The sequence below is a fragment of the Salmo trutta genome, chromosome 14, assembly GCF_901001165.1.
Source record: "Salmo trutta chromosome 14, fSalTru1.1, whole genome shotgun sequence".
Lineage (NCBI taxonomy): Eukaryota > Metazoa > Chordata > Actinopteri > Salmoniformes > Salmonidae > Salmo > Salmo trutta.
The window spans coordinates 54,405,245-54,477,333 of record NC_042970.1 but is presented as its reverse complement, the minus strand read 5'-3'; the positions used below and the strand labels follow the sequence as shown (position 1 = coordinate 54,477,333).

The window sequence follows — 72,089 nt, the reverse complement described above, 5'->3', positions numbered from 1 at the left end:
CAAAACAAAAATGTGGCACTGTGCCAATACATTTGGAGCTCACATATACAGTACCGGTAAAAAGTTTGGACACATCAAGGGTTTTTCTTTATGTTTACTATTTTCTACATTGTAGAATAATAGTCAAAACACATAGAATCATGTAATAACCAAAAAAGTGTATTTTAGATTCTTCAAAGAAGCCACCCTTTGTCTTGATGACAGCTTTCCACACTCTTAGCATTCTCTCAACCAGCCTCACCTAGAATGCTTTTCCAACAGTCTTGAAGGAGTTCCGACATATGCTGAGCACTTGTTGGCTGTTTTTTCTTCACTCTGCGGTCCAACTCATCCCAAACCATCTCAATTGGGTTAAGGTCAGGTGATTGTGGAGGCCAGGCCATCAGATGCAGCACGCCAACACTCACCTGCTTGGTCAATATATCGTAGGTATATTGGCATATCGTTTCCATGGCCAAGCAGCCGCACACAAGCCTTAGATCACCATGCTCAATGCCAAGTGTTGGACTCCATTGTACTCTGGAGCAGTGGAAACACATTCTCTGGCATGATGAATCACGCTTCACCATTTGGTGAATCTGGGTTTGGCGGATGCCAGGACAACGCTACCTGCCCTAATGCATAGTGCCAACTGTAAAGTTTGATGGAGGAGGAATAATGGTCTGGGGCTGTTTTTCATAGTCGGGCTAGGCCCCTTAGTTCCAGTGAAGGGAAATCATAACGCTACAGCATGCAATTACATTCTAGACAATTCTGTGCTTCCAACTTTGTGGCAACAGTTTGGGGAAAGCATTTTCCTGTTTCAGCATGACAATGCCTCCATGCAAAAATGGTTTGTCAAGATCGGCGTGGAAGAACTTGACTGGCCTGCACAGAGCCCTCACCTCAACCTTTGGGATGAATTTTAACTCTGACTGTGAGCCAGGCCTAATTGTCCAAAATCAGTGCCCGACCTCACTAATGCTCTTGTGGCTGAATGGAAGCAAGTCCCCGCAGCCATGTTCCAACATTTAGTGGAAAGCCTTCCCAGAAGAGTGGAGGCTGTTAATGCAGCAAAAGGGGGACCAACTCCATATTAATGGCCATGATTTTGGAATGAGATGTTCAAAAAGCAGTTGCCCACATACTTTTGGTCATGTAGTGTATGTCTATATGTGTAAGACACCTGACAAGGATGTCTGCTCGCCCCTTGCGCTTTCTTCCCGTTGGCCCCACTTTGTTTATTTATTTTGTTTACATTTCATTTTAGGACAAATACCTGAATTAAAATAAAAATGTCTGACCCTTCATAAGCGAGCAGCCAAAGGATTGATCTAAGTGGCGTGGCCATTTGACCTCTGACCCCTAGTGACTCTCATGATGCAGTTTGATGACCTCAGAGGGGAGCTTTCGCAGGTTTCCTGGTTCGATTTCAGTCTTTGCTTCAGGGAAACCAGTGCTGACTGATTGCAATGCAGGCAGGGTGGGGAAGTGGCACATTACAAACCCCAAAAAAAGCAACCACTATTGGCATACCGTACTAAACCATGCCGCTGTTTAACCTTGACATAACACTTTCATGGCGTTATGCCTGTCGTAACTTTTTATGACTGTTCATTACAATAAAGCAAATCAGTACTTGAAATTAAATGTCATGTATAATGACAACAGACATGCTAATGACAACTACATAATGTGGGTATCCTGTCAATTTGCATGAAGTGAAGAGCTACATTTTCCTCCGAACTCTAAACATTTCAACATTTCTGTTAATACAATGCACTTCGTACATAAATTGAAGGCATTGCAAGCTCCAATAATTCTCATTCTCCCCTAACATATTTGGTTGCTTTGTTTTTGTACACTACCTTACCCATCTAATGACCTCTTACCGTCTAGACTGGGTGCTCAGATGAAAGCAAACAGAACCACTCAGACAAAACAAATAATACTGAATATTCCAAATGGTGTTCCCTTAGGGTTGGTACCTTACATCACCCCCTGTCCCCATCTGAAATGAGCTCCTACTGTTCCAGAGAGATGCCTGTGTCCAATGATGGAGACCCACATAGACCTTCCTCGTGCTGCCATTGGCTGGGTGTCGGTCCCCTTGGAAATGTTCAGTGTTTATGTGTGCCTACCTGTGATGACAGATTAGGCTCCGTCTGTGCTGTCAGTCTGCCTAGACTTGCCCTAGACTGACTCACAAAATGACAGACATATGGATGATAATGTTGACAGAGGTGTCGCGGAGAGTGTTGCAATATACCTACTATTTGCCTTTTGATAATGTAGTAATTGTTTAACTTAGAGAAATGTAATTTTTTTTTTTCTTTAAACAAATATATTTTTGCTCCAATTCATTGTACACGCATATAAGGATTTAGCTGTATGAATAACAGAACATTTATTCCATGGTTTGACCACCAGGTGTCTTCACTAACGATATTGTCTACCATAGTGAGTCAGGCTTTGGAGACAATAGCCCAAACCAGGTCGGGCATCACTTTGTTTCAATGCAGCCAGTACCACAGGTTTCTGCACTTTATTTAAACTGGTAGAGTTGATGGGAAGTACTTTTAGGTGACCAAGTGCCAGAACGATGCCTTTGCTCCTATTCGCTATTAGAGAACCCTTTAGTCATCTTCAACATGCCCTATAGTACTTTGTGGAATATATGCCTCTAGCTTTTGGCGGCACCATTTTGAAGACGAGTACAAGGAGCAACCAGATGGGGACAGGCTCAAAGGCATCACCCTGGGCAAGAACCTTCTTTACCTTCGTCCACCCTCCCAACTTCAGCCTCCTTGACCAGTGTGAACCTTACGGAGTCCATATTAGGACAGCTGAGATTAAAGCCATCCTAATATGGACACCGTAGAGTGGACCTGGATGCGTTAAATTCTGCCATATTACCTATTGGTCTTTATACCCAAATCACTATAGATTCCCTTCACCACTACATGCTCAGTTTCTAGATGTGTGCCTTTGAGGATTTTGTGGTTGAGACTTTTTTTGTAATGTGTTATAGCGCAATTTTCTTCCTCTGGATTCTGTTGCCTTTTTCACATGAAACAAATCGCCCTTGTTATTTACAATACCAAAAAAATACAATAGAGAATTGACTCCCATGTTCTATCATACGATGATCATTTCCGACTTTGCTGCATGCATACCGATAAGAGTAAATATCAACCTTGAAGCACTAAAGTAAACCAAATGGGTGAAGCATGGGATGGAGAGGTTTCTAAGGGCCCAGCTCTATGAATATAGAACATAGCAAACAGAACCTGTCCTATTATGCAGTACATGTCCCACTACTGCATTATGAAACAAGGGTTCGTACTTTGCTGCATTGTAATCATCGTCTGCTTTAGATTCCGATATTTCTTTCAATGAGTTACTGTTGAGGGTTTCAGTGTGGGGGGAAAAAAGCATTTCCAAAGAAGGAATCATCCTAACCAGACTCTTTAGACTGTCAAGACTCAAGAGTCAAAATGACTTGAACTTTATTTTCCTTTGTTTTAAGTTTTTTTTACTGTTCTGTTGCTTTGCTTGTTTTGCCCTTCAAATTAGCATTGCTTTGAGTCTTTTCTTTTTTGAAATAAATAAATGAGCGATGATAAAAAAAAAATATATATGGTTGTAGTATAAGCATATTTATCAAACTCTTAAGCAATTTATTAACTGTACAGAAAAACCGACTATCCTGGTGCTTATTTTGTTATGACGCTTTGTGTACTGATGAAGAGGTAATGTTGTACTGTCTATATAAAATCAGTTCTATTCTATAACATGTTCTATGCCGAGATGTATTGCAGTAAATATATAGATGCCTACTGTTGTCGACAATAATTGCTTATGTGTATCAACATTGTTTATTTAAATTTATATTGGATCCTTAAAGTGTTACTGGGTTTGTATCTCTATTTGATAAGAACAGGAGATAATGTCTATAACAGAACATGCTATGAATCTGATACATTTCAATTAGCCCCCAATTAAACAAGTAAAAAGATTTTATAAAAACTGTCTGCTTTTTGTCTTTTTACTCACTCACCCTGAAGAATAAAACATAGACATTAAAACACAACGTATTTAGTTTATTATTTCTCATTGTTGCATTGTCGAGAATTAGACAAGAACCTGCAAGTTAGCATTTAGTTGGATGATGTATACCACGTGTATCCTGTACATATGACAAATAAAACTAGAAACTACACAATTTCTTATGATGCATGTTGTAAGTGTATAACTGACAATCACAGGTTTCACTGCTCTGAGGATGTACAATATAAGTAAAGTCCTAACATTGTATATGGTCATTTACTGATACTTTACCAGTTTAATCAGTCTTGCTTATTTGACAGTGATATTGGTTACTACCACAAGATGGCAGTTGTACACAACTGTTGGAGCAAAGCTCCGCTGCAGCTTTCCCCCCATGCTAGTGTATACCAGTTGTAGGCAGTGACACTCAGTATCCAGCAGGAGGTAGGCTTTTATAATTTATTCTTATTACTAGACCACACACAGTATATGAAACTGAGTACTAGCTATATACTAATGCTAGATTCCAAATCGACCCCTAGCCCCTACTCCCTAGCCAACCAAACAAAAATATAAATATGTAATTGCACTGAACTATACCTTTTAATGTGACAAACTTGCAGTTACAGTTACACAGAAGCATATGATTTATTTTACTAAGCCGCAGTACAGGTTAAGTTTTGAATTCCCCCAACTGACCCCCTACAGCCCTCAAACTCAACTCTGGACATTGCAGCCAGTTCCACTGCTTTTTTTCATTGTTCCCCTCTAATCAGGGACTGATTTAGACCAATTAATTATCAGGTAGAACATAAAACCAGCAGGCTCCGGACCTCGTAAGGTAAGAGTTGAATACCCCTGCCCTACAGCATATTCAAATTCACAATACACAAGATTTCCAGTTGTTAATGGTCATTTCAATTGACAATATACCATTGATTCTTAAATAATATAACTTATTTCACTTTATAAGGAATTTGTCTTAGAAGATTATCACCCTATTGTAACCCTAAATCTAAAGTTGTATAACTCAAATTTGTATGTTTTTGTTGTCAAATGAATAGCTTCAAAATATGTTTAAAACCCATTTTGATCTCAATGACTGTCAATCATTGCATGCATAGCTCTGTGCATATGAGTTTCCCAGACCCATCCCTCAGCTTAATACCAAACAAAATGGTGGGGCTGCTGTTAAGGTGAAACACAAACTCAGGATTGTGGCTTTAAGGAATCCCACATTATCCTCTTTAATGAATGATCCAAAGGGTGGAACAGAGTGAACACTGTTTCCTACAAGTCAGTTCTCTCACTCAAGACTTATGTAACGGTTCTTGATAGAGGAATTAAAGGGAATTGAGTTTATGATTAAACATCCCAGTATCAAATAGGTCAACATTTAGCATTAATTTCCTCCGACAATATAGTCTGTTAGAAAGAAGCAGCTCTCCCTTTTTGTCTGGTGATGGTGTATTCTTGTAATGTTGTATGACATTGGCAAAAATAATGATGTTTTGGTACCAACAAATGCCATGGTATTAACTTGTTTTTGAAGCAAGTCCTTGATTACAATAGAACTCTGAATCCAAATAATACTTCACATTTCAGTCTGTGAAAATAAGGTTAAAATAAATTATGTTAAACTATTTTAAAGGTAAAATCTGTGATTTCTACATTAATTGTACAGTTACAGAGATATAAATAGCATTCCTCCCCCAAACATATCTCCCCTGATATTGGTAATGATGAAAGGTTAGCATGTGTTGGCGGTATGATCTTTGTGCCTCTGTAACTTTTTCCCTCATCCTTTTTCAAGATTCATTCAGGATAATCCGTAATCATGGTAGCATCCATACTAATGTAGAAATGTTCAGAAATATATTATATTCTTATTTGCAATAAAAGTGACTGTCAAATGACACTACATTATCTACGATTTAATTTCAATTGGGTACAACATAATCTGAAACACAACCAAAACAAGCTGCAAATGCATCCAACAATTTTGTAGAGTCACAAGCTTGGTATAGTCATTGCATGTTAAGAACATGGACCCAAATACTACACTTTTGGCTACTTTAATACACATATAAGTGTAAACTTTTGGTTCCCTAAAATGGGGGACTATGTACAAAAAGTGCTGTAATTACTAAACGGTTGAACCGAAAAGGATGAAAATACCCTCCAATTAAAGCTGCACTTTAACCTCATAGTCATTGTATCATTTAAAATCTAAAGTGCTATAGTACAGAGCCAAAACAACAAAAATGTGTCTGTCCAAATACTTTTGCACCTCTCTGTGTATACCGATTGATTCTTGACGAATATAACTTATAAATGCCTCATGAGTTTAGTTAAACTTTCATACCCCATCAGAACCCCAAATATAAGATTGTTAATAAACAACGGAGTAAAACAATGTAACTGTAAACAAACACTGTAGCCTCAAAACATGGACCGGGATTTCAATCCGATCTCTGATTTAGACAATGTGCCATTAAAAACTAATTCCAATTGAGCCATATTATGCAGCGTTTACCGTGAATGATGGTCTTCGTGGTACATTGCCTTTAAAACGTGCATTTAAAAGTCCCAAAATGTGCTCCTTCAAAGCTTAGTAAACAAAATGTTATTGGCAAGATCAGTTTGCAGGTCTCTCTTTTCTTTTAACAAATGCTTTCAAAACGTGAAATACATTGGGACTAGAAAAGAGAAGAGAATATGAGACTTTGATCATATACACTGCTCAAAAAAATAAAGGGAACACTTAAACAACACAATGTAACTCCAAGTCAATCACACTTGTGTGAAATCAAACTGTCCACTTGGGAAGCAACACTGATTGACAATAAATTTCACATGCTGTTGTGCAAATGGAATAGACAACAGGTGGAAAGTATAGGCAATTAGCAAGACACCCCCAATAAAGGAGTAGTTCTGCAGGTGGGGACAACAGACCACTTCTCAGTTCCTATGCTTCCTGGCTGATGTTTTGGTCACTTTTGAATGCTGGCGGTGCTTTCACTCTAGTGGTAGCATGAGACGGAGTCTACAACCCACACAAGTGGCTCAGGTAGTGCAGCTCATCCAGGATGGCACATCAATGCTAGCTGTGGCAAGAAGGTTTGCTGTGTCTGTCAGCATAGTGTCCAGAGCATGGAGGCGCTACCAGGAGACAGGCCAGTACCTCAGGAGACGTGGAGGAGGCCGTAGGAGGGCAACAACCCAGCAGCAGGACCGCTACCTTCGCCTTTGTGCAAGGAGGAGCAGGAGAAGCACTACCAGAGCCCTGCAAAATGACCTCCAGCAGGCCACAAATGTGCATGTGTCTGCTCAAACGGTCAGAAACAGACTCCATGAGGGTGGTATGAGGGCCCGACGTCCACAGGTGGGGGTTGTGCTTAGAGCCCAACACCGTGCAGGACGTTTGGCATTTGCCAGAGAACACCAAGATTGGCAAATTCGCCACTGGCGCCCTGTGCTCTTCACAGATGAAAGCAGGTTCACACTGAGCACATGTGACAGACGTGACAGAGTCTGGAGACGCCGTGGAGAACGTTCTGCTGCCTGCAACATCCTCCAGCATGACCGGTTTGGCGGTGGGTCAGTCATGGTGTGGGGTGGCATTTCTTTGGGGGGCCGCACAGCCCTCCATGTGCTCGCCAGAGGTAGCCTGACTTCCATTAGGTACCGAGATGAGATCCTCAGACCCCTTGTGAGACCATATGCTGGTGCGGTTGGCCCTGGGTTCCTCCTAATGCAAGACAATGCTAGACCTCATGTGGCTGGAGTGTGTCAGCAGTTCCTGCAAGAGGAAGGCATTGATGCTATGGACTGGCCCGCCCGTTCCCCAGACCTGAATCCAATTGAGCACATCTGGGACATCATGTCTCGCTCCATCCACCAACGCCACGTTGCACCACAGACTGTCCAGGATTTGGCGGATGCTTTAGTCCAGGTCTGGGAGGAGATCCCTCAGGAGACCATCCGCCACCTCATCAGGAGCATGCCCAGGCGTTGTAGGGAGGTCATACAGGCACGTGGAGGCCACACACACTACTGAGCCTCATTTTGACTTGTTTTAAGGACATTACATCAAAGTTGGATCAGCCTGTAGTGTGGTTTTCCACTTTAATTTTGAGTGTGACTCCAAATCCAGACCTCCATGGGTTGATAAATTGGATTTCCATTGATTATTTTTGTGTGATATTGTCAGCACAATCAACTATGTAAAGAAAAAAGTATTTAATAAGATTATTTCATTCATTCAGATCTAGGATGTGTTATTTTAGTGTTCCCTTTATTTTTTGAGCAGTGTACATTAGGACATGCAAAGGAAAATGTTTTATAATGGAAAACCAGGTTCCCTCCCTTTTTCAGTCCATTTTCCATCCATTTCAGTTTGGTGCCTAATTAATACAACCCTGGTTTTCCTTTTATGGCAACCTGTCGTCATGTTCCGTAGTTCAGCCATATCTTATGCGGTGGTTAAAGGGTACCGAAGAGTCATAAACTCAAATGTGTCTTGCAAAACCTCTGCTAAAGAATGATTCAAGCGATAAGCCATATCAGTTACAATACAAACCATTCAAACCTTTTAGATAAGCTCTCAACTTTGGTGCGTACATTGTATGTTTTTAGCATTGAGCAATTCAGCTGTGCGCAGGCTGATGCTATCGCCACGCTATCTCCCCTGAGCAAATATTATTTAGGATCCCGCAGGCTCTTACATAATTGAATTGCTCACTTTGCATAAGAAACATTGTGTTGACAGGGTTGCAAAGTAATAAACTTCTCCTATGAATAAAATGTAGGCTGAATATTGCACTGGATTAGACCCAAAGGTCATTTAGGTTATATTATAAAGTATATTTACATATTGGGTGATAGTGAATGATAGGGCTGTGTGTTAAATAGTTTATACCTGTAATCAAGAAGGCAATTGTACACAATAGCGATGCTAAATTTACTTCTATAATTTAGATGATATTGTCACAAAAGGATGTATTATTTTCATTCTCTTCAAAAAATAAACTTTAAATCTGTCAATGACGATTGTAGCATCCAGTCAAATCATTCTAATATGTTACTTAAATTGACGCACCGGTGTAAAATGGTATATCACACACTGCATTTTTGAGGAACAATGGAAAAGTAATTCTGCTTTAAAAGTTGATAAACTTGTAAACTCACATTTGAGAAAATGGCCTTTGAATGTTTTCGTATCAAGTGAAGAGCTTTTCTTTGTCTACACCTATTCAGCTTCATTCACACCCTCTTAAGCTTTAGCCCCACCCATCTCAATTCGCTCTCGGAGCATTCAGAGCGCACACTTGACACTCTGGCCAATGATTTGTTTACCTCTGGATAACATAAAAACAGCCTAACCAGCTCTGCTGGCAACAATTTCATTACGTTTTTTTGCCAACATTTACCGACACCGCCCATATTCATCGGGTGTTGTACACTTTAGCTTAAGACATGTAGCTAGCTAGATAAACAATGAACCTAGCTAGGTAAACAACGTGTAAGATCACACACATCACGAAACGTTAGCTAGCGAGCCAGCCAGCTAATGTTAGCTAGTTAAACAGCAATGAACATAGTGCCAAATCATGTTGTTACTATCCTGCATGAATCTGCTGGGATCTAACCAACATTAGGCTCTAGCTAACATTAGACTCTAACTAGCAAATCAAACGGCTCTGGGATACGAATAATAACGTCAGCTAGGGAGACCTAGCTAGCTAGCTAACAGTACACTTTAGCTTAAGACATGTAGCTAGGTAAACAATGAACCTAGCTAGGTAAACTTGTAAGATCACACACATCACAAAACATTAGCTAATGAGCCAGCCAGCTAACGTTAGCGAGGTAAACAACAATGAACATAGTGCCAAATCATGTCGTTACTACCCTGCATGAATCTGCTGGGACTTATTAGGTACATTTGTATTTTAAAGTACACATATTAGCTACTAATTACTAGTTTGTACATCTGTATATAAGTAGCTAATAAGGTCTTTATTCTGTGTTATTAGCAATGTATTAGGCCTTAATTAAGTATTTTCTTATTCAAAGTTCTGATTTAAAGACACGCTATGGAAGGTTAGATGCTAATTGTTTATATAAAATGTTTACTTGATTGTTGAATACATTTCTTATCTCATGAAACATTTTCAGTTTCATGCAAGCATTGTATGCTGTTTCTCATGAGTGTGGGGAGATGTGTCCCTTTGCGTTTCATGTTACATAACACACCATATGAAAATATGTTGAATGTTGGCTGCATGGCGTATATGTGGGGAGGTGTGCTCCTTTCTGTCCAATGAGGTCAATTGATAATCGTGTTTTTTTAGAGGTGCTAAATGTTCTTACAGTTGAAGTCAGACATTTACATACACTTAGGTTGGAGTCATTAAAACTTGTTTTTCAACCACTCCACAAATTTCTTGCCAAAACTATAGTTTGTTAAGTTGGGTAGGACATCTACTTTGTGTATGACACAAGTAATTTTTCCAACAATTTTTTACAGACAGATTATTTCACTTATAATTCACTGTATCACAATTCCAATGGGTCAGAAGTTTACATACACTAAGTTGACTGTGCCTTTAAACAGCTTGGAAACTTCCAGAAAATGATGTCATGCTTTAGAAGCTTCTGATAGGCTAATTGACATCATTTGAGTCAACAGGAGGTGTACCTGTGGATGTATTTCAAGGCCTACCTACAAATTCAGTGCCTCTTTGCTTGACATCATGGGAACATCACAAGATATCAGCCAAGACCTCGGGAAACAAATTGTAGACCAAGTCTGGTTCATCCTTGGGAGCAATTTCCAAATGCCTGAAGGTACCACGTTCATCTGTACAAACAATAGTACGCAAGTGTAAACACCATGGGACAACGCAGCTGTCATACCGCTCAGGAAGGTGACGCGTTCTGTCTCCTAGAAATTAACGTACTTTGGTGCAAAAAGTGCAAATCAATCCCAGAACAACAACAAAGGACGTTGTGAAGATGCTGGAGGAAACAGGCACAAAAGTATCTATATCCACAGTAAAACGAGTCCCATATCGACCTAACCTGAAAGGCCGCTCAGCAAGGAAGAAGCCACTGCTCCAAAACCGCCATAAAAAAGCCAGACTACGGTTTGCAACTGCACATGTGGACAAAAATGTTACTTTTTGGAGAAATGTCCTCTGGTCTGATGAAACAAAAATAGAACTGTTTGGCCATAATTACCATCATTATGTTCGGAGGAAAATGGGGGAGGCTTGCAAGCTGAAGAACACCATCCCAATCGTGAAGCACGGGATGGCAGCATCTTGTTGTGGGGGTGCTTTGCTGCAGGAGGGACTGGTGCAGTTCACAAAATAGATGGCATCATGAGGGAGGAAAATGATGTGGATATATTGAAGCAACATCTCAAGACATCAGTCAGGAAGTTAAAGCTTGGTCGCAAATGGGTCTTCCAAATGGATAATGACCCCAAGCATACTTCCAAAGTTGTGGCAAAAAGGCTTAAGGACAACAAAGTCAAGGTATTGGAGTGGCCATCACAAAGCCCTGACCTCCATCCTGTAGAAAATGTGTGGGCAGAACTGAAAAAGCGTATGCGAGCAAGGAGACCTACAAACCTGACTCAGTTACATCAGCTTTGTCAGGAGGAATGGGCCAAAATTCACACAACTTATTGTGAGAAGCTTGTGGAAGGCTAGCCGAAACGTTTGACCCAAGTTAAACAATTTAAAGGAAATGCTACCAAATATTAATTGTGTGTATGTGAACTTCTGACCCAGTAGGAATGTGATAAAATAAATAAAAGCTGAAATAAATCATTTTCTACTATTATTCTGACATTTCACATTCTTAAAATAAAGTGGTGATCCTAACTGACCTAAAACAGTGAATTTTTACCAGAGTTAAATGTCAGGAATTGTGAAAAACTGAGTTGAAATGTATTTGGCTAAGGTGTATGTAAACTTCCGACTTCAACTGTAAATCATTTTGAGAAGATTGACACAAAAGGATGTCCTATTTTCATTCCGTCCATAAAATAAAGTTTGCACTGTTACTTTAAATCAGTCAATAAGCATTGTAGCATCCAGACAAATCATTCCAATCAATCATACATTGTAAAGTTAAGTAACCCTTACAATTCATTCCCTTCATTCCTGCAATTCTACACATTTTGACATGACTATGCCATGTTTATATGAGTGAAAGTGACTAACGAAATGAATTGGGGCCCTGTGGAGGTCAGGGCCCCTGGCCATATGCTCTGTGTGCCGGTCGGCAATTTGTCCACGATTACTACAAGTTTCAGGTAGGCTGTCTAGACTAATTTCCCTTTATTCCACGAATAGAAAGCCTTTTGAGTAGTGGAATGTTTTCTATAATAACAATTTTTTTCACGTAATTTTATCCTTCTGTCATAAAGAGCATAACAAACATGTTTTCTCATCTCAAGAGGTGTCACACCCTGATCTGTTTCACCTGTCTTTGTGATTGTCTCCACCCCCTTCAGGTGTTGCCCATCGTCCCCATTATCCCCTGTGTATTTATGCCTGTGTTTTCTGTCTGTCTGTGCCAGTTCGTCTTGTTGTTCAAGTCAACCAGTGTTTTGTCTCAATGCCTGCTTTTCAAAGTCTCTTTTTCTCGTGCTCCTGTTTTTGACCCTTGCCTTTCCTGACTCTGAGCCTGCCTGCCGTCCTGTGCCTTTGCCCCTACTCTGGATTACCGACCCCTGCCTGACCTGACCCTGCCTACCGTCCTGTACCTTGGCCCCACTACTCTGGATTATCGACCCCTGCCTGCCTTGACCCATTGTTTGCCCGCCCCTGTTGTTACAATAAACATTGTTATTTCACACAGTCTGCACTTGGGTCTTACCTTGGTACCTGATAAAAGATTCAATTAAGCAAAATCCCACTGTGCAAAAACTGGTTGAATCAGTGTTTTTTCCACATCATTTCAACAAAAAAATTAAATGTAATGATCTTGAAACAACATAGAAAACTGATTGGATTTGCAAAAAGTCATCAATGTAAGGGAATTTCATATTTCTTTTCAATCAACTTTTAACTTAAATCCAATGACATGGTGACATGTTTTGTAGATTTCACTTTGAATACACACTAGTTGACAACTCAATCAAATGTAAATAAAAATAGACGTTGAACTGACGTCTGTGACCAGTGGGACGCTCATAAAGGTGACAATTAAATTTACAAGGTTGACCATAACAGGGTTGACTGTTTCATCTTAATCAACCATAATTCCCCATGTGTGCAACAAGGAGGGGCAATTGAAGGCAAGCTTAATAAAAAATTGTTTACTTGCTAAAACATTTCTAGCCTATCTATGCATGGGTAACAGCATTGACGTGTTATGCTCAATTCGCTCAGTTTTCCACAACAAAACACCAGAAAATGTCCAAAAGAGTAAAACCAGCTCTCCTGTTTCTACAGAATAGTTTTACCATATAAAAAATTGTGTTTAGTTCACATTACGGGGTTGACCTTATACCTGAGGGACAATTATATTTTCATCACTAATCACAAGTCTAAGCTGTTGTGGCTCATATGGAATTGTTTTAAGATGTCATACCATGGATCATTTAGCTATTTGATTTTGGGTATAAAAAATATACAGTGAGGGAAAACAGTATTTGATCCACTGCTGATTTTGTACGCTTGCCCACTGACAAAGAAATTATCAGTCTATAATTTTAATGGTAGGCCGTGTGTTTTGGGTCATTGTCATGCTGGAATACCCATCCACGACCCATTTTCAATGCCCTGGCTGAGAGAAGGAGGTTCTCACCCAAGATTTGACGGTACACGGCCCCGTCCATCGTCCCTTTGATGCGGTGAAGTTGTCCTGTCCCCTTAGCAGAAAAACACCCCCAAAGCATAATGTTTCCACCTCCATGTTTGACGGTGGGATGGTGTTCTTGGGGTCATAGGCAGCATTCCTCCTCCTCCAAACACGGCGAGTTGAGTTGATGCCAAAGAGCTCCATCTTGGTCTCATCTGACCACAACACTTTCACCCAGTTGTCCTCTGAATCATTCAGATGTTCCTTTGGCAAACTTCAGACGGGCATGTATATGTGCTTTCTTGAGCAGGGGGAACTTGTGGGTGCTGCAGGATTTCAGTCCTTCACGGTGTAGTGTGTTACCAATTGTTTTCTTGGTGACTATGGTCCCAGCTGCCTTGAGATCATTGACAAGATCCTCCCGTGTAGTTCTGGGCTGATTCCTCACCGTTCTCATGATCATTGCAACTCCACGAGGTGAGATCTTGCATGGAGCCCCAGGCCGAGGGTGATTGACAGTTCTTTTGTCTTTCTTCCATTTGCGAATAATCGCATCAACTGTTGTCACCTTCTCACCAAGCTGCTTGGCGATGGTCTTGTAGCCCATTCCAGCCTTGTGTAGGTCTGCAATCTTGTCCCTGACATCCTTGGAGAGCTCTTTGGTCTTGGCCATGGTGGAGAGTTTGGAATCTGATTGATTGATTGCTTCTGTGGACAGGTGTCTTTTATACAGGTAACAAACTGAGATTAGGAGCACTCCCTTTAAGAGTGTGCTCCTAATCTCAGCTCGTTACCTGTATAAAAGACACCTGGGAGCCAGAAATCTTTCTGATTGAAAGGGGGTCAAATACTTATTTCCCTCATTAAAATGCAAATAAATTTATAACATTTTTGGCATGCGTTTTTCGGGATTTTTTTGTTGTTATTCTGTCTCTCACTGTTCAAATAAACCTACCATTAAAATTATAGACTGATCATTTCTTTGTCAGTGGGCAAATGTACAAAATCAGCAGGGGATCAAATACTTTTTTCCCTCACTGTATATAAAACAATTTGATAAAATATTGAATTGGTCCTTTACTACTTTGGCCCATAGAAAGGCATTGAATAACACATTCATAAATGGCAAAAAAGAGGAGTAAGGTTTGAATGGTGTCTGTCCTGTATCCTGGATCACGCCAAGGTTCTTTGCACTCTGGGAGGGGGACACCATGGAGTTGTCAATCGTGATGAAGAGGTCTTGGAGCAGGCAGGCCTTCCCCAGGAGAAAGAGGAACTCCGTCTTATTAATGTTAAGTTTGAGGTGCGGAGTTATCTACCAGGCACGCAGAGATGCGTTTCGCCCAAGTTGTTGAGTGTCACCCGATATGACAGAGCCGAGTGACTTGGTGTATGAAGAGAATAGGAGAGTACATAGAACCGAGACTTGGTGGGCACAAATAGAGAGTACGTGGTGCAGACACAGATCCTCTCCATGTCACCTGGTAGGAGTGGCCTGCCAGGTAGGATGTAATCCAAGAGTGTGCAGTGTCTGAGATGCCCAGCCCTGAGAGGGTGGAGAGGAGGATCTGATTGTTCATGGTGTCAAATGCAGCAGATAGATCAAGGACGATGAGAACAGAGGTGAGAAAGTCAGCTTTGGCCATGTGGAGAGCCTCCGTAACACAGAGTAGAGCCGTCTTGGTTGAGTGACCCATCTTGAAGCCTGACTGGTTAGGGTCATGAAGATTGTTCTGAGAGAAATAGCGAGAGAGTTGGTCAGAGACAGCACGCTCCATTGTTTTGGAAAGAAAAGAAAGAAGGTATACCGTTTCTCAGTAAAGTATTATGTTTATCATTAACCACTGATTCCTCATCTGGTCTCTTCTCTGCATCTGGGTCCAACCTCACCACGTCACAACAAGCTTCTGCCAACAACATGGACCCAGCAGAGATCATCCAGATCAAGAATGTTGTAATCCACCAAGGAGCACTGCTGGAGCGACAGCAAGAACAACTCTTCCAGATATCAGAGACCATCCGGGCACTTACCGACTCCCTCCAACCACAGTCCAACCCCAACCCAGGAGGAGCCAATGCCCAAGTCTCATCACCCAGTGCTACAGGCATCGCCATAGTTCTTCCAGGGAACCTGCACCGGGAACCCAAGATCACAGCCCATGAGCGGTATGGCGAACACCCGGGAAGATGCAAGGCGTTCCTCACCAAGTGCTTTCTGGTGTTCGAGCTACAGTCTTCCTCATTCCACACCGATCGGGCCATGATCGCCAACATCATATCTCTACTCTCGGGCAAGGTCCTGGCGTGGGAAATGGCGGTGTAGGAATAGCAGCCACCATCCTGCAGCTTCATATTAGCCTTCACTGCTGAGCTGCGATGAGTCTTCGCCTGGACAAGGGGAGATCCTGCCAAGCTGTGCAGTTACTACCAGTCATCATCTGTCACTACCCGCAACCCTCCACTGGGACATCTAGAGCCTCGCCACGTGCCCCTGCATTCATTGAAGACCAAGACTTCTCTTCTCTCCCTCCCGAATACTTCGAACTACGGGAGGATTTCAGTAAAAGGCAAGCAGCCACTCTCCCTCCTCATCATCCATACAACTGCACCATAGAACTCATACCCAGCTCCAGCCCTCCCCGGGGCTGTCTTTACTCCCTCTCGATCCCTGGACAATTACATCCAGGAGTCGCTGGAGGCAGGTTTCATTCACTCCTCAACATCCCCAGCTGGTGCACGTTTCTTCTTTGCTGAACAGGATCACGATTAAGAATCGTTACTTCCTACCCCTGATATCCGCCGCCTTGGAGCTGGCCCAGGGGGCCCAATTCTTCACCAAACTGGACCTCCACAACCCTTACAATCTGGTGAGAATCAGGGAGGGAGATGAATGAAAAACTGCCTTTAACACCCCTAGTGGCCACTATGAGTACTTAGTCATACCATTCGGATTATCGAACACACCAGCAGTCTTCTAAGCATTGGTCAATGATACACTTAACCTGTTGTGGATAGGGGGCAGTATTTTCACGGCCGGGTGAAAAAAAAGTACCAGATTTAATCTGGTTACTACTCTTGCCCAGAAACTACAATATGCATATAATTAGTAGATTTTGATAGAAAACACTCTAAAGTTTCAAAAACTGTTTGAATGGTGTCTGTGAGTATAACAGAACTCATATGGCAGGCAAAAACCTGAGAAGATTCCAAGCAGGAAGTGGCCTGTCTGACAATTTGTAGTCCTTCTGTTGCATCTCTATCGAAATTAGTGCAGTTTTATCTAAAATGATTTACAACAATACACTCAAATCTAAAAGTAAATGGAATTAAGAAATATACACTGCTCAAAAAAATAAAGGGAACACTTAAACAACACAATGTAACTCCAAGTCAATCACACTTCTGTGAAATCAAGCTGTCCACTTAGGAAGCAACACTGATTGACAATAAATTTCACATGCTGTTGAGCAAATGGAATAGACAACAGGTGGAAATTATAGGCAATTAGCAAGACACCCCCAATAAAGGAGTGGTTCTGCAGGTGGGGACCACAGACCACTTCTCAGTTCCTATGCTTCCTGGCTGATGTTTTGGTCACTTTTGAATGCTGGCGGTGCTTTCACTCTAGTGGTAGCATGAGACGGAGTCTACAACCCACACAAGTGGCTCAGGTAGTGCAGCTCATCCAGGATGGCACATCAATGCGAGCTGTGGCAAGAAGGTTTGCTGTGTCTGTCAGCGTAGTGTCCAGAGCATGGAGGCGCTACCAGGAGACAGGCCAGTACATCAGGAGACGTGGAGGAGGCCGTAGGAGGGCAAAAACCCAGCAGCAGGACCGCTACCTCCGCCTTTGTGCAAGGAGGAGCAGGAGGAGCACTGCCAGAGCCCTGCAAAATGACCTCCAGCAGGCCACAAATGTGCATGTGTCTGCTCAAATGGTCAGAAACAGACTCCATGAGGGTGGTATGAGGGTCCGATGTCCACAGGTGGGGGTTGTGCTTACAGCCCAACACCGTGCAGGACGTTTGGCATTTGCCAGAGAACACCAAGATTGGCAAATTCGCCACTGGCGCCCTGTGCTCTTCACAGATGAAAGCAGGTTCACACTGAGCACGTGACAGACGTGACAGAGTCTGGAGACGCCGTGGAGAACGTTCTGCTGCCTGCAACATCCTCCAGCATGACCGGTTTGGCGGTGGGTCAGTCATGGTGTGGGGTGGCATTTCTTTGGGGGGCCACACAGCCCTCCATGTGCTCGCCAGAGGTAGCCTGACTTCCATTAGGTACCGAGATGAGGTCCTCAGACCCCTTGTGAGACCATATGCTGGTGCGGTTGGCCCTGGGTACCTCCTAATGAAAGACAATGCTAGACCTCATGTGGCTGGAGTGTGTCAGCAGTTCCTGCAAGAGGAAGGCATTGATGCTATGGACTGGCCCGCCCGTTCCCCAGACCTGAATCCAATTGAGCACATCTGGGACATCATGTCTCGCTCCATCCACCAACGCCACGTTGCACCACAGACTGTCCAGGAGTTGGCGGATGCTTTAGTCCAGGTCTGGGAGGAGATCCCTCAGGAGACCATCCACCACCTCATCAGGAGCATGCCCAGGCGTTGTAGGGAGGTCATACAGGCACGTGGAGGCCACACACACTACTGAGCCTCATTTTGACTTGTTTTAAGGACATTACATCAAAGTTGGATCAGCCTGTAGTGTGGTTTTCCACTTTAATTTTGAGTGTGACTCCAAATCCAGACCTCCATGGGTTGATAAATTGGATTTCCATTGATTATATTTGTGTGATTTTGTTGTCAGCACATTCAACTATGTAAAGAAAAAAGTATTTAATAAGATTATTTCTTTCATTCAGATCTAGGATGTGTTGTTTAAGTGTTCCCTTTATTTTTTTGAGCAGTATAGTTATCATTACCATGCATATAATCCCACCATATAAATCAGGCAAGACAGTCATACTTCAACCACTTCTATCATAAGAAATCCCACATGTAAAAACCAGAAGGATCATGAGTGAATTTAAAGTTTAATAAAGTTTATTGTTGTCTTCATTTTCAGATTTCATATTACAACAAAGAAACAACAAGGCAATACGATAGAGTACAAAAATAAATTAGGACATAACAAAACAGAAACAGTGAAGACCTACACACATTTGAGATGTGAAGGGGTGAAGTACATGTAGGTGGTTGGATCCATGGTACAGCAATGTTCACCTTTAACCCGCTGTACCAACATGGAATTACCATATAAATATATGGCTTTGGATATTGTGCGTTAATAAGTTATTGTTAAATAACACAGACATCAGTTGTTTGGACTGCATCATATGCTTTGAAAACAGAGATGAGCAACTGATCAATTGGGACTACAAAGACTGTTCCCAGATATTCTTAAATTCATCGCTAATCTTATTCAAGTGTAATTCACCTCTATTTTAACTAGGTAAATATGCTAATGTGACAGTGGAGGATTTCTGTTTTAAAAGAGATTTAGAAAACATCTTTGAGGAAAATTAAAGTTCTCTACACAGCAGGTTTCTAAAGTGTCTTTTGAAAATAGCTAACTAGCTCAGTTAAATATTCTACAATGATCTCTATTCTCTAGTCTGAGGAGGTCTAAGGGCTTTTGGGCTCAGAAGTGCCACATTTCTCTTTATCTCTCTCCGTCTCTATCTCTCCCTACATCTGCCTCACCCTGTGCTCAAGACACTCTAGCTGCTTGGCCACCTCATTGGGAAGATCGTCATTGACCTGGATGTCAAAGTAGGCCCTGATATCCTCCACCTCCTTTTGCCAGAAGTCCTTAGACAGACCAAACAGCTCCTCCAGGTTCACCTGGTTCTCCCCCAGGCCTTCCAGGTTCAGGGAGCCCTTGCAGGGCAGGTAGCCCACGGCGGAGGGCATGGCTCCGGCTTCTCCATCCAGCCTGCGGAATATCCACTCCAGCACACGGATGTTGTCCCCAAAGCCAGGCCACAGGAAGCTGCCGGACTGGCTCTTGCGGAACCAGTTGACGTGAAAGATCTTCGGCAGCTTGGCTTTGGGCCGCCCGGCCATGCTCAGCCAGTGGGACAGGTAACGGCCAAAGTTGTAGCCGAAGAAGGGCCGCATGGCGAAGGGGTCATTCATGATCAACTTGCCTAGTGGATCGGAAGAAGAAGAGAGTTTGGTAAATATCATTCTTCAATTCAGCTCCATGTCATTTCCGCTGTCGTCTTGACATACGTTTCTAAATGTTGCTTTAGTCATCAATGCAGCAGGTTACACTCGGGGGTTTAACTTACCTTTGTGCTCTGCGGCAGCTGTGGCTTCTGATCTCATGGTAGCTCCGACAAACACGCCGTGTTGCCAGCTAAAGGCCTCGTAAACCAGGGGGACACCTTCAGGTCTACGTCCCCCAAAGATGATTGCCTCAATTGGGACGCCCTCAGGGGACTCCCACTGGGGGTCAATGATGGGACACTGACTAGCTGGAGTGCAGAAGCGGGAGTTGGGATGTGCGCAGGGCTCTCCTATGGGAAGACAAAACAAGAGCGGAGAAAACATCAGTATACAAATCAAGGGAAGTGTGTTTCAAGTAGTGTGTTTAATGAAGAACCAGCCTTGTGGGGAACAGCCAGCCTTGTGATGACCAGCCTTGCGGAGACTTACCATCCTGGGATGTCCAGGGGTTGTTCTTCCAGGAGGTCACCGTGACTCCCTCAGGGAGTTCCTGGTCCATGCCCTCCCAGTAGACACCACCATCGCTAGTCTCGGCCACATTGGTGAAGACGGTGTTCTTGCAAATCGTTTCCATGGCGTTGGGGTTGGTCTTTGCTGAGGTTCCAGGTGCCACGCCAAAGAAGCCGTTCTCTGGGTTAATGGCTCTCAGGTTGCCTTCGTCATCGAACTTCATCCAGGCGATGTCGTCCCCAACACACTCCACCTTCCAGCCAGGGAGTGTGGGACTGAGCATGGCCAGGTTGGTTTTGCCACAGGCACTGGGGAACGCAGCTGCAATATACTTCTTTTGACCAGCAGGGTTAGTAATGCCCAGGATCTGAACAACAACAAAGAATAGTGCATTTTAAATTTCCATTCCAGAAGTAACCGAGCAAATGTATAGATTTATGTGGAATTAAAACAATCAAGTGAAACCATACTGTACTTGTGCACCTCAGCTGTTCTCACGGTACACTATGCACCTATTGGGTTATGTTTATTGTTACTCTGCCCTTACCAGCATGTGTTCGGCCAGCCAGCCCTCCTCCATGGCGATGCGGGAGGCAATGCGGAGTGCGAAGCATTTCTTTCCCAACAGGGAGTTCCCTCCGTAGCCACTGCCAAAGGACACAATTGTTCTACGGTCAGGAATGTGGGCGATCAGGGTGAGCTCAGGGTTGCATGGCCAGTTATTGACCAGGGGCTCTGAGAGAGAGAGAGAGAGAGAGAGAGAGAGAGAGAGAGAGAGATCTTAAATTTGAATGGATAACGGTAGTATTGTAGGACTTTATTCTTACATACATTTTACATTTAAATATAACTGGCATTGAACATAAAAATGTGATTTGTTTCTTAGTTTTCAGAGTTTTCCATACATGTTGAAAGCATACCCTTGTGCCTGACTTACTTTTGAGTGGCAGGGGGCAGCCAACAGAGTGAAGGCAGCGCACAAAGTCTCTGTTTCCCAATGCGGTCAGCACAGCCTTGCCCATGCGGGTCATCACCCTCATACTGGCCACCACATAAGGTGAGTCAGTCAGCTCCACTCCGATCTTAGACAGGGGGGAGCCCACAGGCCCCATGCTGTAGGGGATCACGTACATAGTACAACCTAAAATAAAGAGGAGTGAACAGAAGGGATTTTAGGACTCATGGTGATGGTGCAGCTAGTGTATGTCCTTCTGGTAAAGCATTGTGTAAAAATAAATAAAGATAGTCATCATATAAATATGCTCCCAATAATATAAACACCATTAACATGTAAATACAAGAGAAGATAATGCTACTCTCAGTCTTAACATTGTTTTGTGTCAATGTACCAGTAATACAGCAAAACATCCCAGTTGATTTTAGACTGTACCTTTCATGCAGCCTGGGAAGCGCAGGTCCATAGCCTTGTCCAACTCCTCCTGAGACATCCAGCGCCCAAGCTGGCTGATGCCACCTACTCGTGGAGACGGAACCGTGTCCCTCTGCTCCTGGGTCACGATGACCGTCTTGCTCTCCACGCGGGCCACGTCTCTGGGGTCTGTCCGGGCCAGCCAGCTGAAGGAGAGAAGAAAAAAACAGAACATTGGATCAAGACTCATAATATGGCCACCGCCACCTCTCACCTCTCACCATTGTCACATTGTTTTTTCAAGTTTGAAATGGAGGCTGTAGCTATAACTATATGTGGAGTGGTCAGCCCATAAGTTATTAGAAATAATATCAAAGTATATCGTACATATCCTTGTATATATGTGGTCATATGCAACATCCATTTGCAACATCCATTAAATATTATAACAGGTCTTAAACTTTGTCTGCCTCTTCATCATGCTCAGACCAGCACACTACACAACCACAGTTATCAGAAACATTCAAATATCTCAGGGTCCCCAACTCAACATGACATCTGTCCACTGAAACTGGATGGTGAGGTGACCTACCAGTTCTCATATTTGGTCAGCTTCTTGATCATGCCCTGCTCCTCCAGTTTGGCCAGGATGGTGTGGTTCTCCTCTTCAGAGCCGTCACAGATGTGCAGTGATTCGGGCTGACACAGGTTGATGTTAGTCTCCACAAACTCCTTGACGGCCGGGCTCAGTGCCCCCAGGTCCCCCTGGACAACCCGGACGCCTGCCTTGTTCTGGGACTGCAGCTGAGGAGGCATGGTTGGTTCTGTTGGCTGGAAGTGGATGTCACTGGAGAACTAGAAGAGAGGAAAGGATGTAGAAGGGATATGTTGAACAAAAAAATTGGCAGTTTGACCTTTCTGGTTGGTGTACAGTTGCCAAATAAGCCACACACCACAAAAATACTGGTATTGAGTGTTTGTCAGGAAAACATATTGTCCAAGATTCATTTTTATCTGTTCAATGGTACGATCACAATTCCATAATGTTACAATGAAGTATGATTTTTAATTTCCTCATATGTATTCAGAGAAGAATGTAGATTATGAACCCATGGTCCTGAATAGAGACTGCATAATATTAATAAACAAATATATAAGTGGGTGATTTATTTTACATATGTTTGCATTTTAATAAAATATTCCTCTAAAACTAATAGAACTATTTTGTAGCAAAACAAGACATCTCCTTGCACCACGTCTCTTCACAAATGAAATGCATGGAAACAGGACAATGAAATCCTACAAAAAATATGATGTATAATATTGCAGTACCTTTTCTTCTTTGTTATCAAGAAGGAGTTAGCTTTGCCTCATCAGCTTAGTCTTGATGATGAGGTTTTGATGCTTGCTGTTCCCTGATGGGCTGTTCTTGATTTGTATCCAGTTAGGAGAAGTCTGTCTTTTTATACTTTGGGAATGTTTTGGGGGAAGGGATGACCAAAGGTGGCCCGTCCTCAAAGTTATTTGCATGAACTTATAATACCTTATGTTCAGCTCTTGGAAAACTCTTTGACAGTCCTCAGTGAATCATTAATCCTAAGAAAATACGTAGTTGGGGGAGTTAATCATTCAACTAAGCATCTTGTTCTTTCAAAGTGATAGTTGCGCACAACCGTGCATCTCTCGAGTTGAACTTTGATCCATATTGCAAGTGATTCAACAGTTTTGCTCTGAGCATCATTTGGTGTGCTGATCTTTGGCTGACTCTTGCGATTGGCACATTGTGGATGTTTGCCAAAGATGGACAATGATCTAAATGCTGACACTGCAAGACTATAAAGGAACGTGCCGATCCTTGAAGTTCTAACAATTCTGCATATTTTTGACATGTCAAAATAAATGTACTTATAATTGTGGATGTAAATATGAAACATTTAATAAAAATTGTTTTTCAAGTGCGCCGAATACAACAGGTGTAGACTTTACCGTGAAATGCTTATTTACGAGCCCTTTCCCAACAATGCAGAGTTAAAAAATAAGAAAGATTGGTCTGTTGGAAAGCAGACTGAACCAGGTCTCTTTTAGGATTTCACCTGTGCTTAGCTCTATTATTTTTCTTTTTATCCTAATAAACACCCTAGTCGTGCCGATGACAAGCATACCCATAACATGATGCAGCCACCACCATACTTGAAAATACGAAGAGTGGTACTCAGTAATGTGTTGTGCTGGATTTGCCCTAAACAGAACGCTTTGTATTCATGACAAAAAGGTCATTTCTTTCCCACATTTTTTGCAGTTTCACTTTAGTGCCTTATTGCAAACAGGATGTATGTTTTGGAATATTTGTATTCTGTACAGGCTTCCTTCTTTTCACTCTGTCATTTAGGTTAGTATTGTGGAGTAACTACAATATTGTTGAACCACAGCCATTCAACTCTGTAGCTGTTTTAAAGTCACGAATGTCCCTGAGTGGTTTCCTTCCTCAGAAAAGACGCCTGTATCTTTGAATTGATGGGTGTATTGATACACCATCCAAAGTGTAATTAATAACTTCACCATGGTAAGGGTAGGTAAATAAAGTTGAAATGTTATTAGAATTTGAGCACGTTTGTAAACTTGCTAGCTTAGTTAGCTAAACAGAAAATGCTAGGCTACTTTAATTCAACATTTTACAAAATAAATGTTATTTTTTATTATGGGATATGCCCAGTGGTATAGTGCTATTTGTTTAGGTGAGGGAGCGCAATACATTTTTTTATGATGTCATAATTTCCACAGTCGAAGTTTGCACTGACCGTTGAATTATAGAACATGCATAAAAGGCATCCTCCAATTGCAACTTCTGCCTATGCCCACACACATTGACTAAAGAAAATGTTAGATTTTTAATATCCTCAAACACCAAGTTAGGCATAGTCTACCTAATTTCAAAATAGGCCATCATCACTGTCAATCTTAGATGATAATGCTTCACATTTTACCAATGAAATGTCCAAACTGCATCTCCATGCCAATCAATTGCTTGATCTCAATCAGTTTTATGGGGATATGCATTTAGATATTCAGTAATGTTATAGGCTGACAATGCTATGGTATTATATTCGGTTCTGTTATGTAAAATGCAAATTAATCATTATGTTATCTTGCGAGACATTGATTCAGCTTTGATCTAACTATACTAAAAAAGCACAAATCTTCTACTTGTAATAATAGTATTAAGAGATGAGTATGACTATTAGGCGTAGGCAACAGATCTTAATGACAGTTTAAGCAATTGGAGCTCCCTTCGTGGTACTGAAAGGATGGGATGGTGTTGTGGTGCTGAAGGACAGTGCTGACATTCAGACAGTTAAGAAACAAGTAATAATAATTTGCAGTATAGCCTAATAAGCTTACAACTATGTGGTATAGCTATTTGTATGCTATAGCCTAATGTAAATTCCAAATACAGTGCATTCTGAAAGTATTCATACCCCTTGACTTTTTCCACATTTTGTTATGTTACAGCCTTATTATAAAATGGATTAAATACATTTTTTTCCTCATCAATCTACACACAATACCCAAAAATGACAAAGCGAAAACAGGTTTTTAGAATTTTCATCAAATGTATTAAAAATAAAAGACAAAAATACCTTATTTACACAAGTATTCAGATCCTTTGCTATGATACTTGAAATTGTGCTCAGGTGCATTCTGTTTCGATTGATCATCCTTGATGTTTCTACAACTTGATATATGGAGAAGGGTACCAAAAACTGTCTGCAGCATCCATTTAAGAATGGAAAAGATTTGGAACCACCAAGACTCTTCCTAAAGCTGGCTGCCCAGCCAAACTGAGCAATCGGGGGAGTAGGGCCTTGGTCAGGGAGGTGACCAAGAACCCAATGGTCACTCTGACAGAGCTCCAGAGTTTGTCTGTGGAGATGGAAGAACCTTCCAGAAGGACAACCATCTCTGCAGCACTCCACCAATCAGGCCTTTATGGTAGAGTGGCCAGATGGAAGCCACTCCTCAGTAAAAGGCACATGACAGCCCGCTTAGAGTTGGCCAAAAGCCATCTAAAGGACTTTCAGACCATGAGAAACAAGATTCTCTGGTCTGATGAAACAAAGATTGAACTCTTTGGCCTGATTGCTAAGCATCACATCTAGAGGAAATCTGGCACCATCCCAACGGTGAAGCATGGTGGTGGCAGCATCATGCTGTGGGGATGTTTTCCAGCGGCAGGGACTGGCAGACTAGTCAGGATTGAGGCAAAGATGAACGGAGCAAAGTACAGAGAGATCTTTGATGAAAACCTGCTCCAGAACACTCAGGACCTCAGACTGGGGTGAAGGTTCACCTTCCATCAGGACAATGACCCTAAGCACACAGCCAAGACAACGCAGGAGTGGCTTCGGGACGAATCTCTGAATGTCCTTGAGTGGCCAAGCCAGAGCCTGGATTTGAACCCTATCAAACATCTTTGGTGAGACCCGAAAATAGCTGTGCAGTGACGTTCTCCATCCAACCTAACAGAGCTTGAGAGAATCTGCAGAGAAGAATGGGAGAAACTCCCCAAATACAGGTCTGCCAAGCTTGTAGCGTCATACCCAAGAAGACTCGAGGCTGTAATCGTTGCCAAATGTGATTCAACAAAATACTGAGTAAACGGTCTGAATACCTATGTAAATGTGATATTTCCGTTATTTATTTTTTTTGCCAACATTTCTAAAATGTCATTATGTGGTATTGTTTGTAGATTGATGAGGGAAATCAACTATTTAATACATTTTAGAATAAGGCTGTAATGTATCAAAATGTGGAAAAAGTAAAGGGGTCTGAATAGACTATACTAGACTATACTATACTAGACTATACTATACTATATAATACTAGACTATACTATACTAGACTATACTATACTAGACTATACTAGGTTCCACTGTACTAGAGGGAGTTAGTCCATGGAGTTTTATAAACATCAAGGCAGACGCACTGTGAATTTAGATTTATTTTCTACGTTCTGATTGGCCAAAGTGGTCAAGCCGCCAACGGGCCTCAGCAGTGCACACACATAGCCTATACCAGTGGTTATAAGCTATAAATAGAACACATAAAAACAAACACAATTGCAATTTATTGATGTCAATTTGAATGCCCAGAGATACTGTGACGAAATCCTGAGGCCCATTGTTGTTGTCACGACTGTGACGGATGGTGGCGCCCCTCCTCGGCCGGGCGGGGCTCGGCGGTCGTCGTCGCCGAACTACTAGCTGCCATCGATCCTTGTTTTGTTTCACTTTCGTTTGGTTAGGTCTAGGTAGGCACGCACCTGTTTTGGGTTAGTCATTAGTGGGGGGGTTATTTAGGTTAGCGTAGGATGTATGGTTTTTTGTACGTGATTGTGTTTCTCTGTTTGCTTGCTTGGTGACACTCTGATTTTGTAATTTTCAGTAGTGCGTGTGTTTGCACCAACAGTGTTTTGTCCCCCTGTGTTTGGGGCACCTTGTTTTGTTGTGCGCTTTGATCGCTGTGTTTGGGAAGGCTTGTATTTTTTCCGTTGTGCTTATTAAAGCCACTACCCTGCATCGCAGCTTCCTGCATTTGATTCCTCACCCACTACACACAAGCGTGACAGAAATCACGTACCCAAAACGTAATGGAGTCAGCAGGAGCTTCAGCGCCAGCCATGTCCATGGAGGAAACCGTGGATCAACACTCTACCCTGCTCCACCGGCTGGGTAACGCCATGGATCAGGTGTTGGCGCGCCTGGAGAGCTGGGACCGACGCGCTCTCGGCCCCTCGAACGCGGCAGTCCAACAGCCTGCGCCCCCCCCAGCACCCACAGCTCCCAGTACCAGTGGGGTGAAGCTCGCCCCCCCCAGGGAGTATGATGGAACGGCCGCTGGGTGTAAGGGCTTCTTACTCCAGCTGGAGTTATACCTGGCGACCGTTCGTCCCCCTCCCTCGGGGGAGGAGAGCGTCAGCGTCCTCGTCTCCTGTCTCACGGGTAAGGCCCTGGAATGGGCAAACGCCGTGTGGGACAGTCCGGACTCAGCCAGGGACAACTACCCAGAGTTCACCCGCCGCTTTCGGGCAGTATTCGATCATCCCCCGGAGGGGAGAGCGGCGGGTGAGCGGCTGTTTCACCTGAGGCAGGAGACGAGGAGCGCGCAGGATTTCGCTCTCGAGTTCCGGACCCTGGCCGCGGGAGCAGGGTGGAATGAGAGGGCCCTTATAGACCACTACCGTTGTAGTTTGAGGGAGGACGTCCGCCGGGAATTAGCCTGTCGGGACACGACTCTCACACTGGACCAACTGGTGGATCTGTCCATCCGACTGGACAATCTGCTGGCCGCCCGCGGACGTCCGACCCGGGCCCTGCTCATTCCACCCTCCAGCCCTCCTGCTCCCACGCCTATGGAGATAGGGGGGGCAGCAGCCAGGAAGACTGGAGGGGGGGGTCGCTCCTGCACCTCATGTGGTCGCAGAGGGCACACTGTGGACCGGTGCTGGGGAGACTCCCCTAGGAGTCCAGACGGCAGGCAGAGCGCTCCTTTGACACCTCAGGTGAGTCAGCACCAGCCTCACCCAGAGCCCCCTGTACGTCACATGTATGTGTCAGTGTCTTTCCCTTGTTTCTCCCCTCACTCCCGGTTTAAGGCGCTAGTCGATTCAGGCGCAGCAGGGAGTTTTATGGACCGTGGGGTCGCGGCTAGGTTAGGGATTCCCTTGGTCCAGTTGGACCAACCCTTCCCCATACACGCCCTAGACAGTCGACCACTAGGGTCGGGGCTGGTCAGGGAGGTCACTGTACCTCTGGTCATGGTAATGCGGGGGGGTCATGAGGAGCAGATTAGTCTTTTCCTCATCGATTCCCCAGCGTTTCCAGTGGTTCTAGGGATTCCCTGGCTAGCCAATCACAACCCTAAGATTTCGTGGGGACAGAGGGCTCTTAAGGGGTGGTCAAATGAGTGCTCGGGCAGGTGCATAGGAGTTTCCATCGGTGCGACTACGGTGGAGAGTCCAGACCAAGTCTCCACCGTGCACATTCCCTCAGAATATGCCGATTTGGCTATCGCCTTCAGTAAAACGAAGGCGACCCAATTACCACCTCATCGACGAGGAGACTGTGCGATAAACCTCCAGGTGGGCGCTGCCCTCCCTCGTAGTCACGTTTATCCCCTGTCTCAGGAGGAGACAGCGGCTATGGAGACATACGTCACTGAATCCTTGAGGCAGGGATACATTCGGCCATCTCACTCACCCGTCTCCTCGAGCTTCTTTTTCGTGAAGAAGAAGGAGGGAGGTTTGCGCCCGTGCATTGACTATAGAGGTCTAAATGCCATCACAGTGGGTTTCAGTTACCCACTACCTCTCATCGCCTCGGCGATGGAGTCATTTCACGGGGCGCGCTTCTTCACGAAATTGGATCTCAGGAGCGCATATAATCTGGTGCGTATCCGAGGAGGGGACGAGTGGAAAACTGCATTTAGTACCACATCTGGCCATTATGAGTACCTCGTCATGCCGTATGGGTTAAAGAATGCTCCCGCAGTCTTTCAATCTTTTGTGGACGAGATTCTCCGGGACCTGCTCGGTCAGGGTGTAGTGGTGTACATCGATGACATTCTGGTCTACTCCGCTACACGCGCCGAGCATGTGTCTCTGGTGCGTAAAGTGCTTGGGCGACTGGTGGAGCATGACCTATACGTCAAGGCTGAGAAATGTGAGTTTTCCAAACCAGCCGTCTCTTTCTTGGGGTATCGCATTTCCTCATCAGGGGTAGTGATGGAATGTGACCGCGTCTCAGCCGTGCGTAATTGGCCGACTCCCACCACGGTGAAGGAGGTGCAGCGGTTTTTGGGATTTGCCAATTACTACCGGAGGTTTATCCGGGGCTTTGGGCAGGTGGCGGCTCCCATTACCTCACTGTTGAAGGGGGGCCCGGTGCGGTTGCAGTGGTCCGCGGAGGCGGACAGGGCTTTTAGTCGTCTGAAGGTTTTGTTCACCGACGCCCCGGTGCTGGCGCACCCGGACCCCTCTTTGCCCTTCATAGTGGAGGTGGACGCGTCCGAGGCTGGGGTAGGAGCCGTGCTGTCCCAGCGCTCGGGCGCCCCCCCCAAGCTCCGCCCCTGCGCCTTCTTCTCTAGGAAGTTGAGTCCGGCGGAGCGTAACTATGATGTGGGGGACAGGGAGCTGTTGGCTGTGGTCAGAGCCCTGAAGGTGTGGAGACATTGGCTTGAGGGGGCGCGCCACCCTTTTCTCATCTGGACTGACCACCGCAATCTGGAGTACATCCGGGCGGCGAGGAGACTGAACCCGCGTCAAGCCAGGTGGGCGATGTTCTTTACGAGATTTCGGTTTAACCTCTTACATCTAGGGGGCAGTAATTTCACGGCTGGATAAAAAACGTACCCGATTTAATCTGATTATTAGTCCTGCCCAGAAACTGGAATATGCATATAATTATTAGCTTTGGAGAGAAAACACTCCAAAGTTTCTGAAACTGTTTGAATGGTGTCTGTGAGTATAACAGAACTCCTATGGCAGGCAAAAACCTGAGATGCTTCTGTTCAGGAAGTACCCTGTCTGAACATTTCTTGCCCTTCTTGATTATCTCTATCGTTTACAAAGGATCTCTGCTCTTACGTGACACTTCTCACGTCAACAATGGAGTCTCACAGCCCGGGAAAAACAGGAATGATGTAATTCAAAGCCCTGGCTGAAGCACACGAGAGCAAAAGCTGAGTGGTCAGTCAATGGACTAAGCCTTAGGCGCGTGACACGCCCCGCCCCCGGCTTTCGGTTTTTTCCTCAGTTTACAGACAGGCAGATTCCCGGTCGGAATATTATCGCTTCTCTACGAGATAAATTGCATAAATATTGGTTTTAAACAGCGGTTGACATGCTTCGAAGTACGGTAATGGAATATTTAGAAATTTTTTGTCATATTTTGCGTCATGCTCGTGGCCGAGATTTAGCGTTGGGATAGTGTCTAGAACGCACGAACAAAACGCCGCTGTTTGGATATAACGATGGATTATTTGGGACCAAACCTACATTTGTTATTGAAGTAGAAGTCCTGGCAGTGTATTCTGATGAAGAACAAGCAAGGTAAGAACATTTTTCTTATAGGAAATGTGATTTTGGTGAAGGCTAAACTTGCAGGGTGTCTAAATAGCTAGCCCTGTAACGCCGGGCTATGTACTTACATTATTGCAAAATGTGCTTCATCCGAAAAGCTATTTTAAAATCGGACATATCGAGTGCATAGAGGAGTTCTGTATCTATAATTCTTAAAATAATTGTTATGCTTTTTGTGAACGTTTATCGTGAGTAATTTAGTAAAATCACCGGAAGTGTTCGGTGGGAATGCTAGTTCTGAACGTCACATGCTAATGTAAAAAGCTGGTTTTTGATATAAATATGAACTTGATTGAACAGACATGCATGTATTGTATAACACAATGTCCTAGGTGTGTCATCTGATGAAGATCATCAAAGGTTAGTGCTGCATTTAGATATGGTTTGGGTTTATGTGACATGATATGCTAGCTTGAAAAATGGCTGTGTGATTATTCCTGGCTGGGTACTCTGCTGACATAATCTAATGTTTTGCTTTCGCTGTAAAGCCTTTTTGAAATCGGACAGTTTGGTTAGATAAAGGAGAGTCTTGTCTTTAAATAGCTGTAAAATAGTCATATGTTTGAAAAGTGTAAGTTTTCGGATTTAGAGGAGTTTGAATTTCGCGCCCCGCCCATCATTGGATATTGGAGCAGACGTTCCGCTAGCGGAACGTGTAGATGTAATTAACATCTCGTATATCCCAGGTTCCCGGAACACTAAGGCCGACGCACTGTCTCGTCTCCATGACGCCGAGGAACGGTCCACCGAGCCCACGCCTATCCTTCCAGCCTCCTGCCTGGTGGCACCGGTGGTCTGGGAGGTGGACGCGGACATCGAGCGGGCGTTACGGACGGAGCCTACTCCTCCGCAGTGTCCAGTGGGTCGTAAGTACGTTCCGCTCGGTGTTCGCGATCGGCTGATTCGGTGGGCTCACACGCTTCCCTCCGCGGGTCACCCAGGGGTTGAGCGGACGGTGCGTGGTCTTAGTGGGAGATACTGGTGGCCCACCTTGGTGAAGGACGTGAGGCACTATGTCTCCTCCTGTTCGGTGTGCGCTCAGAGTAAGGCTCCCAGGCACCTGCCTAGAGGGAAATTACAACCCCTCCCGGTTCCACAACGACCATGGTCCCACCTGGCGGTGGATTTCTTGACCGATCTCCCGCCGTCTCAGGGCAACACTACAATCCTGGTCGTTGTGGACCGGTTTTCTAAGTCCTGCCGTCTGATTCCGTTACCCGGTCTTCCTACGGCCCTGCAGACCGCGGAAGCCTTATTCACCCACGTCTTCCGGCACTACGGGGTGCCCGAGGATATCGTCTCAGATCGAGGCCCCCAGTTCACGTCCCGAGTGTGGCGGGCGTTTATGGAGCGGCTGGGGGTTTCGGTCAGTCTGACCTCGGGGTTTCACCCCGAAAGTAATGGGCAGGTGGAAAGGGTAAACCAGGAAGTGGGCAGGTTCCTGCGATCCTATTGCCAGGACCGGCCAGGGGAGTGGGCAAGGTTCGTGCCATGGGCCGAAATGGCTCAGAACTCTTTGCGCCACTCCTCCACCAACATGTCACCATTCAAATGTGTGTTGGGTTATCAGCCGGTCCTGGGGCCATGGCATCAGAGCCAGACGGAGGCTCCTGCGGTGGAGGAATGGGTGCAGCGCTCAAGGGAGACCTGGAACGCTGTGCAGGAATCCCTGGGACGAGCCAGGGAGCGACAGAAAGCGAGCGCTGACCGGCACCGCAGCGAGGCCCCCGTGTTCACCCCAGGGGAGAGAGTCTGGCTCTCGACCCGGAACCTGCCCCTCCGCCTGCCCTGCCGGAAGCTGGGTCCGCGGTTTGTGGGGCCATTTAAAGTCCTGAGGAGAATAAACGAGGTGTGTTACAGATTACAACTTCCTTCTTATTATCGTATTAACCCCTCGTTTCATGTGTCTCTCCTCAGGCCGGTGGTAGCTGGTCCGCTGCAGGAAAATGAGGTACGGGAGGTCCCTCCACCCCCCCTGGACATCGGGGGGGCCCCGGCGTACACAGTTCGATCCATCTTGGACTCCAGACGCCGGGCGAGGGGCCTGCAGTACCTCGTGGACTGGGAGGGGTACGGCCCGGAGGAGAGGTGCTGGGTACCGGTGGAGGACATACTGGACCCAGCGCTCACCCGGGAGTTCCACAGCCTCCATCCGGATCGCCCTGCGCCTCGACCTCCGGGGCGTCCTCGAGGTCGGCGACGGCGCGCTGCGGGAGCCGCGCGTCAGGGGGGGAGTACTGTCACGACTGTGACGGATGGTGGCGCCCCTCCTCGGCCGGGCGGGGCTCGGCGGTCGTCGTCGCCGAACTACTAGCTGCCATCGATCCTTGTTTTGTTTCACTTTCGTTTGGTTAGGTCTAGGTAGGCACGCACCTGTTTTGGGTTAGTCATTAGTGGGGGGGTTATTTAGGTTAGCGTAGGATGTATGGTTTTTTGTACGTGATTGTGTTTCTCTGTTTGCTTGCTTGGTGACACTCTGATTTTGTAATTTTCAGTAGTGCGTGTGTTTGCACCAACAGTGTTTTGTCCCCCTGTGTTTGGGGCACCTTGTTTTGTTGTGCGCTTTGATCGCTGTGTTTGGGAAGGCTTGTATTTTTTCCGTTGTGCTTATTAAAGCCACTACCCTGCATCGCAGCTTCCTGCATTTGATTCCTCACCCACTACACACAAGCGTGACAGTTGTGCCATTCATCCACCACCATCATCTCACGTTTCAGCATGATAATGCACGGCCCCATGTCGCAAGGATCTGTACACTATTCCTGGAAGCTGAAAATGTCCCAGTTCTTCTATGACCTGCATACTCACCAGATATGTCACCCATTGAGCATGTTTGGGATAGTCTGGTCGATGAGATAACATTCCACAGGCCACAGAGTGGGACAATATTCCACAGGCCACAGTCAACAGCCTGATCAACACTATGCGAAGGAAATGTGTCGCACTGCATGATGCCCTATTTTTCTTTTAGGTATCTGTGACCAACAGATGCATATCTGTATTCGCAGTCATGTGAAATCCATAGATTAGGGACTAATGAATTTATTTCAATTGACTGATTTCCTTAAATGAACTGTAACAGTTAAATCTTTAAATTGTTGCATGTTGCGTTTATATTTTTGTTCAGTGTATATTCTTAGCTCAAAATAAGACTATTTAATAGTAATAGCCATACGTCATAAATGGCACCTTGCAGGGTTCTATATGGAACCATTTTGGTTCAGTGAAGAAGAACCTCTAGGGCTCTGATCAAAGAACCCTATACAAAGGTTCTATATAGAACTTTTAGGAGTTTCATATATGAATCAAGCAATAGAAACCTTTTTGGTTCTATAACAAAAATAATTGTAAGCGTGTAGGCAGTCAGGAAAGATAATAAACAGTAGCAGCAGCGTATGTGAATGTGTGCCGTCAATTTTTATTTTTTTTAACCTTTAGGCAAGTAATTTAAGAACAAATTCTTATTTACAATGAACAGTAGGTTAACTGCCTTGTTCAGGGGTAGAACGACAAATTTTTACCTTGTCAGCTCGGGGATTCGATCTAGCAACCTTTTGGTTACTGGCCCAACTCTCTAACCACTGTGTGTGTGTGTGTGTGTGTGTGTGTGTGTGTGTGTGTGTGTGTGTGTGTGTGTGTGTGTGTGTGTGTGTGTGTGTGTGTGTGTGTGTGTGTGTGTGTGTGTGTGTGTGTGTGTGTGTGTGTGTGTGTGTGTGTGTGTGTGTGTGTGTGTGTGTGTGTGTGTGTGTGTGTGTGTGTGTGTGTGTGTGTGTGTGTGTGTGTGTGTGTGTGTGTGTAAGGGAGTCAGTGCAGAAAAAGGAGGTCAATGCAAATAGTCTGGGTAGCCATTTGGTTAACTGCTCAGCAGTCTTATGGCTTGGGGGTAAAAGCTGTTCAGGGGCGTTCTTGGTCCCAGACTTGGCGTTCCGGTACCTCTTTCTGTGCGGTAGCAGAGAGAACAGTGTATGACTTGGCTGCCTGAGTCTTTTTTGGGCCTTCCTCTGACACTGCCTGGTATAGAAGTCTTCCCTGTGGCTCAGTTGGTAGAGCATGGTGTTTGCAACGCCAGCATGGTGTGTGCAACGCCAGGGTTGTGGGTTCGATTCCCACGGGGGTCCAGTACAAAAAAATGCATGAAATGAAATGAAATGTATGCATTCACTACTGTAAGTCGCTCTGGATAAGAGTGTCTGCTAAATGACTAAAATGTGAAAAAAAAAAAAAAAATGTCAATGTAAAGTCCTGGAGTACTGGGCCGTACCCACTACCCTCTATAGCGCCAAGCGGTTGAGGGCTGTGCTGTTACCATACCCAGGCAGTGATGCAGCCAGTCAAGATGCTCTCAATGGTGCAGCTTGGTATGGTAACATCACAAACCTCGATTGCATGGCACTACAGAGGGTGGTGCGGACAGCCCAGTACATCACTGGGGCCGAGCTCCCTGCCATCCATGACCTCTATATCATTAAGCATCTCCAAAATTAAATCTAGAATCGGCTTCCTATTTAACAACAAAGCCTCCTTCACTCATGCTGCTAAACATACCCTCGTAAAACTGACTATCCTTGACTTTGGCAATGTCATTTACAAAATAGCCTCCAACACTCTACTCAGTAAATTAGATGTAGTCTATCACAGTGCCATCCGTTTTGTCAAAAAAGCCCCATATACTACCAACCACTGCGACCTGTATGCTCTCGTTGGCTGGCCCTCGCTTCATATTCGTCGCCAAACCCACTGGCTCTAGGTCATCTATAAGTCTTTGCTCGGTAAAGCCCCGCCTTATCTCAGCTCACTGGTCACCATAGCAACACCCACCCGTAGCACATGCTCCAGCAGGTATATTTCACTGGTCATCCCCAAAGCCAACACCTGCTTTGGCCGCCTTTCCTTCCAGTTCTCTGCTGCCAATGACTGGAACGAATTGCAAAAATCACTGAAGCTGGTGACTTATATCTCACTCACTAACTTTAAGCGTCAGCTGTCAGAGCAGCTTACCGATCACTGCAGCTGTACACATCCCATCTGCAAATAGCCCACCCAACTACCTCATCCCCATATTGTTATTTATTTTTGCTCTTTTGCACCCCAGTATCCCTACTTGCACATCATCATCTGCACGTTTATCACTCCAGTGTTAATGCTAAATTGTAATTATTTTGCCACTATGGCATATTTATTGCATTACTTCCCTAATCATACTACATTTGCACACACTGTATATAGATGTTTCTATTGTGTTATTGACTGTACGTTCGTTTATCCCATGTGTAACTCTGTGTTGTTGTTTTTGTCGAACTGCTTTGCTTTGTCTTGGCCAGGCCGCAGTTGTAAATGAGAACTTGTTCTCAACTGGCCTACCTGGTTAAATAAAGGTGAAATAAATACAAAAAATATCAGGAAGGTCTGAAAAATTGTTAAAGACTCCTGCCACCCAAACCATAGACTGTTCTCTTTGCTTCAGCATGGCAAGACGTACCAGTGCATCAAGTTTGACACCAACAGGCTCCTGAACAGCTTCTATCCCCAAGCCATAAGACTGATAAATAGCTAACAAAATGGCTACATGGACTATCAGATTTGACACTTGTATTTATTGGTTATTTTTGCACAGTCTCTATGCACTCACATGACTCGACTCCAACACACCCATAACATGCACACAGATTTATACTGAATCTACGGTCATGCACACACTCACAATCTTCATTTACGCTGCTGCTACTCTTTTATCATACATCCTGATGCCTAGTCACTTTACCCCTTTACATCTTACCCCATACATCTATCACTCCAGTATCCTGGACATTGTAAATATGTGATTGGAGCTGACCCTGTACATAGCTTCCTACTTTTTCGTGTTCTTTTGACTTCTTATTAACATTTTAATGTGTGTTTTTGTTCTACCTTATGTCATTTTTAGTACTGCATTGATATTGATTACTGCATTGTTGGGTTTAGAGCTTGCGATAAAGGAATTTCACTGTACATGTGTACATGACATTTAAACTTGATACTTTGAAACTCTGGTGCAGCTGTAGAACTTTTTGAAGATCTGAGGGCCCGTGCCAAATATTTTCAGCCTCCTGAGGGGTAAGAGACGTTGCCGTGCCCTATTAACAACTGTTCTAGTGTGTTTGGACCATGAATTTAGGCATCTTGTCAATCTTGAGACGATACATGTCACGATCTTTGTAAATAATTGGACCAAGGCGCAGCATGAGTAGTGTTCCACATCTTTATTATAATGTGAAACTTAGCAAAATACAAAAACAATAAATGAACAAATGAACTGTGAAGACAGTGAAGTACAAATAGGCACCTACACAAAAACAAGTGGGAAAAATAACTACTTAAATATGATCCCCAATTAGAGACAACGATTACCAGCTGCCTCTAATTGGGAATCATACAAATCACCAACATAGAAATAGTAACCTAGAACCCCACATAGAAATAATAAACTAGAATACCCCCCAGTCACGCCCTGACCTACTTCACCATAGAGAAACAATGGCTCTCTATGGTCAGGGCGTGACAATACACTAGGCTAGACAACAGCTGAAAAATGTCTTTTTAGGATAATATATGTTTTAAAAATAGTAGATGATACATTTATTTATATTGACATCATCATTTCAAAGGAATTGGTAGGCAAACTATCTGAGTGAATATCTGAGAGAGTGTTATGTTTAACATCAAGTACAGTATAAAAATATGTATGTTTTATAACCCAGGCTATTCACACAGATGTGCCTGTTTTTGCATCAGTGCCCTGCCCTTGGGCCTATTCTTGTTAAAAATTATGATTTTGGTAGGAATAAATAAAATAGGGAAATGTTGCCTGTACAGCTAATGTGGATCAATCAAATTGTTCACAATTAAAAACAAACAAAAGTGGTAAACAGACATTTTGTACATTTATTCTGCACCAATTGCATCATGATTAAAGATGATTGTTCTTGGCATTTATGGTACTGGAGTCATTTCCATGATTTGGTGTCAACTAGGTAAATTGCACATATCACAAAATGCTACCAAGTCAGTATCTCGACAAAACTATGCCCCATGACTATTCTGAAAATGAAGTTGATTTATTCTAAAATTGTCATATTATTTAGGTGGCTAAACATAATATTTTTTGATATGAGTACCAAATTTGGCACAGATGTAGATGAATGAATCTGGGTCTTTACGACACCACTACAACAGGTGTCAATGTGCTGCTTAGCAGTATTGCTTCCTCACTCACAACATTGTTACCCTACAGTACTTGATATCGTGCCCTCTGCCTCGCCAACACACATGACCACCCTGCTTGATAATGTACTAACCTGTTGTGACACTGAAAAGGATACTATTCACTTGCGCCATTTAAAGCTGTGGGTAAGTTTATCCGATACAATCTGACTCTGTTACAAATGAACAATATTTGCAGCATGTGCTAAGTGAAATGTATCGGTGTCGTTATCTAGCAGCTCACATGCTTTAGCTAGTGCAGTGTCAATGTCTTCATCACATACCATCAAAACATTCCCCCATATCAGAAAATGTAACCAGGAGTCATTCCGGTCAGTCCTGTGCATCAAGGGTAATGCTGCTCCTTCCTGGAAGTGTTTATTAAATTTTTATTTATTTTGTTCGACCTTTATTTTGTAAAATGGGTGCCACGCCCTCCATGAGCCAAATCTGTGATGGCCTGATATCTAAATCTTTTCATGACATCTAAATCTATATCTGCCAAATTTGATGATTTTATCACTAAACAAACAATTGTTCTAGAAATTTCATCTCAGCTGCTCCACTACATGTACATGTTGACGTTAGATTTCCAGGAACAGTTATCTGACATTAAAACCTACACAACATATTTATTTCAAACTCACAATGCCGCGCAAACAAGAAAATAAAAACAAGAAACCCTATTGTTATCTGTCGGAAAGGGATAAACCTTACACATCCTTGTTACAGTGTTACAGATGTTACAGAACATTAACAGCTGATAATAAGTTAACCGGATGGGTTTCATGACTATTTGCTCAACAACTACTGATTATGTATTGTTTGTGTGCTGGAAGCATAGTTTTCTTCTTCTTTTTAGGTGTCAACATTTTTAACCCAAGTAAAATTTAGACTGTGGATTGTAACATGACCAAAAATGACACTTTTTTGCTTAAAAGTAAGAGCAACCCATACACAACCACACTAGCAATACTGTGTACGGTGTACATCAAGTAGGCCTACAATATAACATATATATATCATATATAAACAAATAATCTCTTGACTGTTTGATCATCTCTTTACAAACCGATTCTAAATTCACATAAAAAATCTAGCTTTTTCTCTCACCTATCATAAACTCCGCTGTCATTACAACAAGAACAAACATGGCAGAGGAACGTCCAATAGTATTCAATGCAGTGCTTTTAGTTTCTTGTTTATTACATAAAGTACATGTTATCCATATCATCTCAGTAAATTATTTTCATCCTAAAGTTTATGGTTGAAGAACTTTACGGACTCTGCAAAGTAAAGATATCCAGGAGGATAAGTATATGGGTTTGAATTTGAAGCACAGCAGTAAACATTAACTGTTCTCTGAGAATCTCTGTGTCTATTATCTCTTTGTTCCACAGGTTAAAAAACACCTTGAGGGTGTTTTGCTATTAAAACACGTTTTTTTGACCTGAGAGTTTGGGTTTGTGTAACTGGACAGAAGCAGGGTATTGAGCATGCACGTCATGGAAGTGCACCTCAAACAGCAAACATGCCCTTTGATAGAAGGCTGGAGTCAAAGTGTCAAGTGTCAACGATGACGTAGGTCTGGGCTTTGCAACTCACAAAACCATCACATTTTACATTTTAGTCATTTAGCAGATGCTCTTATTCAGAGCAACTTACAGTAGTGAATGCATACATTTCATACATTTTTATTTATTTATTTATTTTTTCCTGTGCTGGCCCCCCGTGGGAATCAAACCCACAACCCTGGTGTTGCAAACACCATGCTCTACCAACTGAGCTACAGGGAAGGCATGGTTATGCTAAGTTCAGTCTTAGTCTTAAAAGCCTGGGATACTAATAATATTACTTCTCTATATTTACAAATATGTAAGGGAGACATACATGAAAGTGTTGTATTGTGATGATTGATGGTGTGGAAAGTTAATGATGAAGGTTGATAGTGTGCAACATGTGAACGTTACATGCAAGCCGTTACGATAGCGTGAATATAATATTCTACTATTTTCAAATAGCCTAAGTAATTTCAATTGTCAAAAGTAAAACTCTCTCTTTAAACTACACAATGTTATGTTTAATTGCCCATGATGCCTGATAAAAGTCAAATAAAAAGTAAAAAAGTCTTCATGAAGCTTCAGGTAGAACTCCTGAAAGACACAATCATAGATAGAACAATGAGCTACATGTTTCACCGGATATAGACATCTGAAGCATCCGGTTGGCATTTCCTCTCACCACCAAATATGTGATGAGAGAAGCCCACTGGCCCGCAGTGGGAGAAGATGGAGCGAGATGGATTTTGGCTGACATTCTGCACATTTTCTCATTGATGAAACATTTGATCTCAATACAGTTTCCTGTTCCCAAAACTAGAATCTGTTACTAACAGTTTCAAACAATGGTGTTGTTTAGGAGTCAGTGGTGTGAAGTACTTAAGTAAAATACTTTAAAGTATTACTTCAGTCATTTTTTGTGGGGTATCTTTACTTTACTATTGTCACGCCCTGACCTTAGAGTTCCTTTTTATGTCTCTATTTTGGTTTGGTCAGGGCGTGAGATGGGGTGGGCATTCTATGTTCCCTATCTATGTTTTGTATTTCTGTGTTTTGGCCTGGTATGGCTCTCAATCAGGGACAGCTGTACATCGTTGTCGCTGATTGGGAGCCATATTTAGGTAGCCCTTTTTCCACCTTTCTGGTGTGGGAAGTTGTTTTGCATTGCTGTGAGAAGCCTGCGAAACTGTTAGTTCGTTGTGTTGCTTCTTGTTTTGGTTTTTGCTGGTTCACTGTTGATATTAAAGTATGATGAACCCAATCCATGCTGCGCCTTGGTCTCATTCCAACAACGGACGTTACAACTATTTATATTTTTTACAACTGATAATTTACTACATTCCTTAAGAAAATAATGTACACCCAAAAGTAGTCATTACGTTTTGAATGCTTAGCAGGACAGGAAAAGAGTCCAATTCACAGACTTATCATGAGAACATCCCTGGTCATTTGTACTTCCTCTGATCTGATGGACTCACTAAACACACAAATGATGTCTGAATGTTGGCGTGTGCCCCTGGCTATCCGTAAATTGAGAAAAAAAAAATACAAATGGTGCTGTCTGGTTTGCTTAACATAAGTAATTTGAATTTTTTTATACTTTTACTTTTGATACTTAAAGTAAAGATTCACCCATTTTGAATGTTATTGTTTTGTGCATCTCTGAGCAATGTTCTATCGATTTCCTGGGTCAATTCATGTTTTAATGTGCATCTGAGATATTGCTGTTCAAGCAGGCAGAAATTCAGCCGGTATGACGTAGCATTGAGAAAGCCGCTCTCACAACACTGGAAGTTAAGTTAATCTTTAAAAGGGAAGAGTCCTAATAACCAAGGCTGAAGGTATCTCTAGACTAACATATGCCGCTATTTCTTTATATCTCGATGATAAAATTATCAAAGAGAGAACAGATGCTTTCAACATTATGTGGAGAAACCGTACCCATTACATTAGGAAAACTGTTGAAATGAACACTTATGAGTATGGTTGGCTGAATTTTCTGGAGTTTACAACCTTAAATAATACTTTTAAGATTAATTGGATAAAACAATTCCTAAGAAGACCCACTTCTATGTGGAACTTTATTCCTCATCATGTCTTTATTTTTGGTGGCCTTAACCTCATGTTGGTTTGCAATTATAATATTGACAATATTACGACACAAGGCGAGACCCAGATGCAGACACAGGAGACAGATGGTTTGAGTTCTGGTATTTATTATAATCCAAGGGATAAACAAAATGAAGGTCGGGGACAGGCAAGCGTTCATAGCCAGGGCAGAGTCCAAAACGGTACAGGGCGCCTGGCAGGCTCGAGGTCAGGGGCAGGCAGAGTGGTCAGGTAGGTGGGCTCAGAGTCAGGACAGGCAAGGGTCAAAACCAGGAGGAAGAGAAAAAGAGACTGGGAAAAACAGGAGCTCAGAGAAAACTGCTGGTTGACTTGGAAACAAGACAGAAAACTGGTATAAATACCCAGGGGATAAGTGGGAAAGATGGGTGACACCTGGAGGGCTGTGGAGACAAGCACAAGGACAGGTGAAACAGATCAAGGTGTGACAGACAAAGTTCCAATGAAACTCTGCTTTTCATTGGCAGGTTCTTGTCATGGTCCTAAATTTATAAGCATAATTTTTCTCCAGACATATTACATTTTTTACATTTTAGTCATTTAGCAGACCCTCTTATCCAGAGCAACTTATGAATGCATACATTTCATACATTTTTTTCTTCTTCTTAAATGCAGATTAGGGAGGGCGTCACACTCAGACATTCAGAGAGGGGGCATATTATTGTGGCCCTGGTGGCACAAAATCAAAGGTCTGACTGCACGGAGATACTTGGGAAAATGGCCAATACAGGGCACCATGTTGTGGGTGTTTCAGGGGAAGGGGGTATATCTGATCTCCATCATCTAGGAAGTGACAATGGTTAATCAAATCTCCCCATTTCTGCCCATTTTTTTTGCACCGTTTTTACAGGCCTTCTCATACAGCTGCAACTGTATATGCATTCGTAGGGCCCTGGGATGGTGCAGCAGTTGAGAATCTGAGTCTATGGTTGTTGTGGGGGAAAAGGGTTGAGTGTGTATCCCACAACTGTTTTGAGGGAGTAAAAGATGTTAGGGACAATATAGGATGATTCACAATAATTGTTGTTAATATAATAATTGCTTGCCATAATGTCATTTTGTTAATGGCGAGAGGTAAAAATCCTTTACATAAATTGACTACATTACTACAAATATGAATAGCTATTTTTATGGAAAATAAGATACAGGATTTTTTAAATATATATATACTGCTCAAAAAAATAAAGGGAACACTTAAACAACACAATGTAACTCCAAGTCAATCACACTTCTGTGAAATCAAACTGTCCACTTAGGAAGCAACACTGATTGACAATACATTTCACATGCTGTTGTGCAAATGGAATAGACAACAGGTGGAAAGTATAGGCAATTAGCAAGACACCCCCAATAAAGGAGTGGTTCTGCAGGTGGTGACCACAGACCACTTCTCAGTTCCTATGCTTCCTGGCTGATGTTTTGGTCACTTTTGAATGCTGGCGGTGCTTTCACTCTAGTGGTAGCATGAGACGGAGTCTACAACCCACACAAGTGGCTCAGGTAGTGCAGCTCATCCAGGATGGCACATCAATGCGAGCTGTGGCAAGAAGGTTTGCTGTGTCTGTCAGCGTAGTGTCCAGAGCATGGAGGCGCTACCAGGAGACAGGCCAGTACATCAGGAGACGTGGAGGAGGCCGTAGGAGGGCAACAACCCAGCAGCAGGACCGCTACCTCCGCCTTTGTGCAAGGAGGAGCAGGAGGAGCACTGCCAGAGCCCTGCAAAATGACCTCCAGCAGGCCACAAATGTGCATGTGTCTGCTCAAACGGTCAGAAACAGACTCCATGAGGGTGGTATGAGAGCCCAACGTCCACAGGTGGGGGTTGTGCTTACAGCCCAACACCGTGCAGGACGTTTGGCATTTGCCAGAGAACACCAAGATTAGCAAATTCGCCACTGGCGCCCTGTGCTCTTTACAGATGAAAGCAGGTTCACACTGAGCACATGTGACAGACGTGACAGAGTCTGGAGACACCGTGGAGAACGTTCTGCTGCCTGCAACATCCTCCAGCATGACTGGTTTGGTGGTGGGTCAGTCATGGTGTGGGGTGGCATTTCGTTGGGGGGCTGCACAGCCCTCCATGTGCTCGCCAGAGGTAGCCTGACTGCCATTAGGTACCGAGATGAGATCCTCAGACCGCTTATGAGACCATATGCTGGTGCTGTTGGCCCTGGGTTCCTCCTAATGCAAGACAATGCTAGACCTCATGTGGCTGGAGTGTGTCAGCAGTTCCTGCAAGAGGAAGGCATTGATGCTATGGACTGGCCCGCCCGTTCCCCAGACCTGAATCCAATTGAGCACATCTGGGACATCATGTCTCGCTCCATCCACCAACGCCACGTTGCACCACAGACTGTCCAGGAGTTGGCGGATGCTTTAGTCCAGGTCTGGGAGGAGATCCCTCAGGAGACCATCCGCCACCTCATCAGGAGCATGCCCAGGCGTTGTAGGGAGGTCATACAGGCACGTGGAGGCCACACACACTACTGAGCCTCATTTTGACTTGTTTTAAGGACATTACATCAAAGTTGGATCAGCCTGTAGTGTGGTTTTCCACTTTAATTTTGAGTGTGACTCCAAATCCAGACCTCCATGGGTTGATAAATTGGATTTCCATTGATTCTTTTTGTGTGATTTTGTTGTCAGCACATTCAACTATGTAAAGAAAAAAGTATTTAATAAGATTATTTCATTCATTCAGATCTAGGATGTGTTATTTTAGTGTTCCCTTTATTTTTTTGAGCAGCGTATATTATAAAAAATAAAGCGAACTGTATGGAATATGGGAAAAAAATCACTAAATTCCTTTTCAATCTTTAACATACAAATGCTACCAAAAACATTTATTGAAACTTGTTACAAATGATGGAGTCACGCATGATTCACTGAATGATATTTTGAAAGAGGAAGTAAAGTACTTGAAGCATATGTTTTCGTTTCAGTCTCCTCCATCTCCACTAACCGAAGCAAATTGTATGGATTTTATTCCTATTAATAATGTATAATGAACATCTGTACAGGAAGATTCATGTGAAGGCCAAATTTTGAGGAGGAACTTCTTGATGCAATTAAAGCCTTTAAGGCTGGGAAAAGTCCAGGGCTGGATGTCATACCAGTGGAAGTATACCAATCTTTTTTTTGATATACCCAGAGAACCATTATGAGCATGTTTTAACCACTCCTATATAAGCGGTAGATTATCGGACACACAACAAGGTCTGATTTCATTATTACTGAAACAGGATCCAAGTGGCATATATAAAGATCCAGTCCATTTAAAAAAATCGGAGGCCTCGTACAGTGAGGGAAAAAAGTATTTGATCCCCTGCTGATTTTGTACGTTTTCCCACTGACAAAGAAATGATCAGTCTATAATTTTAATGGTAGGTTTACTTGAACAGTGAGAGACAGAAAAACAAAACAAAAATCCAGAAAAACGCATGTTAAAAATGTTATAAAATTATTTGCATTTTAATGAGGGAAATAAGTAATTGACCCCTCTGCAAAACATGACTTAGTACTTGGTGGCAAAACCCTTGTTGGCAATCGCAGAGGTCAGACGTTTCTTGTAGTTGCCCACCAGGTTTGCACACATCTCAATGTCAGGAGGGATTGTGTCCCACTCGTCTTTGCAGATCTTCTCCAAGTCATTAAGGTTTCGAGGCTGACGTTTGGCAACTCGAACCTTCAGCTCCCTCCACAGATTTTCTATGGGATTAAGGTCTTGAGACTGGCTAGGCCACTCCAGGACATTAATGTGCTTCTTCTTGAGCCACTCCTTTGTTGCCTTGGCCGTGTGTTTTGGGTCATTGTCATGCTGGAATACCCATCCACGACCCATTTTCAATGCCCTGGCTGAGGGAAGGAGGTTCTCACCCAAGATTTGACGGTACACGGCCCCGTCCATCGTCCCTTTGATGCGGTGAAGTTGTCCTGTCCCCTTAGCAGAAAAACACCCCCAAAGCATTATGTTTCCACCTCCATGTTTGACGGTGGGGATGGTGTTCTTGGGGTCATAGGCAGCATTCCTCCTCCTCCAAACACGGCGAGTTGAGTTGATGCCAAAGAGCTCCATTTTGGTCTCATCTGACCACAACTCTTTCACCCAGTTGTCCTCTGAATCATTCAGATGTTCATTGGCAAACTTCAGACGGGCATGTATATGTGCTTTCTTGAGCAGGGGGACCTTGAGGGCGCTGCAGGATTTCAGTCCCTTCACGGCGTAGTGTGTTACCAATTGTTTTCTTGGTGACTATGGTCCCAGCTGCCTTGAGATCATTGACAAGATCCTCCCGTGTAGTTCTGGGCTGATTCCTCACCATTCTCATGATCATTGCAACTCCACGAGGTGAGATCTTGCATGGAGCCCCAGGCCGAGGGAGATTGACAGTTCTTTTGTGTTTCTTCTATTTGCGAATAATCGCACCAACTGTTGTCACCTTCTCACCAAGCTGCTTGGCGATGGTCTTGTAGCCCATTCCAGCCTTGTGTAGGTCTACAATCTTGTCCCTGACGTCCTTGGAGAGCTCTTTGGTCTTGGCCATGGTGGAGAGTTTGGAATCTGATTGATTGATTACTTCTGTGGACAGGTGTCTTTTATACAGGTAACAAACTGAGATTAGGAGCACTCCCTTTAAGAGTGTGCTCCTAATCTCAGCTTGTTACCTGTATAAAAGACACCTGGGAGCCAGAAATCTTTCTGATTGAGAGGGGTCAAATACTTATTTCCCTCATTAAAATGCAAATCAATTTATAACATTTTTGACATGCGTTTTTCTGGATTTTTTTGTTGTTATTCTGTCTCTCACTGTTCAAATAAACCTACCATTAAACTTATAGACTGATAATTTCTTTGTCAGTGGGTAAATGTACAAAATCAGCAGGGGATCAAATACTTTTTTCCCTCACTGTACACTTCAGTGTTGTAATGCAAAAAATCTATCTAAATGCTTGGCGCATAGAATTAAAAAGGTATTGTCAGATATTATTCATCCTAATCAGATAGGTTTTTATTTTACTCTGACAATACATTGGAGATAAAATAAGTACTGGAAACAATAGAATACTATGAAATACCGGGGACACTAGGCCTGGTTTTCATAGCTGATTTTGAAAAGGCTTTTGATAAAGTACGACTGGAGTTTACATATAAATGCCTAGAATATTTCAATTTTAGAGAATCTCTTATAAAATGGGTTAAAGTTATGTATAGTAACCCTAGATGTAAAATAGTAAATACGGTCTACATCTCAGAAAGTTTTAAACTGTCAAGAGGAGTAAAACAAGGTTGTCCAGTGTCGGCATTTCTATTTATTATTGCCATCGAAATGTTACTTGTTAAAATGAAATCCAACAACAATATTAAGGGATTAGAAATATGTGGCTTAAAAACAAAGGTGTCATTGTACACTGATTCATGTTCTTTTAAAACCGCAATTAGAATCCCTCCACAGAATCATAGAGGATCTAGATACTTTTGCTAACCTCTCTAGATTAAAACCAAATTATGATAAGTGTATTGGATCACAAAACAAATGCAACTTCTACATTACGTTGTAGTTTACCAATAAAAAAAGTCTGACAGGTATGTCGACATACTCGGTATACAAATCCAGAAAGAAAGAAATGATCTCACTCCAATACATTTTTATAGAAAGTTAGCAAAAATAGATAAGAACTTGCTACCATGGAAAGGAAAATACCTGTTTATGTGTGGATAAATCACCCTGATTAACTCTTTAGTCATATCACAGTTTACCTATTTGCTTATGGTTTTGCCTACACCTAGTGACCTGTTTTTAATTATGTGAACCAAAAAAAATGTACATTTTATTTGGAATGGCAAGCCAGACAAAATTGAAAGGGCCTATTTTTATAACGAATATGAATTCGGAGGGCAGAAATGATTAAATATTAAAGTATTAGCCCTCTCACTAAAGGCATCACTCATGCAAAAGTTATACCTAAATTCGAAATGGTTCTCTAGTAAATTGGTAGGAATGTCTCACTCCATGTTCAAGAACTGGGATTTTCCCCTTTATTCAGATTACAATTGCTCACTTTCGGTTGTTTGAAAATGAAATCTCCAAAATATCAATATTTTTTTAAACAAGACTTATAAAGTTTGTTGCAATTTCAGTTTAATCCACCTGAAAAGACAGAACAAATAGTACAACAAATATTGTGGCTAAACTCAAATATACTAATTGATTAAAAAAAAGTATTTTTCAATATCTTCTTTTTAAAAGGTATAATTTTTGTCAATTATATCATAAATAGGACTGGTGGAGTTATGTCACACATGCAGCTAACACAGACATGTCTGCTCTACCCAAAATTACAACCAACTAATTGCAGCATTACCACAAAAATGGAAGAGGCAGGTAGAAGGGGGAAAGGTATGGAACTTGTCTTTCGGCCCTGCATTAAAGACCATAAATGGTTAAAGAAAATTGTGTTAAATAAAAACATACCAATTTCATTTAAGGACCGAAAAATTTACAGCTGTGCCACATAAATTGCAAAATAGTTGGGAGATTTGTGCTGTACTTATTCCATGGCACATGGTTTATGAATTGACACGCAAAACGCCGGATTCAAAACTTCAAATTATACAAAATTCTTGCAACATATGGGGGATATAATCTTCCCAGCTCTGCAGATTTTGCGGCAGATTCATTAGATCATTTATTTTGGTACTGTCCATATGTAGCTCGTTTTTGGTCACAGGTCCAGGAATGGCTCAAGAATTGCAACATTTACCTAGAACTAACGCTGCAGATAGCAATACTGGGTGATTTGAAAAGTCATAATCAATAATGTAATTATTTTAGCAAAAATGTTTCTTTAATTTACAATCTGCAGAAGCTATGAGAATAGAAAGTTGCAGTACTTTTGTGAAGCATCACAGCACAGTTGAAAAATGTATGGCAAATAGAAATCCAAAATGGATGGTGTTAAGAGATAGATGGGAAGGGTTGAATGGAGCTGAAGGGTGGGACTAACAACAACCATTGTAAAAGATACGGGGTCTGTAAAATGTATATAGGTTCAGAAACTGTGAAATACCGGTTACAAATAGAAATCAAACTGGATGGACATCAAAAATAGAGGAAGAACTAAAAATAAACGATGACTATTGTAAAATATATTGTGTCTGTAAAATGTGTATAAACTAAAGATAGGCTGGTAAGTGTTATTGTTTATTAGTTTACTCCAATTGGGGGAGGGGTGGTAGGGTTTGCAGGGAATAATAAAGGTATATTCTAAAAAAAGTATGTGTAATACATGAATACACAGACCCCAAAAAGATATGGGGGATTGGAAATGCAGACATTTACATTGATGGAAGCAACAATCTTTCCTCAATATTAAAGCTGACCCACCCCTTAAAAAAAAAGTCAAAACCAGGAGGACGAGAAAAAGAGAGACTGGGGAAAACCAGGAGCTGAGAGAAAACTGCTAGTTGACTTGGCAAACAAAACAAACTGGCACAAACAGACAGAAAACACATGGATAAATACCCAGGGGATAAGTGGGGAAGATGGGTGACACCTGGAGGGGGGTGGAGACAAGCACAAGGACAGGTGAAACAGATCAGGGTGTGACAGACAAAGTTCCAGTGAAACTCTCTGCTTTTCATTGGCAGGTTTTCTTGTCATGGTCCTTAATTTATAAGCATAATTTTTCTCCACACAAATACATTTATGGAATAATCGGGACATATTGTATAAAAATACTTTGTTTTTAGAATATTGGTTCTGAAATAATATCCTATTGGTGAGCCAACTTTTAAATGCAGAGGGTATTTTACTTAATTATAAGGAATTCTTATCACTTTACAAGATCCCTGTAAACTTAAAGATTTTGCAATTGTTTTAGATGCCATGTGTGTCAAGACCTGACCCTCAGAACATACCTACAATTAACCCCGTTGACTCATCAGTAGAAAATATTAGTTTTTCTTTTAGTCCATTCAACAACAATAGAGCTATACGAGCCTTGTTTCAACAGGATCTATTGGAATGGTTTTATTGATGATGTCTGTTGGAAAAACTTTGGATGTTGCCACACACATACCTTGTGTGGCACATAACTTTGGGGTGGCAGGTAGCCAAGTGGTTAGAGTGTTGGGCCAGTAACCGAAAGGTAAAAAAATGTAATAACGACTTATTAACAAAATTAAGGAAGTTTATTTTAAAATTATTCATAAATATTATCCTGCCAACCACTATATGTAGAAGTAAAAATTATTATTTTTTAAATCAAATTGTACCTTTTGTAATGACCACCTAGAAACACGGTTGCATCATTTTTGTCATTGTATTCGTGTAGGTAGATTTATAATTGAACACATTTATGAAGATTTTACACAATTATGGAGAGATATGCTGCTTGGATTATTTACTTTTGATAGAAATAAGTAGAAAATTGTATGTAATTAATTTAATTATTCTTTTGGCCAAATGTCACAAATGTACATTTACAAACAAAACACCACATTGTATTACCGTACAAAAAGAAATTGAACTATATTTTAAAAGAATTAAATACTGTTATAATGATAAATGTGTCTATGTCCCTTAACGTCGTTATGTAATGTGATATTGTACCCCCTAGCCCATTTGTCCTTTGTATATTCTTTATATATACTTTTGTTCCCCATGTACTTTTTGTATTGATTTGTTGTTAATAAAATATAGGAATACGACTTTTAGATCGTGAAAACTTCTATCATACATTTTCAATACTGGCTGGTAGGTTGTCTTCTCTCGAAGGAGCCATTGAGTCCTACCTCGAGAATGTTTTATTTAATAACAGAGGGTCAAACACATTTCTCCCATTTGTCTGCCTCTTCAGTCCAGAGTGCATTGCTTGGTGCGGTACGAATGCCAGACTCCACTATATGAGGCACATTGATCTGTACTGCAGGTCGAACATTGGGATATTGTAGACTCCTAAATTGATAGCGCAGTTTGTTTAGGTGATTTTACAGCTAACTAGCTACTTCAGATGCTGTTATTGACTTTGGTATTGTTGTGTGTAGCTACTTTTGCTAGCTAGCTAGCCAGCCATACCATAGAGAGCATTGCATTGTGGACTTTGTAGTCGATTTGAGCTGCAACAGATTTTCAAGACAATTTTCACGTGTTGCTACCAACCTTATTCTAACGACAAAATGAAACATTTGTTCACAAAATGTTATGTAACTAATATGTGGACAGGAATGAGTGGTTTTGGGTGGATTTATCTTTTAAGTATATTTTAGTTATTATGTTTACTTTTGATACTTAAGTATATTTAACATCAACTACTTTTAGACTTTTACTAAAGTAGTATTTTACTGGATGGCTTTTACTTGAGTCATGTTCTTTTAAGGTATCTTTATTTTTACTCAAGTATGACAATTGGGTACTAACCGAAATATGCAAATATATGCTAGAACGCGGCAATAGGATCTCGCTAACAAGTGCTTGTCTATGCCCACTATGAATAATTTGCTCCGATTTGAAACAAGGCCGTGGTCTATCTTGGGTTAGTTATAAACATATTTGACACAGCTGTTCGTTTGAATGACGTTTATTGTTATCTGGTTCATCAATATGTTTATTGGAGCACCACCATTTGTTTTTTAATTGACAAAACTTCAGAAAAATTAGGCATATCTGAATTAATTTGTAGGCCTGCTGTTAGTGAAAGAAACTAATCTGATTGCAGTAACATGAGACTGCCCCAAGGTGGGGTCAGAAACCGAGCTATAATGGTGTGTCACTTATTTTCTTCCGACTGCCATTACAAAAATGTTCTAACTAACAGTTGTTCCAGAATAGCATGAAGTTGTGCGTTCATGGTGCCATGAGTGCTGATAATTCTTGTGCGGACGTGTCGGTACCTTTACGGAATCTCCTGAACTCGGTCCAGTGTGTTCGAGACCGAGTAAAGGGTAGCTATGTGAATGGTGTTACCAGCTTTTTGTATTGATATGTTTACCATTTAGATAGCTTGCTTCAATCTAGAGCCATGTGATAGCTGTTGTTAGCTAGCAACATGGTGGTAACGTTAGCTAGGAGGCTAGCTAGTTAACGTTAACAACACTTTTGATGCAGAGCGCAAACATGGCGTGCCTTCTGAGGGAGCTAATTAGGGATGGGGTGTTGTTTTTGCTTCTCAAGTCTTCCTAACTAGCTCATGGTTGCTAAAGATATAATTAATTATCTAAGTAGATATCTAATTAGCATATTAAAAAATTGTTGTAACGTTTGTTTGTCTTCAGATGGGGAGTCCAACGAGTCCAATGGGGTGTTCAACCTGTCAAACTTCTGGGATACGCTGAGTTGAGTTTTGCTTTCATTAACACACAGCAAGATGTGACTCCATTGCGCTGACATTTCCTTTAATATTTCCTTTGGTTTTCTTTCTAAGGCTTCGGTGATAAACATTTTTTTAAAAGCTGTGAATAACGTTAACCCTCCAATCCCCAGCGCAAGCAGTGAAAGCAGCCTCACAAGAAGCCACTAAGCTCAGCCTTGCCTTCTCTAAGCCTCCCTTGCCAACACAAGAGGTATGGTTCTCCTCAGTGACTGTTACTCAAGGGTACAATAGTTGTCGTCATCCCTCATAGACACTGTGGTAGATTATATAAATCCATATGCTTGGGGCATCCATAATTATTGGCCCAAAATATTGACCCAAACTACTGGGAAGCTGCCACCAGCGATAGGGGGAATGCCGACAGGCGCTGCAGTCAGGCATGGAAGACTACGACAGGCAGTCTCCCAATCATGGTGGTCCATGCCTCAAACTGTAGATTAAAACAGTCAAACAAATCCCAAAACTGAACGTCTGAAACCTTAACCAATCCCCCTCAACCCTTCTTACACTTTGCTGCTGCATTCCCCGTCATCTCTAAAACATGGGATTGAAGTTCAATTTTAATTGAGTTATAACCATAATGCTAGTAAACATTTTGTCATTAGTAAATGTTTCCACTTCCTCCTCATCAGGATGGTGAGAAGTTTGCTGAATCCATCCACAAGAGCGTTTTGACACTATCCACTGTGTATTACTGGTTGCCCAAAAGCGATGGTAAGCTACAGTAAATGCAGAAAGTGTCTGCATGTAGGGTATGTATGTATGTATGTATGTATGTATGCATGCCAAGTTGGAATTATTACCTTGATCAATAGGGAAATACTCGGATTGCTTGAAGTCAACATAATATGTGGTGGTTAGAGTTCTCTTTTGAGGTCAGTGTAGATCCACAACACAATTCTCCGGGTAGGTATTGGGGGGGGACTGAAGATTACAGAATCATGTCTGTCCTATGAAATAAATTCCCAAATGTATTCTACAGCATTTTATTTTCTCTGTTATGCTGTGTGCACTGAACTGACATGTATGATTGTTGCTGGCACTCAGATATTCAGATGACGGGAATTAAATAGTCTATAATGTGCACCGCCGCAGCCCTCAACTCAAACAGTGGTTCAATGCCAATACTTTATCACTCAGGGTGGTACTATTTTTGCGATGTTATTAAAACGAAATCAGACAACCCCATAGTAGAATAGTGTACCTTTTTACCTAGTTGGCTTGTGTGTTCTATGCGAGATAAATATTCCTCTCAAGGCTCATTCTTAATAAAGGGACAATGGTGTCTTACAAGGGCAACGAAATGCTTTATAATAGAAATTCATAATTTTTTTCTTAGAGTGAATAATAATTTTAAATAATAATAATCAGGATGTTGTGTCCAATGGGTAAATGCAGAAGGACAAACCCCATTCTTCAGCCTATGTATTTATAGCCATTATGCTGCATCAGTTGGGCTATAACTTATAGTGCTTATTGCTAATGATGTATATGATAATAGACACATGTTCCATTATGTTCAAATATTATCATTTTTACCAATATGTTATTGGGCTCATTTCTGAGGTGCAAATTATATTTTAGATGGTGTCAGCAACATTTTATTTGAATTCATTTTGGTGTAGAAAGTATTCTCAGTCCTTCTACATAAACATGATCCTGGAGAGGATCCCAGACCCCCTATGCAAGGGGACTGGAATTGGTCAAACTCGCAGTTTAATACATGTACAAAACGACCCTCTTTCTCTACAAGCATGATGGTCATGACTTTTTTACATGAAAGGGGTGGTTAACCTGGCCTCAGAAAATCAATCTGAGATCGACTTAACGTTCATGTTTTGTTGTCGCTTTAACCCCAAATGCCCCCCCCCCCCCCCCAAAAAAACAGACAGATACACCGTATTGGTTTTTAGTTGTACTCTACGGAAGCTAGTTGTCTTTCAATTCTCTCCTACTCCTTGTGTAGGTATCACTTTGAGGAGACTGGTGAGAGATGCCACAGCTGAGGTGCTAGATGGCATTGTGCAATTGGTGGACGTCATCGTCAGTTCCCCACTACAAAGGTAACACTGCCCACAGCTTTGAAACAATCTGCATTGAAATGCATTACAATGTTAAGGCTAGTTATTAGTTAGAATTTCAACTAAAATGATTTTTTTTTACATGGCTATTTACTGTGTAGGATTTGTTATTGCCTACATTTGGAGTGCAGGAGTTTGGAGTTGAACAGAGTAATTCTAAACATAAACGATAAACTAACTATTTTTCAGGGTGTCCTTAGTGGTGTCCTTAGTAGAATTAATGCAGCGTCTTAAAGGAAAAGGTTCCCAATTGTTTTTCTCACATGTATTCAATCAACCCACTGTTAATACTCTCAGAAAATTTTATTGACAACTTTCACCTATTTAAGAAATCTTACTTGAAGCTCTGTCAAGCGAAATGTTTCTGCTTTGGCAATTGCCTTCAAAACTTGTGATCTTTGCAGCCAACTTTGCTCGCTTTGACAGCATTTGGGTAAATCCGGTGGACCGACAGGCAGTCAACCAGTTTTAAAGTTGAAGAGCGATAATGGAGGAGGCTGCTTCAAGCTTAGTTGCATAAGCACAAACAATCATTTTGTTACTAAGGCATGTGTATCGCTGTAGGTAATCTGCATCCAGTGACAGTTTTCATGCCCTCATTTAGCTCGATAGAGGTGGAGGGATCAGGCCACAATGCGTTGTGGGAATCGAAGGCCTGGGAGACAGGCCAAGTTCGAAGGTCGTGATGACAAAATATTACATTTTTTGACGGGCAGTAGTTGTTATTGAAGATTTGCCTACAGCATACACTACCGTTCAAAAGTTTGGGGTCACTTAGAAATGAGTCGAGATCACTTACACAGTCAAAAAGCAAGCCGAGATCTTATACTCAGACTTTTTGTCATGTAAAATAAATATTACCCTAATAAAAACAGTTCTGTAGGAATGAGGTTTGTGCAGTTGGCCTAATATATTATTACAGCATTTTGACTATATGCCTGACCTGCCAATATTGTTCTTCTCAGACCATATTATTTCAGAACTTGAGCTTTGATGAAAAATAGATCAGTTGGTGAAGCAATTGCGAGGTACAGCTGAACATAAATTGAAATAATTCGCTTTTTTATTTTACTGGACTGATGGTCATGCTTTGAAGACAACTGCTCTAGAAAGAGCCCAGAGTTTCCGACTTGGAATTCCTAGTTGGATGACCGTTTGAGTTCCCAGTTGTGTTGAATAAGGCATTAGTATCTGCGGAGGGAGGGATAGAGCAGCAGAGGCTGCTCATGGTCCCTGCTCTCTCCTTCCTTTCATCCGGTGAGACTGACCAGAGAGGGGACACAGTCTTCCACCTGATGGAAAACCTTGAGTCGCTCTGCATCTGCCTCATGCACAAATTCATATTGTTACTATGACCAGAGAAAGTTAAATATTCCTCAATACTAAAATAGACACGACGAGCTGCTAATAATGAATAAAAACGCAGGGATATCGATATACTTGGCTACTCATTCATTGCAGCTGAAGTGGGAGTCAGGAGAAGTGTTTTGTAATAGTGTTGATTAAAAACTTAAACATTAACCCATTAAAAACAGAAACTCTATGCTGTATTCTTTGACAGTCTCTGGACATGGTTTTAAAAGTTTGATATTCTCTTAGGCTGGTATCAAACTTTGCTGTGGCCATGTCGTGGAAGCTTGTAGGCACAGTGATTTGAGCTATCCGATAAGTATGTACACTTAGCCACAGATCTCCCAGTATGCTAGGTCGGCGAAGTTTGTCTTTTCAGAAAAACAAAATTGTCCAAAATGGGAACACTTTGCCTACCCGGTGCGCAGGACTTCTGAATCAGGTGTGGCTACCACCAACAGTGCAGCACAAAAAAAAATTACGCAGGCCTTTATCGTTGGCTTTTCTATAGAAATGTTTGGTGATCAACTTGGGTGAACTTTGCCTTTTTTAGCATATCAACTATAGCAGTAAGCAGGTTTCGATCCAAACATTTCAATGCAGATTAATTACCTGACACATGGGAAAGTCAACGCTGGGCTGATGGAAAAAGGAAATGTCAGTACAATTTCATAAATGCCAAAACACAATTTGTTTGTTCAACATGGTGGAATCTTTTTGTGTCAGTAAAATTAATTGTGTGAAATGGCGATGGAAACAGCTTTTTATTCGCAAATCACACAATGATATGTTGTGTGGTCCTCCCACTACTACTTGGGAAAGTATGTGGTTTATTAGGCAACAGATAAAATAAGTTATGAACGTCACAGGGTGATGAAAGTGCACGGTGATGAGCTTGATGCTCTTTTCCAATAAATATTGAGGGTTCTGTTCAGGTGACATGACGATTGATGCTTGGCTGCCATTTGACAAATAAAAAATAATCTCGCTCTTAATAGCATCATCATTTAGGCTAGCCTACCTCCACTGTATCTGCGAGCTGTTGGCCAGAGCACATGTGCGAAGACGGGAGTGGGCACATTTGCTATATAACGCAGCAGTTTTTGTAACAACCATTGGTAGAGTTGACAATGCGATTGAAACCCATCTTGTATTTTTTTTATTCGGTACATGGGAATTTAACCGCAAAGTAATTTTTTTGTGTGCACTACGTCATCACACACAGCCTTTTATCCGCACAAGTCAATTTCATAGAAACATCTCTAGCGGGAAAATGTGCGTATTGTTTTAATGCAGATTTTTGCATGAAAATTTGTCGCCAATTGGATGGAATCCTAGCTAGTGTCTGTCAGACATAGTAGAATTATACAGTTTTATTGAAGGATCTACAATACTTACTAAAGCTTTTTTATTATTTAGTTTATCACAGGAACAGCTCCAATCTACAGGTGGGGTATGGTCAGCGTGTGACCAGTTTGCACACTTACCAAGAGGTGAGTAAACTTTACAGAATCCATCTAGTTCAGCATGTATTGAACGTTGCAGATAAAAATGCCATGAATAGAGCTGGCATGATTGCTTACTGTACATGTGAGATAGAAATAGACACGTCTTGTTCACACAATCTATCTGAACGTTCCACAGCGGTTTGCCCTGCTGAACGCAGCCCTGAGCCTCCATGTCCAGAAAAGTATACTACGAAGCAAGCTAGATCTACTCAGGGTTTTCTAAAGCTAGCCAGTTTCAATTACCTTCCATTCCAGCTCAGGCTTTATACGTACTACGACAGTGGATATTGCTCGTCTGCCTGCCGCTAACTCTAGCAGACTTGTAACTGCGTGTGCATGTCACACCTGGCTAGTCGAATGCCAAACTCTTAAGACGATGTTGAAACATCAATTAAAACGTTTTGCAAATTCAGCAGGCTATCGTGTGAAATTGACTTTTTAGAAGTGCCGTCTTTATTTTATTACTTTGGTGTGGTTATCAACGCAGGAGCACCTTTCTTCCCCACTAAAGTGTTACTCTGTGTGAAGTTTCCAAATGTGTAATGTGATAGGTATTTTAACATTACTATTTTTAACACACAAAAACACATTTGTTTTAATAAATATTTAATCAGTCTTCTGCAAATCAAGTGGATGATGACACAATCTTTGTAAGAGGGAGGGAATCTGATTTCATTTGTCCTCATCTTGCGCCTCTGACACTTCATTCAGGTTAAATGTAGTTAGCCCCAAGTTAGCCTACCCCTAGATCTGAATGATTCGTTGCCATAGAAATGTACCTGTATAAAAGGTGAGCCAATTTCATGGTACCGGTTATCCTAAATAGAACTCAAAGTTGACTAAAGTTGCCTCGCTCAACTTACTCAACTCCTCAATTTACATTTGTAGTACAGGGCTCTTTTTAAAGCAAGAATCCTTAATTGTAGCAATAACAAAGCAGCCACCCTGCTTCTGTTTTAGTAAAAAGGGGATGGGCCTGGAGAATTCATAGACAGCTATGGAAGGAAGGACTGATCATCCATGGTATCAAAATTATAGTTTTAACTGTGTTTTGAGGCTAAACAGTTTTTTACGTTCTTTACAAACATTGGAGTCAAACAAGCTGATATTTTGGGTTGATCAAAGCTCATGAGGCATTTAAGTATACAGTGCTGTGAAAAAGTATTTGCCCCCTTTTAATTTTCTCTTTTTGGTACTGAATGTTATCAGATCTTCAACTGTAGGGTTGCGTCAATTCGAATCTGGTATCAGAACAAAATAGTCAGCACAGAGTAACTTCTGATTTCTTTGTACTTTAATTAATGCGAACACTTGAATGGTAAATATGATGTTCGTATATACGGGCTCACTGAAACACCACGCAGACAGAACTGCTCGACCCATCCTTTGTTCTCCTTTATATACTCTGACAGAGATAGGCCAGCAGTGAGCGGGAACTGTCAGAGGGAGGATGAGCATGGTTTAAACTTACTCATCCTATCGCTGGCGTGCAGGCTGGTCCCAGCCTCGTGACGCACTTCCTGTACACTCTGAGCCCATTACTGTATTTCAGTATCAAGTGGTTTCTTATGTGACTCTAGTTTGAGAAACAGCCTTCTGCATGCCTCAACAGTTTTACCCCCTATTTAGCCACACAAGCATGTAGCTTAACAAAACAATAGAACATATTGATACATGTGCTGATGTAAAAATATAATTATTCCTCACACAACCAAAACCTAATATTAGATAAAGGGAACCTGAGTGAACAAATAACAACCTTATGAAATAAGTATGTAATTGTTATCTAACACCCAATGCCCCGGTGTGAAAAGTAATTGCCCCCCCCCCCCCCTTACTCTTAACTGGTTGTGCCACCTTTAGCTGCAATGACTCCAACCAAATGGTTTCTGTAGTTGTGGATCAGTCTCACGTCGCTGTGGAGGAATTTTGGCCCATTCTTCCATGCAGGACTGCTTTAACACGGTGACATTTGTGGGTTTTCAAGCATGAACTTCAAGTTTCAAGTCCTGTACATCTCAATTAGGATTAGGTCTGGACTTTGACTGGGCCATTCCAAAACCTCATTTGTTGCTTAGCCATTTTCATGTGGACTTGATTGTGTGTTTTGGATCATTGTCTTGCTGTGCTTCAGCTCCCATACGGATGGCCTGACATTCTCCCTTAGAATTATCTGATTCAGAGCAAAATTCATGGTTCCTTCTATCAAGGCAAGTCGCCCAGGTCCTGAGGCAGCAAAGCATCCTCAAAGCATCACACTACCAACACCGTGCTTGACCGTTGGTATAAGGTTCTTACTGTGGAATGTAGTGTTTGGTTTTATGCAGGCATAATGGGACCCATGTCGTCCAAAAATGTCATACATTTGAAAAAGTTATACACTGTCCATGGAACATTCTTCCAAGATCATCCAGGTGCTTTTTGGCAAACCAACATTTTGGGGGAGATGGGTCCTATTATGTCTGGCGAAAACCAAACATTTCATAATACTTGGCTCTAGTCTAGAACATATTTTTCTGACAAAGATAAGCTGTGTAAGAAAAGGATGATACATTTTGATTGGCACCCAAATAATCAAGTGTTTTATGTACAAGGAAAAACAATGCCAAAGCAATCACCAACTTTGTACATTCCCATGTTAGTACAGTATATTCCTGTAAAAAAATCTATAGTGTGTGTATATAATGTCTGGCCCAGAGCCATAAATATACATGGTTAGGCATGCAACTGCTGGTGTAGAAAGGGCTGTATAAAACAATCTGATTGTTCTCGAAAACCATAGGGCCATAAGAGCATGTCTGTGCCTGTCGTGTTTGTCCATGCAGATAACCGGGAAGCAGTGCTGGGGGTCTTGGCCTCCTATATCGGGGTGGTAAAGGATGCCATAGAGGAGATGGAACAGGTGCTCTTTACTTTCACCAATGATGGCTTCATTTCACTTCTCACCACATTTTCTTCAGGAAAATAACCCTTTTATAGTTGTTGTAGCTAACTTAAAAAATTTCTACACGTTTTCCATGAATACATTAGCATTTTCATTGAACTGAAAATGTAATGTCACCTTATGTTGTAATGTCATCTTATGTTGCCATGTCGTCTGTCTCCATATGTCCCTTTTGTATCCTACACTTGTCCTCATGTTCGCTTGGGTGAACACTAATTCACTACAAAGCATTGGATTTGTGGATGCTGAAGGGAGTTTCCACCATATGTCTTGTACCAGTCATTTCCTTTTAAATCAGTGAAAGGAAGTGAACAAGTGCACACTTCGGGAGGAAGGAACAATAATTGTGACAGCCCTAGTGTATATCCTCAAATCCCCTCTCCCTCCCACTAGGCGCAGGGTGAGAGCCAGGACCCATTCAGTGACGTGCTGGATGACGAGGACCAGGACTCGCGGGGCAACCAGGACACATACTGGTCCGAGGAGGACCGCCAGCTCATGGCGCCCTGCCAGGGCCTGATGAAAGCATCTGCTGCCTGCCTGAGGAAGCTGTTGTCTGCCGTCAAGGCCAATGGCAATGTAAGCATGCCAGAGACTGTGGCGCAGCTGGACGACCTGGCCGATATCGCCAAGGAGATCAGCCCCAGGTAAAAGAGGATGGTCGATTCCAAATCCACTCCTCGCTCTTTCCTCACCTATGCATTTAAAGGGATGGATAAGTTAAGGCTGTTTAGTCTACATAAGTGCTTATTAGGGTGTAGAGTAGAGGTCGACCGATTTTAGATTTTTCAATGCCGATACCGATTATTGGAGGACCAACCAAAGGGCCGATACCGATTAATCGGCCGATTTTATATTTATTTGTAATAATGACAATTACAACAATACTGAATGAACACTTATTTTAACTTAATACATCAATAAAATCAATTTAGCCTCAAATAAATAATGAAACATGTTCAATTTGGTTTAAATAATGCAAAACAAAGTGTTGGAGAAGAAAGTAAAAGTGCAATATGTGCCATGTAAGAAAGCTAATGTTTAAGTGCCTTGCTCAGAACATGGGAACATATGAAAGCTAGTGGTTCCTTTTAACATGAGTCTTCAATATTCCCAGATAAGAGGTTTTAGGTTGTAGTTATTATAGGAATTATAGGACTATTTCTCTCTATACGATTTGTATTTCATATACCTTTGACTATTGATGTTCTTATAAGCACTTTTAGTATTGCCAGTGTAACAGTATAGCTTCCGTCCCTCTCCTCGCTCAAACCAGGAACACATCGACAACAGCCACCCTCGAAGCAGCGTTACCCATGCAGAGGAAGGGAAACAACTACTCCAAGTCTCAGAGCGAGTGACGTTTGAAACGCTATTAGCGTGCACCCGGATAACTAGCTAGCCATTTCACATCGGTTCCACCAGCCTAATCTTGGGAGTTGATAGGCTTGAAGGGGTGGAACGTTCCAACAGGAATCTGTTCCAAAAAACGTAAAGTAAAAGGTTGCCAACCAACAACGCATACAAAGTAGCAATGCATACAAACCTAGCTAACTAGCTGCCGAATAGGCATCAACTCACCACGTAGCTTATTCTTAATGTTTGTCCATAGGCAAACAGACATGTGAGGACAGACATTTTTCGGGAATAAACGTGACGAGTGAAAAACGCAATGAAATAGACCACTCCCTACCCGGTATCTTATTCTGCCGCTATACAACTTTGTATGCGTTGTTTTTTGGAAACCTTGTTATTTACGAAGTTTTTGGAATAGATTCCTGTTGGAACGTTCCACAAATTATACCCACCCAGGTTGAAGTCATAAACAGCGCAATGCTTGAAGCACAGCGAAGGGCTGTTTGAATGGATGCTTACGAGCCTGCTGCTACCTACCACCGCTCAGTCAGACTGCTCTATCAAATCATAGACTTAATTATAATATAATAAAGACACAGAAATACGAGCCTTAGGTCATTAATATGGTCGAATCCGGAAACTATCAACTCGAAAACAAGTTTTTTTTCTTTCAGTGACATACGGAACCGTTCCGTATTTTATCTAACGGGTGGCTAAGTCTAAATATTCCTGTAAGTCATTGATGTTCATGGTTAGGTACATTGGTGCAACGACAGTACTTTTTTCGCAAATGTGCTTGTTACTTCAACACCCGTTTGTCGAAGTAGGCTGTGACTCAATGAGAAATTAACAGGCACCGCATCGATTTATATGCAACGCAGGACACGTTAGATAAAGTAGTAATATCATCAACCATGTGTAGTTGACTAGTGATTATGTTAAGATTGATAGTTTTTTATAAGTCTAATGCTAGCTAGCAACTTACCTTTGCTTCTTGCTGCCCTTGCGTAACAGGTAGTCAGCCTGTTATTCCTTGTGGAGTGCAATGTAAGGCAGGTGGTTAGAGCGTTGGACTGGTAACCGAAGGTTGCAAAAACGAATCCCCCCTGAACAAGGCAGTTAACCCCGGTTTCTAGGCCGTCATTGTAAATAAGAATGTGTTCTTAATCTGACTTGCCTAATTAAATAAAGGTGTAAAAAAAAAAATCTGCAAATCGGTGGCCAAAAGTACCGATTGTTATGAAAACTTGAAATCGGCCCTAATTAATCGGTCGACCTCTAGTGTAGAGCTAGGTTAGAGGGTTGATTTTGGTCTTTGGCAGATGACATTGAAGGTGTCATCAAAACAGCTCTTTAATACTTTGGTTTGTTACTAAGGGTGATTCTCTCAGCTAGAATGCTAGTAAAAGCTAATCTGAGAACAAGTTATTCCATTGGTGTGACAGGACAAAATGGTGTACAGTGCAATTTCTAGCTTGTAACTTTACCACACCTAGTATGCGTTGACACACCATAAACACACACTGAAAAGTACTTTATAGAGTATTTAACTTTGACAACAATTCTAGTCTAATGCACTACTCAGAAGTTCCGTAGATTATAATATGAAAATGTTTCATGGGAACTCTACCCCTAGCCTAGTTGATTCACCCTCGTCATATGAATCATCCATTAGAGAGTGGTTGAATTACTCTCACCACAAAGTTATGTTTGTATGTGGTGGAATATTCTTATCAAGTGAGAAACTGTCATTTCTTCAAACAATCAACTTTATTCAATATCGATTTAATTATTGCAATAATGAAACCGTCGACCCCACACTCCGAAGTGTGCGTTGCCGAGTCCCTAACTGATAATGATAAAACAGACATTATATAGGACTTAAAAGTGCTTTGTCAGCGCTGGTTCCAGTACTCCCATAAGCCACCTTGGTTCATCTCCTGATTATCTACACGGGATGTTGGTTTACCACCAACCCTGGCTTAGTTTCCCAGATGCCAGGATGATGAGACAATGAGGTATTGTTCTAAACTCTTCCAGGCTATCTCTATTTCAGGTCACACACCAGATCTTGTCTATGGAATGCCGTCTGTAGGTTTTTATCAGTCATTGTCAACTCAAGCTACAGTTGAAGTCGGAAGTTTACATACACTTAGATTGGAGTCAATAAAAATCGGTTTTCAACCACTCCACAAATTTCTTGTTAACAAGCCATAGTTTTGGCAAGTCGGTGAGGACATCTACTTTGTGCATAACACAAGTAATTTTTCCAACATTTGTTTACAGACAGATTATTTCACTTATAATTCACTGTATCACAATTCCAGTGGGTCAGAAGTTTACATACACTAAGTTGACTGTGCCTTTTAAACAGCTCTGAAAATTCCAGAAAATGATGTTATGGCTTTGGAAGCTTCTGATAGGCTAATTGACATAATTTGAGTCAAATAGAGGTATACCTGTGGATGTATTTCAAGGCCTACCTTCAAACTCAGTGCCTCTTTGCTGACACCATGGGGAAACCAAAATAAATCAGCCAAGACCTCAGGGGGAAAAAAGTGTAGCCCTCCAAGTCTGGTTCATCCTTGGGAGCAATTTCCAAACGCCTGAAGGTACCATGTTCATCTGTAAAAACAATAGTACGCAAGTATAAACATCATGGGTCCACGCAGCCGTCATACCGCTCAGCAAGGGGACACGTTCTGTCTCCTAGAGATTGAACATACTTTGGTACGAAAAGTGCAATTCAATCCCAGAACAACAGCAAAGGACCTTGTGAAGATGCTGGCGGAAACGGGTACAAAAGTATCTATATCCACAGTAAAACGAGTCCTATATCAACATAACCTGAAAGGCCGCTCGGCAAGGAAGAAGCCACTACTCCAAAACCGCCATAAAAAAAACAGACTACGGTTTGCAACTGCACATGTGGACAAAAATCTTACTTTTTGGAGAAATGTTCTCTGGTCTGATGAAACGAAAAATAACTGTTTGGCCATAATGACTATCTTTATGTTTGGAGGAAAAAGGGGGAGGCTTGCAAGCCGGAGAACACCATCCCATCCGTGCAGCACGGGGGAGGCAGCATCATGTTGTGGGTGTGCTTTGCTGCAGGAGGGACTGGTGCACTTCACAAAATAGATGGCTTCATGAGGAAGGAGAATTATGTGGATATATTGACGCAACATCTCAAGACATCAGTCAGGAAGTTAAAGCTTGGTCGCAAATGGGTCTTCCAAATGGACAATGACACCAAGCATACTTCCAAAGTTGTGGCAAAATGGCTTAATCTCTCTGGGAAATGTGGGACGCTAGTTCATATTTATATCCAAAAACCCCATTTTACATTGGCGTGTAATGTTCAGAAATGTTTTGCCTCCAACTTCTGGTGAATGAGCACATCAATTTACAGAAATACTTATCATAAACTTTGATAAAAGATACAAGTGTTATGCACAGAATTATAGTTAAACTTCTCCTTAATGCAACCGCTGTGTGAGATTTCAAAAAAGCTTTACGGCGAAAGCACACTTTGCAATAATCTGAGTGCAGCGCTCAGACACCAAAACAAGCCATACAGATACCCGCCATGTTGTGGAGTCAACAGAAGTCAGAAATAGCATTATAGATATTCACTAACCTTTGATCTTCATCGGAATGCACTCCCAGGGATCCCAGTTCCACAATAAATGTTCGATAAAGTTCATCTTTATGTCCAAATACCTCCATTTTGTTCGCGCGTTTAGTCCAGTACTCCAAATTCAATAAGCGAGCGAGTTTAGTCCAGACAGTCAAAATAGTTACATTACAGTTTGTAGAAACATGTCAAACGATGTATAGAATCAATCTTTAGGATGTTTTATCATAAATCTACAATAATATTCCAACTGGACAATTCCTTTGTCTTTAGAATTGAAAGGAAAGGCAGCTGCGCGCATGATTGAGCTCATGCCAATTTTCCAGACACCTCTTCTTCTCCCCCCATTCACAGTAGAAGCCTGAAACAACGTTCTAAAGACTGACATCTAGTGGAAGCCTTAGGAAGTGCAATATGACCCCACAGACACTGTATATTGGATAAGCAATCACTTAAACTACAAACCTCAGATTTCACACTTCCTGGTAGGATTTTTTACTCAGGTTTTTGCCTACCATATGAGTTCTGTTATACTCACAGACATCATTCAAACAGTTTTAGAAACTTCAGTGTTTTCTATCCAAAACTACTAATTATATGCATATTCTAGCTTGTGGGCCTGAGTAGCAGGCATTTTACTTTGGGCATGCTTTTCATCCAAGCTCCTCAATACTGCCCCCCTTTCCTAGAGAAGTTAAGGACAACAAAGTCAAGGTATTGGAGTGGCCATCACAAAGCCTTGACCTTAATCCCATAGAAAATGTGTGGGCAGAACTGAATAAGCATGTGTGAGCAAGGAGGCTTACAAACCTGACTCAGTTACACCAGCTCTGTCAGGAGGAATGGGCCAGAATTCACCCACTTAATGTGGGAAGCTTGTGGAAGGCTACCTGAAACGTTTGACCCAAGTTAAACAATTTAAAGGCAATACTACCAAATACTAATTGAGTGTATGTAAACATCTGACCCACTGGGAATGTGATGAAACAAATAAATCAGTCTGTACTATTATTCTGACATTTCACATTAAAATAAAGTGGTGATCCTAACTGACCTAAGACAGGGAATTTTTACTAGGATTAAATGTCAGGAATTGTGAAACTGAGTTTAAATGTTTTTGGCTAAGGTGTATGTGAACTTCTGACTTCAACTGTATCTCTGACCATTTCCTTGACCATAGCCCAGACTAACTGCAGGAAGCTAAAGTGGAACCCATCCCTTTACAGAAACACAGAACTAAACAGAATAGAAAGGTCATACTATTTAAGTTTATATAATCGTCTATTAATATCAAAGAAATATGGTAAATGAATTATTTTCTCCCACACATATTAAAGCCGTGACACACACTTATGCAGGCACACACCTACTGGTAAAGTGATAATTCACCCGAATCCGGTGTTTGGAGGAAACTTGGCACGGTTGGCAAACCGTGCCAATATATCCTCAACACCGCCTTCGAGGGCATTATCAGTTTTATACAACAGGTTACTAACATATTCAAATAATGATTGGCATATTTTCATTAACGTTATTTTGATGAATTTATTCATACTATTTCTTCCTTCCACAAGATATAGTCCTGACACTAGGGTTGCTACCAAAACCAGCTTTCTATCGGTTCCGTTGCCAGTCTTTTTGTTATTTTTCTATGGACACGACCCAGTTGTTTGGGATGCTCTGGATCGTGTACGAAAGCGTGTTCCAGTTCCCGCGAATATCCAGCAACTTTGCACAGCCATTGGAGAGGAGTGGGACAACATTCCAAAGGCCACAATCAACAGCCTGATCAACTCTGTACAATGAACTGATATTGTTGCATGTTGCGTTTTTATATTTTTGTTGAGTGTATTTATAGGACAGGTGCCTATCAGTAACAAAGCTATTTTGGAGATTATCTGCAGATAAATTATGAAAACATTCGATGAAGATGTTGAATCATCACTGCATGAACAATGGGTAGTGTAGAGAGCCTCATTCTGGTCCAAAATATGATCTGCTCATATAATGACTGAGAATAGTTTGTTCTCATGCTTGTGCATCATTAGCCAAAGTATATAGTGTCCACACCAGACACTTACCCTGGGGATGAGGTCACAGTATATGATAGATCTAGTAATCTTTGCAATACGCTTAACTCAGGAACCAACGCTTGTTTATGGGGTTGACCTCTGACTCTCTCTGTGTGCTTCCAGTGTTGATGACCTGGTGCTCAGTCTCTACCCACCCATGGATTACTCAGGAGTGGATCAAAACGTAAGGCACTTGGATCATTTGTGTCATAGACAGTGTATATAATTAAGTGATTGTACCTCAGTCATGACGAAAAGTGTGCTGTTTAATTGGAAGTGGTGGCTCCAAATGAATAATAACATTATTTAAATGTTTTACTTTGTTAATGCTATTAGGTTTTCCTTATTGAAAGGCTTTGTTGAAACAATAGGGGAGGAGACAGACAACTTGGCATGTTGTATACATTTATTTTCTGCAGAAGTATGTTTGGGGTGGCTTGTATTGTTAAAGCAACATTTACTTTTATTATGTTTCTTCCAAACGCTCTCTTTATCTTCATTCCAGGCATGTAAACTGACCTTGGTGCTAAAGAAAGTGTTGGATATCATCAGGTGTGTATAGAAGGGCCTGTTTGTCTGCGTGGCTCACACAGACAGTGTTATGTTTTCACCTGTTGGCTACTGAAACATCCACTTGGCAGGGCTTATCTATAAATTATTCTTAAGGAAAGACCTGATAGAACTGGCTTCTAATGTCAGACAGTACAGTCGTGGCCAAATGTTTTGAGAATGACACAAATATTAATTTCCACAAAGTTTGCTGCTTCAGTGTCTTTAGATATTTTTGTCAGATGTTACTATGGAATACTGAAGTATAATTACAAGCATTTCATAAGTGTCAAAGGCTTTTATTGACAATTACATGAAGTTGATGCAAAGAGTCAATATTTGCAGTGTTGACCCTTCTTTTTCAAGACCTCTGCAATCCGCCCTGGCATGCTGTCAATTAACTTCTGGGCTACATCCTGACTGATGGCAGCCCATTCTTGCATAATCAATGCTTGGAGTTTCAGAATTTGGGTTTTTGTTTGTCCACCCGCCTCTTGAGGATTGACCAAGTTCTCAATGGGATTAAGGTCTGGGGAGTTTCCTGGCCATAGACCCAAAATATCAATGTTTTGTTCCCCGAGCCACTTAGTTATCACTTTTGCCTTATTGCAAAAGGTTCAATCCCTGTACCTTTTGCAGAATATCATTCTGTCCCTGATGTTTTTCCTGGAGAGAAGTGGCTTCTTTGCTGCCTTTCCTGACACCAGGCCATCCTCCAAAAGTCTTCGCCTCACTGTGCATGCAGATACACTCACACCTGCCTGCTGCCATTCCTGAACAAGCTCTCTACTGGTCCCGCAGCTGAATCAACTTTAGGAGACCGGTCCTGTCCCTTGCTGGACTTGGGCGCCCTGAAGCCTTCTTCACAACAATTGAACCGCTCTCCTTGAAGTTCTTGATGATCCGATAAATGGTTGATTTAGGTGCAATCTTACTTGCAGCAAAATCCTTGCCTGTGAAGCCCTTTTTGTGCAAAGCAATGACTGCATGTGTTTCATTGTAGGTAACCATGGTTGACAGAGGAAGAACATTGATTCCAAGCACCACCCTCCTTTTGAAACTTCCAGTCTGTTATTCAAACTCAGTCAGCATGACAGAGTGATCTCCAGCCTTGTCCTCGTCAACACTCACACCTGTGTTAACCTCCCTGGGCGACCCTAGTCAACAGCAGTGGAATCGCGTGGCGCGAAATACAAATACCTCAAATGCTATAACTTCAATTTCTCAAACATATGACTATTTTACACCATTTTAAAGACAAGACTCTCGTTAATCTAACCACATTGTCCGATTTTCAAAAAGGCTTTACAGCGAAAGCAAAACATTAGATTATGTCAGGAGAGTACCCTGCCAAAAATAATCACACAGCCATTTTCAAAGCAAGCATATATGTCACATAAACCCAAACCACAGCTAAATGCAGCACTAACCTTTGATCTTCATCAGATGACACTCCTAGGACATTATGTTATACAATACATGCATGTTTTGTTCAATCAAGTTCATATTTATATCAAAAACCAGCTTTTTACATTAGCATGTGATGTTCAGAACTAGCATACCCACCGAAAACTTCCGGTGGATTTACTAAATTACTCATGATAAACGTTGACAGAATACATAACAATTACTTTAAGAATTATAGATACAGAACTCCTTTATGCAATTGCGGTGTCAGATTTTAAAATAGTTTTTCGGCGAAAGCACATTTTGCAATATTCTGAGTACATAGCTCGGCCATCACGGCTAGCTAATTTGACACCCACCAAGTTTGGGGCTCACTAAACTCAGAATTACTATTAGAAAAATTGGATTACCTTTGCTGTTCTTTGTCAGAATGCACTCCCAGGACTTCTACTTCAACAACAAATGTTGTTTTGGTTCCAAATAATCCATAGTTATATTCAAATAGCTCCGTTTTGTTTGTTCGTGCGTTCTGGTCACTATCCGAAGGGTGACGCGCGAGCGCATTTCGTGACAAAAAAATTCAAAATATTCCATTACCGTACTTAGAAGCATGTCAAACGCTGTTTAAAATCTATTTTTATGCTATTTTTCTCGTAAAATAGCTATAATATTCCAACCGGGCAACGTTGTATTCATTCAAAGGCTGAAAAAAAAATGGAGTAGTCTCGTGACCGCGCATCTCCAGTCTCACTGTCCCCAGGCTGACCACTTACAAATTCTGCTGTTGTTCTTTGCCCAGAGACAGCAGACACACCATTCCGCTTTCTGGCGGCTTTAGAGAGCCAATGGAAGCCTTAGAAAATGTCACGTTACAGCACAGATGCTGTATTTTCGATAGAGATGCAACAGAAGGACAACAAATTGTCAGACAGGGCACTTCCTGTATGGAATCTTCTCAGGTTTTGGCCTGCCATATGAGTTATGTTATACTCACAGACACCATTCAAACAGTTTTAGAAACTGTAGAGTGTTTTCTATCCAAATCTACTAATTATATGCATATTCTCGTTTCTGGGCAAGAGTAGTAACCAGTTTAAATCGGGTACGTTTTTTTTATCCGGCCGTGCAAATACTGCCCCCTAGCCCCAACAGGTTAACGAGAGAATCACTGACATGTCAGCTGGTCCTTTTGTGGCAGGACTGAAATGCAGTGGAAATGTTATTTTGGGATTCAGTTCATTTGCATGGCAAAGAGGGACTTTGCAATTAATTGCAATTCATCACTCTTCATAACGTTCTGGAGTATATGCAAAATCCCATCATACAAACTGAGGCAGCAGACTGAAAATTAATGTGTCATTCTCAAAACTTTTGGCCACGACTGTACAATGGTAGCGGATGAGCTACAGTCTACCGAGAGCCACTAGTTTCTGATGCATCATAGTTGTAGGGAGGAAGCCAGCCATTACACCTTCATGAGAGAAATGACTTAAGTTGCTCTTTACATCACCGCTCACTTAAACTCTTTTTGTCTCAATATTATTAGTTTCCTCCTTAGTTTTCTGTCAAGGGGACCAGTCTGAGAGGATTTGATTGGTGGATGAATGAGGGAAGTAAGAAAATAATTGCTTTTTAGTGTACTCTACTTTGACACAGCCTTCTTGTCCTCCTCCCTCAGGGTGAGTCACGTGTGTTTAGAAGCAGACCTGAACTGGGTGCAGTTTCTGAACGGGGCCCTGGATCACAACCTACAGAAGATCAAAGCTCTGATTCAAGGCTCCAGCTAGATGAGCGGATGGTGTGCGTGAGGTGAATGGAGACAAAGGTGTGTGTGTGTGTACACGTTTATGGAGAAAGGGAAGGTGTGTGCACATGTGTGAAGAGGACTGGGGGCATCCTCTCTGACCCTGAGCTCAATGGACTTTGTTGAATGTTACACAAGTGTGTTTACTTCCCCCTTGTGTACACAGTCTATATATCAAGACAGCAGACATATTTGCAAAACGTAAAAATCTTGCTTCATGTGTGTATAAATATTTATAGATTAATTTTGGCTTTACCACTCATCTAGCTGGATGTTTTGCAGTGGCATAAGTCTGTTTGGAGATCTTTAATCAACAGGCTTGAGTTTGCAAAGAACAATAAGATTCCGTTTGCATATACCTGTTTTCATAGAATTTGCACACAGTCAAACTACAGTATTATACATTGAGGGAAAGCGATTTCTGTGTACTTCTACTGCCCACTTTTTGAAAATTAGAATTTTTGCTGAATATTGTTCAACAATGAAGACCATGCTATAAAATATATGATTTAATTAAATGACAATGACCGGCACTTTGTAAATACAAAATAAAAGTAACTCGCCCAGCCTTGCACTCAAACATGAGCAGGATTACATTTATTTTTCAGAAGTGGTTGTCGTTATTCTTCATGAGGGCTTTACGATCTTTGCCTGTAGACACTGGTCACATTGCAGCTTGCCTTAATATCTGTGAATTGACCACAGTCGAATTCAGCCACTAGCTTCTTTGGAGTGAAGGGCACCTGCACACTTACCCGATGCCCTGGTTTTAGCAGAGGAAATCTGAGGAGACATGAACAAATTATACCTCCAAAACATTTTTAGACTTCTGAACTACAAACACACACAAGGTATGTGTAAAATGAGAGAACTCAAAGCTGTAACCACATGACCAACCCATGGATGAATGCATGTCCTTTCTTGTTTAGCCAAGAGCTCAATAATCTCTCATGGACAGACTACATAAATGGTATCGTCAAGTCTGTCAAAAGATTGAGATATGACAATTTAACCTCTCTGGGACGCTAGCGTCCCACCCG

At 42.0% G+C, this 72,089-nt stretch overlaps 3 protein-coding genes across 6 annotated transcripts in view; 2 read left to right on the top strand and 1 right to left on the bottom strand.

The window, feature by feature from the left end:
- Nucleotides 1–4,067, top strand: part of pmepa1 (prostate transmembrane protein, androgen induced 1) — an 89,789-nt gene extending 85,722 nt beyond the window's left edge. For all 4 annotated transcript variants that reach the window (XM_029776419.1, XM_029776418.1, XM_029776422.1 and 1 more), the window contains exon 5: nucleotides 1,959–4,067. In XM_029776419.1, coding sequence (XP_029632279.1) covers nucleotides 1,959–2,181 — 223 coding nt within the window. In that variant the 3' untranslated portion in view covers nucleotides 2,182–4,067. The remainder of the gene's footprint in view (nucleotides 1–1,958) is intronic.
- A 14,813-nt stretch (nucleotides 4,068–18,880) lies between these two features.
- On the bottom strand, nucleotides 18,881–23,359 carry pck1 (phosphoenolpyruvate carboxykinase 1 (soluble)). Its single transcript, XM_029776417.1, has 8 exons — nucleotides 23,242–23,359; nucleotides 22,502–22,764; nucleotides 21,931–22,115; nucleotides 21,478–21,681; nucleotides 21,088–21,275; nucleotides 20,520–20,907; nucleotides 20,153–20,380; nucleotides 18,881–20,008 (listed from the first exon to the last, which is right to left on the bottom strand). Exons 2-8 carry the CDS (start codon nucleotides 22,723–22,725, stop codon nucleotides 19,548–19,550), a joined length of 1,878 nt encoding a protein of 625 aa, XP_029632277.1. The 5' UTR covers nucleotides 22,726–22,764; nucleotides 23,242–23,359; the 3' UTR covers nucleotides 18,881–19,547.
- A 28,398-nt stretch (nucleotides 23,360–51,757) lies between these two features.
- ccndbp1 (cyclin D-type binding-protein 1) lies at nucleotides 51,758–71,654 on the top strand. Its single transcript, XM_029776416.1, has 11 exons — nucleotides 51,758–51,913; nucleotides 52,244–52,303; nucleotides 52,452–52,531; nucleotides 52,974–53,055; nucleotides 54,308–54,404; nucleotides 57,192–57,265; nucleotides 60,106–60,182; nucleotides 60,618–60,871; nucleotides 67,413–67,473; nucleotides 67,795–67,841; nucleotides 70,924–71,654. The coding sequence occupies exons 1-11, from the start codon at nucleotides 51,802–51,804 to the stop codon at nucleotides 71,030–71,032; spliced, it is 1,053 nt and encodes a 350-aa protein (XP_029632276.1). The 5' UTR covers nucleotides 51,758–51,801; the 3' UTR covers nucleotides 71,033–71,654.
- The last annotated feature ends 435 nt before the right edge of the window (nucleotides 71,655–72,089 follow it).

Excerpts from the sequence above, each read along its gene's own strand:
- pck1 (XM_029776417.1), bottom strand. The coding sequence starts at position 22,725 with ATGCCTCCTCAGCTGCAGTCCCAGAACAAGGCAGGCGTCCGGGTTGTC. Across the intron at positions 21,682-21,930 it reads CTTCCCAGGCTGCATGAAAG|GTTGTACTATGTACGTGATC; the intron begins GTACAGTCTAAA and ends TCTTTATTTTAG. Across the intron at positions 20,381-20,519 it reads CCCCTGGACATCCCAGGATG|GAGAGCCCTGCGCACATCCC; the intron begins GTAAGTCTCCGC and ends GTCTTCCCATAG.
- ccndbp1 (XM_029776416.1), top strand. The coding sequence starts at position 51,802 with ATGAAGTTGTGCGTTCATGGTGCCATGAGTGCTGATAATTCTTGTGCG. Across the intron at positions 53,056-54,307 it reads CTGGTTGCCCAAAAGCGATG|GTATCACTTTGAGGAGACTG; the intron begins GTAAGCTACAGT and ends CTCCTTGTGTAG. Across the intron at positions 67,474-67,794 it reads ACTCAGGAGTGGATCAAAAC|GCATGTAAACTGACCTTGGT; the intron begins GTAAGGCACTTG and ends TCTTCATTCCAG.